Source organism: Cyprinus carpio, chromosome B4 (assembly GCF_018340385.1).
Source record: "Cyprinus carpio isolate SPL01 chromosome B4, ASM1834038v1, whole genome shotgun sequence".
NCBI classification, from domain to species: Eukaryota; Metazoa; Chordata; class Actinopteri; order Cypriniformes; family Cyprinidae; genus Cyprinus; species Cyprinus carpio.
The window spans coordinates 4043503-4115591 of record NC_056600.1 but is presented as its reverse complement, the minus strand read 5'-3'; the positions used below and the strand labels follow the sequence as shown (position 1 = coordinate 4115591).

The 72089-nt window shown below is 35.8% G+C and overlaps 5 protein-coding genes across 9 annotated transcripts; 2 read left to right on the top strand and 3 right to left on the bottom strand.

The window, feature by feature from the left end:
* Positions 1-266: 266 nt before the first annotated feature.
* LOC109077242 (NADH dehydrogenase [ubiquinone] 1 alpha subcomplex subunit 5-like) lies at positions 267-1623 on the bottom strand. 3 transcript variants are annotated; one of them, XM_019092846.2, is made up of 5 exons: positions 1531-1623; positions 972-1016; positions 711-827; positions 521-586; positions 267-434 (listed from the first exon to the last, which is right to left on the bottom strand). In XM_019092846.2, exons 1-5 carry the CDS (start codon positions 1549-1551, stop codon positions 333-335), a joined length of 351 nt encoding a protein of 116 aa, XP_018948391.1. In that variant the 5' UTR covers positions 1552-1623; the 3' UTR covers positions 267-332. The 3 variants fall into 3 exon arrangements, with proteins under 3 accessions (XP_018948391.1, XP_042577588.1, XP_042577589.1); XM_042721654.1 differs by lacking the exon at positions 1531-1623 and adding an exon at positions 1400-1441; XM_042721655.1 differs by lacking the exon at positions 1531-1623 and adding an exon at positions 1344-1440.
* A 10979-nt stretch (positions 1624-12602) lies between these two features.
* asb15b (ankyrin repeat and SOCS box containing 15b) lies at positions 12603-17385 on the top strand. 2 transcript variants are annotated; one of them, XM_019092632.2, is made up of 9 exons: positions 12603-12999; positions 13071-13126; positions 13216-13347; positions 13431-13589; positions 14486-14731; positions 15202-15373; positions 15456-16017; positions 16387-16540; positions 16626-17385. In XM_019092632.2, the coding sequence occupies exons 1-9, from the start codon at positions 12896-12898 to the stop codon at positions 16793-16795; spliced, it is 1755 nt and encodes a 584-aa protein (XP_018948177.1). In that variant the 5' UTR covers positions 12603-12895; the 3' UTR covers positions 16796-17385. The 2 variants fall into 2 exon arrangements, 1 of the variants encoding a protein (XP_018948177.1); XR_002015521.2 differs by lacking the exon at positions 16626-17385 and having other exon boundaries at positions 12604-12999; positions 15456-16154; positions 16387-16523.
* Positions 17386-19625: 2240 nt separating this feature from the next.
* Positions 19626-24021, top strand: LOC122136969 (leiomodin-2-like). The gene is made up of 3 exons (XM_042721651.1): positions 19626-20079; positions 20756-22180; positions 23069-24021. Exons 1-3 carry the CDS (start codon positions 19801-19803, stop codon positions 23093-23095), a joined length of 1731 nt encoding a protein of 576 aa, XP_042577585.1. The 5' UTR covers positions 19626-19800; the 3' UTR covers positions 23096-24021.
* Positions 24022-24965: 944 nt separating this feature from the next.
* Positions 24966-43067, bottom strand: LOC109077058 (neural Wiskott-Aldrich syndrome protein-like). 2 transcript variants are annotated; one of them, XM_042721652.1, is made up of 11 exons: positions 42647-43064; positions 37008-37142; positions 36217-36303; positions 35758-35854; positions 35215-35238; positions 30630-30837; positions 30185-30227; positions 28811-28964; positions 27227-27756; positions 26103-26211; positions 24966-25994 (listed from the first exon to the last, which is right to left on the bottom strand). In XM_042721652.1, the coding sequence occupies exons 1-11, from the start codon at positions 42752-42754 to the stop codon at positions 25933-25935; spliced, it is 1557 nt and encodes a 518-aa protein (XP_042577586.1). In that variant the 5' UTR covers positions 42755-43064; the 3' UTR covers positions 24966-25932. The 2 variants fall into 2 exon arrangements, with proteins under 2 accessions (XP_042577586.1, XP_042577587.1); XM_042721653.1 differs by lacking the exon at positions 35215-35238 and having other exon boundaries at positions 42647-43067.
* Positions 43068-53336: 10269 nt separating this feature from the next.
* LOC109077046 (transmembrane protein 229A-like) lies at positions 53337-56567 on the bottom strand. Its single transcript, XM_019092668.2, has one exon. The coding sequence runs from the start codon at positions 56373-56375 to the stop codon at positions 55377-55379; it is 999 nt and encodes a 332-aa protein (XP_018948213.1). The 5' UTR covers positions 56376-56567; the 3' UTR covers positions 53337-55376.
* Between the last annotated feature and the right edge of the window lie 15522 nt (positions 56568-72089).

The following is a 72089-nucleotide window of genomic DNA, read 5'->3' as shown; positions in this document are numbered from 1 at the left end:
ATTTCACTCTAAATTAGTTTACATGGCCCTCATCGAGGCACATTTCTTTCTTGCTGCCTGTTTAAGTCACTGGAAAAAAAAAACTAAAATAGTGATTGATTGTGTAATAGAGTTTGCATATATATCTCATACCTCACATGAGCTCAAAATATTTTATTACATGTATTAGAAATAATGAGATCATATTAGATACATCTAATATTATATCTAATATGATCTCATCATTTTTATGACAAAGAGCTGTAAAAAAAAAAAAAAAAAGAACCTTAAATGGACAATGTTTATTGATTTATTATTTAATATAAACATATATACATGAACATCATGAGACTTCAGATGGGCCATTTCCACTGGTTCGCTGGTGCGTCCTCTACCAGAGGCTCCCACGGTTTCCATTCCGTCATCTTCCTGGACAAAGCCAGCTCAGCCTCGGCCTGCAGGCACACCAGATGGACAGAGGTACAGAGTTGGATTCACTTTCTATAAACTTACTGTAAATGAGGATTTGAGATCATCTCACCTGGGAAATAACCTCCTCGATCTGTCCACAGTTGATTTTCTTTTCGAGCTTTTCTACGTCTGGCTCCTTTATAGCAAAAAAAGTGACATGCATGCAAATCAATACAAAAATCTCCTTTATCAGTTAAAGATAATGCTTCAATCTAAATCTCATTCTTTTACCATAGTAAAGTAGATTTTCAATGTCTTACAGATTTGACGTGGGTGAACCTCTCGGTGATCAGTTGCTCGGTGTATTTCCTGTAGGCAGCGTCCTGAGGCATAGTTTGTAGAGAGCCCAGGATCTTTGTGTACAAAATCCGAAGACGCTTCAGGAGAGAAAGCAACAAATCAATAGCTGGCACTGGCAATCACATATGCACATATCCTCTTAATTTTGCAAGAGAATAACAAAACAGACAGTACATGCATATAAAAATAAGAATGAATCTAAATCAAATAGAAACACTCACCTCATGTGGATTGTGGGAGACGGCAAGGCCAACCAAGCCTGTGGTCTAAAAATAAGAGATGCATTTTTCCATGCATGAACATTATTCTTTAATGAAATGGTCAAAACAACGCTCATTCGACATTTAACTATCAATACACAGCACGTGCATATTCATTTAAGCAATTCTGAAGTGACAATGTCACAATTACGCTATAAAGACATTAACGCATCACGCATAGTCGTATAAATCTCACTTTTAAGTGTCAAACGCACAACTTGATTTCCCATGCATGACATTTACAGCTCCAGAAAGACCACCAAACTAATCACTTGCATCATTATAAACCCTATTTTCTGTAGGATGGCGATGATTCAGGTTTCACTAACTTACACTTGTCATCAAGATCGACCAAAACAAAGCGCGACTCACGCATTAATATATCTTACATACAAACGCTGAGGACAACCGTACATAAAAGGCGGAGGTATTCAAACACCCCATTATTTAGATACAAGCTTCATTTACGGATGAATGGCAATAGTTTTTATGAATATATTTTTATGACCTCCGAACGTACCTTCTTGATCACACCAGCCATTTCTGCTAAGTACGCAACTTCCGTCGCCCGAGTGTGACGTCAGTGGCTCGCTCTCATCTTCATGTAGTTTATTAAATATTATTTGTCTAATTTGTTCTTTCTTTTAGCCAAAGTCTCTATATCGTCTTAGATTTATACATTAAATTATTGTTTTGATTATTTTTTCGTATATTCTTAAGAAAGCATTATTTTATTAACTACTACAAATAGGTTCTCCATTTAAACTTTAAATAACTTTTTTAGCCCTCTTAAAATTAAATTCGTCTGGCTAAACAATAATAATAATTATAATAACAACAATAATAATAGTGTAAGTTTCAGAATACTGAATAATCAGAATACTGTACAAATTGAATATCAAAACAACACTATTGTACTTTGTTTCTTAAAAGTACGTTTAACTGTGTTTGTGTTTAGTCTCTCTAACTTTATCACATTACTTTATTCACTGCCATCATATAGACGTCTCTTAAAATTTACTTTATCACATTACTTTATTCACTGCCATTATATAGAGCAGGTGATGCTCCGTCTTGTGGTTAACAAGTGTATCAGCAGCATCAAAACAACATATAATGCAATATTTTAAATTATATGAACATCTATCTATTTATCTATTAAAAAAAAAAATTTTTGTTTACAGATCTCATAAAATATATTAGATTTTTTTTCGGTGCTGTAATTTATCTGTAATTTTCAGTAATTTATGAAAATAATTATAAATCTCAGGTTTTTTTCACAAACTAGATTTAGAGGAAAGTTACTGTTCTACAGGTAGCTATAATTTCTACATAGAGGAAAATATTTAAAATTATTTTATAAATGACTGATTACAGCAGCACCAAAAAAACAAAACAAAAACAAAAAAACTACAACAATCACATATTCTGAGAAAAAATATATAATAAAATAGATAAATTTACTATTTTTTAAAGCTTAACCGTCCTGATTTTTTTTTCGTTTGAATCCTTTAAATATGCAGTTGTGTATTACACACACTGATCTATAATAGAGAATATAGATCAGTGATTACACATTGTAATTTGGTGAATCCAAACTTTGAATCAAATGAACCAACTGCTTCGCAAAATGAATCAGCTTCGAAGCACTCGAAACGCCACAGCTGGTGACAAATGTAGCCTAAATGAAAACTCAAAAGCCTAAAAAAGCAACACACACACATTAAATATGAAGCTACCTCTATCCTGAGACTTACGTGTGACAGAAATGATGCATCAATCAGCAAACACAACACAGAGTTATTGTATAGTAGAGAACAAACATGATAAATATGGTTACACAAACATCACCCATAGATAAACTAAAACAATTGCGTAAGATCTTTTGTCCCGTACTGTGTTTAAAGAGATACTCCATCCAAAAATGAAAATTTTGTCATTAATCACTTCCCCTCATGTCGTTCCAAACCCGTAAAAGCTCCATCTGTCTTCGGAACACAAATTAAGATATTTTGGATGAAAGAAACCTGGAGGCTTGAGACTGTCCCATCCCACAAGGATGCTCTGTTTTCTTTCAAATCAAAGCTAAATACACGCAGAAACAGCACATGCTTGTGGCGCGGATGATACAGAAGAGCATATGCAGCATACGGTGATATGGAGAGACACAGAGGAGACCGCTGACAAAGGAATTGTTGAATAAAATCGTTATTTTTGTTTTCTTCGCTTACAAAAAGTGTTCCCGTCGCTTCATATAACCCAGATTGCACGTCTGATGACAGATGGAGTATTCTGATGATGACCTTCATTCCTTTTATGGACCTTGACAACTGTTATTTACTTGGCAGTCTATGGGACAGTCACAGGCCTCCAGGTTTTTTAATCCAAAATATTTTAAATTGTGTTCTGAAGACGAACAAAGCTTTTACGGGTTTGGAACGACATGGGGGTAAGTGATTAATGACAACATTTTCATTTTGGGATGGAGTATCCCTTTAAGTTGTGAGTTTGAGTTCACTGTGAGACTTTATCTATTTTGAGAGTTAATCTTGATCATTTACCGAAACTAGTTGATTTATGTTGCTCTGTTGACCAAGATGGAGCTGATAATCAGCTGTTTGTCACAGTGTGGTGGAAAAGTTTTGAAAAAGAAACGTTTTCTTTAAAAGAGTGATGAAGCCTAATTGTTTTAAAGGTTATGGAAACTGTTGTTTAGTTTATTAGTTTTGCTTAAGTCCTGTTTTGCTCTCAAAATAATATGCTTCTACGTTTATCTACTGGATGACTATTTTAGATGCTGATAAAATAGAAGTTTGTGTAAAAAAATAATAATTATGTCTGATCAACGATTGTGTCTTATATTGATGCTGCTGATACATTTGTTGACCACGAGAGAGCAGTTATCACCTGATTTTCATCTCTTACATTTAGGGATAGTTCACCCAAAAATTAAATTTAATCATTATTTTCTCACCTTTGTGTCACTCTAATGCCATATGCCCTTCTTTTTTCAGATCACAAAAGGAGAAATTTTAAGAGACGTCTACATAATGGCAGAGTCGGTAACCCCAAAATAAGTGATTTCCAGTGAGTTGGTGGCGCTATAACACGACTCGTCTGTTATAAACTGTGAGGTTCTGCATAAATCACACCTCATACGGTTCATCATCCGCTCATCTAGGGGCGTCAGAAAGCTTCACGTTTAGCGTGACACCTTTTAATTTTGTCAGCAACATGACACCTGATGTCAACATGACAGTCGCTACACCACGTTCTAATGGTTTTCAGTCATAGAAGTCCATGGCAGCTCAGTGACAGAGTCATAATGTCACTTTACAGCACATATCCCAGCCTATCAGCTGAAACCAGAGGCGTAACTTTGCTTTAAAAAGTGGTGAGGACACCGCGCAACTCGTTTTGCTAGTTTTTTTATTTAATAACCTAATTTACTAAGGGATTGGGTTTAGAGTTGGAAAACGTAATTTTCGCTTTTCAAAAATACATCAATGTACCAGGGGCGGTGCCAGAAAATTTTGAACGGAGGTGCTGAGGGGGTGCTAGATCACTGATGGGGAGCTGGGCAATTCAGCGCTCATTCTTCCCTCTGGTCGAACTTTCTGAGTTGGTCAGGAGCACGTTTTTTTTTTTTTTTTTTTTTTTTTTGCTACATCATGCTATTAATCAATGCATGCTGATTAATTTTTATCATAGCTTATAGTATATGGAAACGAAAGTGGTTAACCCATTCTTTTGCATCAGTAGTAGCCTATTATTTGTGATTTGAATTTTGTGAATGGAGTTCCTTTTTTTTGCTGCGTTATAAACCTGGCTTCGGATGCTTTCACTTTCGACTTTGCGATCTAGTCAGGTTTTACAATAAAAGATAATGGGTCTGTTTTGCTTACATCTATACATACACCTTTCACCTTTTAAGACTAAAAATAAAGATGGATTCATTGGTATTTTTAAGTAAAATGCACAAACAACAACAATAAAACAGTAAGATTCAATGACAAACTAGCTAACAAACCGTTTATTAACAAAAACGAATAAGATGAGGCATGGCATAGACCTACGTATTAGGCTATATAGCCTAATGACTAATACATTACAGAACGTTTAGCAAACACTGAGGAATCAAATAAAAAATAAAATAAAATAAAAGAGAGCCTCCATAGCATAATGTGAGGTAAACAGCAAAGGTAAGTTTTTCAAAATGAAGATAAAACAAAAAGTAAAGTAAAACTAAACTTGCTGCCGGTGACAGTGCTTGGGAGGTATTTTATTATTATTATTTATTTTATTTTTTTTTGCGTTTTTTCCCACACAAGAATACCAACATGTTCACCTTCTCTGGTGGGGTCTTTTACTTTACTTCAGCGTGTGAACCATCAATATTCGCCTCAATTTTAATGAGAAACAACGAGAAACAGGTAAATAAAGACTGACAGTCAATATTTAATGTTTAGAAATTATTATTTCAAGACATGTAAAGCATTTTTACTCGTTTATGTGGACCGTCCCAAGCATTGGTTGCAATGCGTTCATTGTCAAACTCTAAAATAAGATTTTTTTTATTTTTTTATTTTATTAACAAAATATTTTAGTTTGTTATGTATATTTTTTCATTCCATCAGATAACATTTTAAGCTGTCATATGGTCATGTTACAACGTGCCCCTCAGATGTTACAATGTATCCCATCTACGGGGCATGTTGCCACATTTCACTTCCATTTTCTGACGCTAAATAAAGAAAAACGTATACACTGTAATTATGAAAACAAAAGCGACATAGTTTGTGTTTGATGTTTCTCAGATGCTCACAAAATTTGCTCGGTCGCAGTCCGAGGAAACCTGCAATTAATAAATTTTTTTTTATATAATTATTATTTTCATATAATTAATAAAATATATATAAGGAAAACTTAAACCACTCGATTTTGTAATATTCTTAAATTTTGCAGTCAGTATGAAAAGGTGCATTTCTATTAAGGCACGTCCATGTGGAGAAGGAGAGCCAGCGTTGGCATTCGGCAACCTCATCTTTGCACCCGACACACGGACTCAGAAAGCACCACTTTATTAATAAATGATTAAAATGTCTTCTTTTCCCCCGAAACGTTCATAATCACTTTGCCGGTGCTTTGAGGCAACTGCTTTATGCGCGAGCTTGAGCGCGGAATATTTTAGGGGTACAGCGTGGTTAATATCTTATTAAATTAATCAATTTAATATAACGTGCGACTAGTTGACTAAAATAATCTTTAGTAGGGGGCAGGCCTACTTAGCACAAGGAAGCACTCCATTTAAAAAAAAAATGCTATAATGAAATTACGAAAAGTGCGACAGCTGCAAATCGTTATTACTGTTATGCATGCGTAAGGAGTCAAATGTATTTTTTATTTTGTTTATCACCTTAATTAGATTATGAAAAACGATTTGTTGATCTTGTTTTCCCTTTAATACATACCTTCCGCAATATATTTTTCAATTACTTTCAAAAAGTGGTAGGGACAATATCGACCCTAGCAAAAAGTGGTGGGGACATGTCCCACCTGTCCCAGCCGCAAATTACGCCTATGGCTGAAACACATTATTGTGATAATGTGACGCGACTCGCTGTAAGTAACTTTACACATCACGTGCGTTTCTCTTTATCACTATATAGCAGTCCTCCTTAAGTCGTTAGTTAATTGCTCTTAATTGGCAGACACCATCATTCTCTGTTTAAATATGTAACTTTAATCGCATAAGTAGGCTACTAGTTATTCAATCTCATCTTGTATGTAGGTGTATTAAAGACTTGTTTACACGTTGCTGTCTTTCTGAACGCCCTTGTCAGGCCTCTAGAAGAGCAAATGCTTCAGCAGTTGATCCTTTACCTTTATAAAGTCAATCTAAGAAAACTGTTCCTATAAAACTCCTGTGCTTTTTCTGCTGATAGTTTAGTATCACTGTGGGTAATAGTCTAATGGATTTGGGTTTGTTAATAGAGTTATGATGCTGTTATGGGATGCTGATGTTCATGCTGCTTCACTATGAGTCCAGTGTTCCTGACCAGTATGACCAGTGGGGTCTTAGTGCAGTTAAACACATGTTTTCTAATAGTGTTACAAACCATCAAGATATAAGACATACATTTACTAAAAACAGGTCATGATCCTCCTCCAATAACAGTGTTTTTAATTCTGTTTATGCAATTTTTACATAAGTTATTTCTATTAACAAACAATAAATAAGAAAGTGTTTAGTCTTTAAATATGTAAATCAGATTCTTTTAGTTTTTTTATATATATATATATATATATATATATATATATATATATATAATGTATATATATATATGTATATATATATATGTGTATATATATATGTTATATATATATATATATATATAATATAATATATATGTATATATATATGTATATATATATATATATATATGTATATATATATATATATATGTATATATATATATATATATATATATATATATATATATATATATATATGTATATAATTGTATTCATTAGTAAGAATGTCTAAATTAATTTAATTCATAAAAACCAATTCAACTGATTTAGACATGCTTATTGATTAATAAGACTGAATTAAAGAAACTTTAAGATTGAAATAAAAAACAAAATTAAAGAACAATAGAAATGTAATTCTTATTAAACTTCTTGTTCAATTACTAAGACGTTTGATTTCTAAAAATTTAAATTAACCATTAAAACAGTCCAAAAAATTACCCCCCCCCCCCCCCAAAAAAAACATAGTATCATCACAAAAAAAAAAAAATCATGAAGATTAGATCAAGCCAGAATGATTGTTATTGAGCATTACTGAATTATATTGTACTCCTCTGTGCTTTTTTCACATTGTAGTTGAAATATACACACATATACACCCATTAGGATGTTTCTATAAACTGAAATGACTTTGTGATCTTTGTGACACTTCCTATGTGATCAAACTTACTTAAAATCTATATGTTTATATATATTCAAAAATAAATAAAAATTTTTTTTAATGTTTGATTTATCCAGTACAGTGCTACTGGTGAGTGTATATGTCATTTGACATTTATTAAGTTTTAGACACTTTTAAATTCTGATTTAATGATTTTTAAAAATGTTGATTTCTTTTTTTTTTTTAATGTCTGCACTTGCGTTTTCCTTAAATCATACAAACGAAGAGTTGTTTGTGTGAGGTGCTGATGGTCTGGTGGTCAGAGCTCATGGTATGAGAGCACAACCAGACACAGGAGACCGGGGTTCGAATCTCCATCCTGCTGTTACACTAGATGGTTTTGGGGATTTTTTTTGAAAAAAAAAAAAAAAAATTAGCTATTTTTTTTCAGCTCCTCCCCCTTTTTCTTTTTCTGACTCTCTTCCTTCATCTTCACCTTTCTCGGCCTCCACCTCTCAATCCACCCTTCACTTCTCTTGTTAGTGTTTCTTGTTGTCTTGGAGTCTTGTCATTTATGTGCTTTGACTGGTGTGTCTGTTTTATCGCCGCGGGAATTTTTGTTAGTTAGTCCGTGTTTCACAGAGCGCTCTCTTTGAGCCTCAGGTATCCACCCTTGTTGCCACGCCCTTTGTTTGGTGTACCGCCCCAGATACTGTGCTGTTTCCACAGCTTTCTTGCTTTGATGTGATCCCCACACACCGAGATGGGACTTGAACCCATGCCTCTACTGTCACCTTGTCTGCAACCAACGTGTGTTCAGCCACTAGTGCCATCATGGCTTTCACACTGAGAATGGTCGTTTGGGGCTGTTTGTTGGATTGAATGACAGCAATTTAACATAAGCAATAGTGGGATTTGAACCCAGGTCTCCAAGATGAAAGTGCAGTGCTTTACCCATTAAGCCACTGAGTCTATGGCTTTTTTGGGCACTTTGAATGGGTTTAATGGATACCTTAGAGAAGGTTTATTAAGTAAAAAGCACAGCATTGAGGGATTTGAACATAGGCTTGTAGTGCTGTTTGGCTTGTACTTAACAAGTGTTAACCACTGCACCATTGTAGCTTTCACATTTCAGTTTGGAGTTTAGAGCACTTTGTTTTATGTACAACTGAATGGACATTAAAGTGGGATTTGAACTCAGGTCTCCAAGATATAACTGTAACGCTGTATCAACTGAGCCATTGAGTTTGCGGAGCTTTTGGGGTTTTTGGATGGGCTTTTATGGATACCTTTGAGTTGTATTAAGTAAAAAGAGGGATTTGAACAAGGGTCATTGTTGTAGCTTTAGTTACAATTCACCTGTGTTAACCACTGCACCATTGTGGCTTTCGAAGTTAGGTTTGACGTTTGAAACACCTTGTTTGATATATAACTGAATAGACGTTAAAGTGGGATTTGAACTCACAACGCCAAGATTAAAACGCAATGCTGTATCTCCTAAGCCACTGACTCCAAGGTCGGGTGGTTGTGTTAGATTGAGATTTATTGAATCCAACTCAGGATTCTTGGCTTAAAGTATAATACTTGTCACTTGAGCCACTGAATCTGACAAGATGTTTTGGATGGGTTTTTCTTGAGAGCTTTGTGTTATATATAGGAAAACTTTCTGAAATTGTTTGGTTGGAACCAACAAACATTTCTAACTTGGTTCAGACAGATTTTCATTTTAGCTACAGAATTACTTTAAATAAAGTTAATTTAACATAAGCTATAACAGGATTCGAACTCAGGCCCCCAGAATTAAAGTGCATTGGTTTAGCATTTGAGCCAGAATAAGTGAAGGGTGTGTTTTGGTTGAGTTTTTCTTGAGAGCTTTGTGTTATATGATGGAAAACTTGTAACAATTATGGTATTTGAACCAAGAACTCAACATTTCATAGACAAACGATTAGCCACAGAGCCACAGATTTTGTGATGTTTGGGTTGGTTCAGACTGATTTTCATTTTAGATGCAGAATTACTTTTTTAAAAAAACAACAACTTAACATAAACCACAGTGGGATTCGAACTCAGGACTTCAGGATTAAAACATGCTGCTTTACTACTTGAGCCACTGAGTCCAACAGGAAAAAGTGAGGTGTTTTGGTGGAGTTTTTCTTAAAAGCTTTGTGTTATAAGACAGAATTGTGGGATTTGAATCAAGAACTGCACATATAGTAGGCAAATAATTAACCCCTGAACCACAGATCACGTGACACTTTTGTTGGTACAGATACTGATTTTCAGTTTAACCACATATTTACTTCATGAAAAAAATCAACATATAGTTCAACATACAGCAATAGTGGGAATTGAACTCAGGACTCCAGAATTAACATGTAATGCTCTTATCACCTGAGCCACTGAATCTGATAAGATGACAAGTCTTTTGGATGGGTTTTTCTTGAGAGCTTTGTATTACATGAACGAAAACTCTTAGCAACTGTGGGATTTGAAATAGGAACAACACAAGTGACAGACAAACAGCTAGCCTCTAAGCCACAAAGTTTGGACTGACTGAGTGGGTTCAGATGGTTGGTTTCCAGGTTTGCTACAGCATTACTTAAAACAATTTAACATAAGCAATAGTGAGAATCAAACTCAGAACTCCATGATTAAAACACAACTTTAAAAAAGTGTTTGTGGATATGGATTTATTTAGTTTTTGTTTACATGCAACAATAGGATTTGAAGAAAAGACTCGCGTAAAATGCAATATTATGCAATAAGAGCTATGCATGGTCAATTCAAGCTTAAAGATTTAGTTTTCTGTTTTTAATATTCAAATGTAAAAATAACAGGATTTGAACCAAGACTTTTCAATATGAAAGGCATATAATTATCCTCTGAGGAACAACATTTTCATACCACATTTTAGCTTTTGTGATTTTATTCTTTTCTAAATTGTTCAATCATTTACTTCACTTTATCATTGTTAATTTATAAGATGAACTTCATTGTTTCATCTTTGTGTACACAATTTGAAGACAACTTTTTTTTTTTTCTTTTTTTTTATGCTCCTTAGAATAAAACCTGCATTATTTAAGTGACATGCAGAAAATGTTCTGGTCCATATAAGCTGTTGTGCAAATGTGCAAACAGCCACACAAATGGTGAGAACTTTATTAAACTTTATCAAAATGATAATATATACATAAGCTGTAAATAACATAATTTGTTAATTCAAATTAAGTTTATAATGAATATATACGAATAGTGTAACAAAACAGTCCTGACTTTGATGAGCTGCTTCAGCTGTTTTCAATCAGGGTTGGAGCTAAACTCAGGTAAATGACTCACCAGGAGGAAAGAAATTACATACTTTCTAATAACATACACTTATTGTGCACAAGGGGGAGCAAAAGAACACACTGATTTTATATATATATATATATATATATATATAATTATATATATATATATATATATATAAACTTCAGCTGAAAGCCCTTTTGTGGTGGATTGACAATATAAACATTTTAATGATCCACTGCCACAGGAGGCCTTTGGTTGTATCACACTGACTGAAAACTTTAAAAACAACTGAGCGCCCTCTTGTGGTGAATTGACAATATGAGAATTTTTAATGATCCACAACTGCACATTTAAAGAATTTATGCCAAACAAATCAATCAAGGCTGCTTCAAAGGAATATTGATCTCTACAATGGAAACATTAAATCAGAATCTATATTATAAAACCACATGATTTACACTAACACAAATTACATAGAAATATATTATTTATTAACTACAAATGATAGCATTTAACCCTGAAATCATGTTTTATGATCCTGAAGACAAAGTCAAACAACTTTTTAAAACAACATCATGAAACACTAATGTGTACTCCAACATACATGACACTTAACATGTCAGACACAATACACAATGATGGTGACAGTCAAAATTACACAATAAAAGTAAGAAATGCTCTCTAACATCATGACATGAGGCACAACTGAAAGAAACAACAAACACAACATTTCTAATGTGAATAATGAGTAAAATCATTAAACTATTTCCAGTTAAATAAATATTTTTGGCTCTTTTAGGTGCTCTGTGTGCCTGCTTTTATTCACAGTCCTGGAAAATAACACTACAACAGCGATTTTGTTATGGCTAGATGCTAACCTTCATCACCTGGTGGCAACAAATGAGGTTTTCAATTGTGGTATTGAAATACAATTAGTGCAGAGGGAATCTATTTCTGCATTCATCTTTTATGTTGATGTTAATCATATTAGCATGTACATAATAGACACCTAATTAAGGATACACATGGTCAAAGTTAGACAACTTTTTAACATTACAATTAATTATATTGTATTTTAAAAGGTCTAGTGCCTGGAAACTTCACCAAACATCATTAGTAAAACCTAATCAATATTCATGATCATATCCATTCAGTGCAATACAGTATATGTCAAATATATTAAGTGTAAAATAATGCATTGTAAAAAGGCATATGTTCAAGGATTATTAACAGACATTAACATTCAAATCAGTCAAATGGATTAGGTTCCAAAATTAATTCAAAAACTGAATATGAGCAACAGTTACTTGCACATTAAGCACATAAACACACACATATAAAAACTGAATATGAAATGGTCCTCATTTAGAGAATGTGTGTTTATATCAGTCTTGCACAGTTTATTATGTCTCATTATGTCTAGGTTTTAAGAAAGCAAACTGTGTGTTTGCACCATGTGTGTTTGTGAGCCGCTATACTTGAGGGAACTCAAATTCTTTTGCCATGTTAAAGTGACCCGCATTCTCAGGGCGTCAGGAGAAAGTGGGTCATCACTAAATATATCCTCCAGACCTGTGAAAAAAACAAAGTCAGTCAGTGTTTTGCAATGCTGTGAGGTGCATGTCATTTCTTCCTGGAGTTTTGTTCATGTGTGCATCTTTTTGAGCTTTGAAACACAATGGACTACATGGACGAAATGGATGAAGATCAGCTCATTGATTTTGTTATTCAAATGAGCCTCCAAGATGCTCACAGTCTCTCCGTTTTGAACGAACCGCTAAGGTATGTGCAGTATTATACGTATTTCAACAAACTTATATCCTTGTGTTAGTCTCACACATTCTCTCATGCAGCACTTTAGAAACAGCCACTGATGAAAACCTCAAGATTTTATCTGCTATAGATCAAGGTAATTCGTACGCGTGGCTAAATATCAGTGCTCTGTTTTGGTTTCCCAGTGGCTTGATATTTTGCATATGTGTGTGTAATATTATCCAGGTGATGTGTTTGCACTGAAGCAACTGCACAAATACAGTGATGCGTATAAGGAAGAAGACAGCAAAGGTTGGCTTCCGATGCACAGAGCGTCAGTCCAGCCGGATGTCCATGTGTTGGACAGCGTCCTCCTGGGTGAGCAGAGTGCAAACAAATGAGTGACAGTTAATTAGATATGCTAATAAGGCATTTGCTGTGCATCTTTTTTTCTTGAATAGCATCCTATGAGCTGAGCATAGAGGAGATGACGGCTGACGGAGACACTGCTTTGACTCTGGCTTGTCAAGCAGGACATGTGGAGAACGTGAAGGTTCTTCTGCAGCACGGAGCATCTCCACACAACATGAACAGCAGGAATGAGACTCCACTTCTCCTGGGTATTACAACAAAACAACACCAAATAGTCATCAAACGAGTCTTGCCTTTTGTTGCAGCTCTCAATCAGAAGTTAGTTACAATTTCATTACTTCCCCAGGTCATGAATTAATGAACTTTATATTTTGCCCAAAAATAATAATAATTAGTATTATTATTGTTATCAGTAAATCAATAATAATAATAATAAATGACATTTGGCATTAATAAAAAGCTTTATATATACACCATAAACACACACACACACACACACACATACAATTTTTAGGACCTTAAAGACCATTATTTATTTATTTATTTTTTTAATTATTTATGTATTGCATTGTGGCATTATTTTCATGAAAATTAAACATATTTTCCTCCCAATTAAATGTAATTCTCATCATAAATGCATGATGAAAATTATCTTGTATAATCACATTTTATTTCATATTAATTTTTTCAGAATTTGAAATCAGCATTACTTCAGCACAACAAAATACTGTACTTTACAGTTTAAATTGTTTCTTTTTTTCTGCAAATAACAGCTGGCAACTGAGAATTGGGATAAATGTGTTTAATCAGCACAACAATATTGTTAAAGCCAAAAATATAAATGGTCCTAAAATATTATTAAAATATTAACTAATTTTATTTTGCCAGATATAATTTATTTTTACTTTTAAATTAAATTCACCCACTCATCTAATATTACACCTCATACTGTACTACCGATTTAAGCACAACTTTATAAAAATAGCATTCAATTCATCACACTAGTCACACTGGCTTGTGCAAGAAAGTGCATCATGGTTTTGTACAAGTATATGAAAATGTGGCATAACTTAACACTGTTTCAGGTTTTGTATTAGTTCCTACACTAGCTTTCAGGATCATATTCCTACGTTTCCTTTTGCAGCTGTGAGGGCAAACTCGTATGATATGGTTAATGCCCTGATAATGGGAGGCGCCTCCGTGCAGCAGGTGTGTTTGAAGAAATGGACGGTCACCCATGAGGCTGCTAAAGTGGGTTGCGTGGACATCCTGGTGCTGCTGCTGAGACACGGGGGGAAGGTCATGGGACGCGATGGTCATGGGGTCACACCGCTGGGCATCGCCGCAGAGTACGGCCATTCGGAAATACTGGCAATCCTTATCGAACATGGTAAGTCAGGTGTATGCAAGTCTAAATAACTCTAGATCTGTCCCTAATGTAAATGATAAATTACACTCGGAGCCCTCCCCTCTGACAGCATGCCAAATACGTATAACCTTTACTCTGTTTATTATATGTAAGTGTGAACTTGTCTTTTACATGCTTTTCTATATTTTCTATAAAAAACTATATTTTTAAAATTATACAAAAAATGTTAAAATACAAAACAAAATATATGTTGGGCACTCGTTCGCTAAACTGAACATCCAATCAGAGTTCTCACTCACGCCAGTGGTCCCGATGGCCCCAATGCCGATTCGGCAAACTACCACCGCCATGAGCCGATGAGTGGAACACACCGAACAAACTAGCCTGACAGATGCTTACTGACGGCACGACATTGGCTTGGTGTGTCCCGGTCTTAAAGCATTTACAGGTTCATTCCCCAAAATGAATGCCTTTCTTGCTCTCACCTCTAGGGGGCGATGTCACAGCACAAGCTTCAAATGGAGACAGTGTGTTATATGACGCCGCAGGCTGTGGGAACCTGGACTGCATTGATCTACTCTTACAACATGGTGCCAGTCCTAATGTAGCCAGTCTTTGCTCTCAACTGCCGATTCACCGCGCAGCCTACGAGGGGCACTACCTGTGAGAGCACAGCATATCAATCTCGCCACACTTTACCAGACATCTCTGCACTAATAAATATATTCTCTCTTTAACCTGACAGGGCTCTGAAGAGATTCATTCTCATCACCACTAAGAGGGCCATCCGTCTGTCTGGGATGAGCCCGGTTCATTCTGCGGTGGACGGAGGCCAGGCTGAATGTCTCGAGCTGCTCATCGAGAAAGGCTTTGATGTCAATTCAATCCTGGGCTGCCATATTTCCGAAAACTACGGTGACATGAGGAAGACCCCGCTGTACTTCGCAGTCTGCAATGGAGACGTCACATGCGCTGAGATGCTTCTGAAAGCAGGTGCGATGCCCGACCTGGACCCGCTGCGCTGCCTCCTGGTGGCGGTCAGAGCTGGGAAGTACGAGCTGGCGCGGCTGCTTCTCGCCCACGGGGCAGACGTCAACTGCGTCTTCTCCGTCGTCAGCGACACCTTATTTCCTACAGCACTGCAGTACTGCATCAAAGATGAAATGATGCTGCGCCTGCTCCTTAACAACGGTTACCATGCAGAAAGCTGCTTTGAGTGTTACCACGACAACTGTGTAACAACATACACATGGGCAGAGGCTCCTAGCCAGTCATACCAAGCCAACACTGCAACGAATAAAGTAACCGTAAGAATCATGTTTGGGGTCTAGAAAACAATGTGGGTAACTCACTAACAGTTGCAGCACTTTTGCATGTTCAAAAACATGCATCATATTACTAACCACCTGAAAACCACCAGCTTTACGAGATGCTACCTGTGCAGGTATAGCACTGCAACGTGAACATTTAAAACCCAACTCATATCTGTGTAAATCAGGTTTAATATAGAATGCATTGTCACAATAAATGTTGTGCTGTTACTATTTTTTTAAGAGATGTGTGAGTGCATTTTATTGTGATTACTATAACAATGCCACAAAAAAGTGATCACAATTCATTCTTTTTGAATATCTATGTATATGTGGCCTAATTATGCAATCTATTCTGTTTTTAAGTTTTGTGAGTTTATTAGCGTGACATGGATGGCACACTTGGCAGGGAGGGTGGTGCTGACACTCCTAGATTACGTGAATCATGTGCACATCTGTTCTAAACTGCAACTTATTCTGGAGAGACAGGAGGAGTGGCCTGATATCTGTGACATTCTTAGTAAGACACTGTTTGCCAATCATGTCTTTCCAAACCTGTATGAGAGACAAAAAATAACGATTTCTTTTTGTCTGTTTGGTATTAGGGAAGCCACGCTCTCTGAAACACCAGGCCAGGTTGGTTATCAGGAGACATATGACACTGAGAAAACTGAATGACCCGGAGTTCATGAGCACCGTTTCTTTCCCCCCGGCACTGAAGAACTTCCTGCTCTACAAAGAATATGATGTTTATGGTCGAATGGATGAACAGTAGATATATGTATCTACAGTGGCATGCGAAAGTTTGGGAACCCCTTACAGAATCTGTGAAAATGCATCAGTGAATTTTTGAACAGGATGAAGATGTCCAAATTTTTCTTATTTTGTTGAAATATCATTTTTTCCCATTATGTACTGCCCTTCGGAAGCAACAGAAGATACTTGCATGTTTCCCGGAAGACAAATTAAGTCATATATTTCATATTACTAAGGCATAAATCAGTAAAAGGCATAAAACAGTCGTGGATCATCCAGGTAACCACATACAGGAACCAAGGGTTCCCAAACTTTTGAAGGGGGTTATTTGAATAATTTCAGCTATTTTTCTTTTCTTGTCTTGTGGATTAAATGTAAACATCTTTTATGTAAACTATCTTATTCAGGACAGTACTAAATAAAAAATAACATGCATTTTGTATGATCTTTTCATATTTTGTTATCTTATCTTGTTATCTTACCACTTGTTATCTTATCTTTTTTTATTTTATCACTTACAAAATATTATTACTTACCCACAAGGCCCTTAATGGTTTAGCTCCTGCGTAGCTAACTAGTCTTCTACCATGCTACAATCCATCACGCTCCCTAAGGTCACAAAACACTGGACTTTTGATAGTACCTAGGATAGCAAAGTCCACTAAAGGAGGTAGAGCTTTTTTGCATTTGGCTCCCAAACTCTGGAATAGCCTTCCTGATAATGTTCGCGGTTCAGAAACACTCTCTCTGTTTAAATCTAGATTAAAAACACATCTCTTTGGCCAAGCATTCAAATAATGCATCTCATAATTTTGGACTGCATTTATATCTGATCAAATGCACATTATTATTCTTTAGCTTTGGTTAAACTAATTAATTTTACTTGGTTGGAACAGCAGCTACGCTAATTATGTCTCTATTTGTTTTTACACAAGCTCCAGTCTGGATCCAGAATACCTGAGTAGAGATAATGCCAACCCCTCAGAGGACCTCAGATGATGCCAACCCTGAAACAACATACAGAACTACCAAATCTTGCTATAAGTTTGATTGCATCATATAATAATTGCTGTTAAAAGTGTTCATCGTCTGTTTGTTTACGTCTTTAATTGATTTTTCCATACATTTCTGCCATATGCACATAAACTGACAGTCATCACTGATAAGCTACTACTAAATATTGTAGGAACCTAATTTTCTGTAAAGTTGCTTTGCAGTGATCTGTATCGTAAAAAGCGCTATACAAATAAACTTGAATTTAATTTAATTTAATTATTTTGTTAAAATCATTCACATTCTCACAGATTCTACAAGGGGTTCCCAAACTTTCGCAAGCCACTGTATATTTTATTCCAATTTATTTATATGAAGTGAAAATTCATATTTATAGGAGTGAAACTATGTGTAACAGTGGAATTTTGTGATAATGTAAAAATGTTTTATAAACAAAATGTGTTTTATAAAGATGTGTTTATAAACAATATTATTATGACTATATAATTATCATATGTTAATGCTTACAAAACACATCATCATCAAGTTCAGGTCACATTTCACCCTTAAACAATAAGGAATTTTTTTTTTTTTTTTTTTTTTTTAAAGTAGTTTAATGCATATGCACATTTTTTATTTTAGAGTGAAACTTGACCTGGACATGATCCTGACAGGTTTCCTCTGGTTTACTCTAAATAGTCTGCAGTGTGTAAATTTATACCTAAATGCATGATTTACTCTGGAAACAGTTTGACTGACATCTTTTTATCACATGCTAAAGGACTGCATTACTTTTTAAACCATAACAATTGACATAAATTTCAAACTTCACCAACACGGAGCCTGGCTCCAATCCAAAAACAATGAGGATTTGTGGAAGCGGTTGTTGCTAGAGACACTTGTTATCCGAGCAACAACATTCCTGCACTGTCAACACCAGTCGGTGGCTCCAGAGACGCAGCAGATATTGTGTTCCTGTCATAAACACAGATCCTAGCCTCACACGGATGTTTGGATCCAATGAGACAACCAACAGTTTATCTGAGAGTCCAAATCTGATCACTACCCACACAGGACTGACCTGACAGCTAATGGACTTCAAAGTCCATTCATATCTACACCACATTAACTTTTAGCCTCTGTAGATTCACTAGATTTTAGGCAAGCTGAGGATTTAACGGTATGACGTATGCTTTGATAAATACAATAATAAAGCAAAATTTAATCCTGATGATGACGACATCAAAAGTGAGACAAAACCAGTAAAAGGCTATGAGAGAAGAGGATTTTTAAAATCCTCACAATGGTTCATGCCAGGCTGATAACAGTTCTTGGGTTAATCTGCCCCTCACTATTAGCTTGTGACGTGTTACTTTAGCTCTATGTGGTATTTTTGGCACATATGAAAAACTAAAAGCACCTAAGAGTATTCTGGGTTGTCCGATTCTTAACATACAAAATGAATTGAGGATACCATTTATGTGAGCAACACTAAATTGTACAATTTGACACAATTAAGCAAAATTGAGCTGTTATGTGCAGTGATAAAAACAGCAGCTTGTGATTTCATTTATGACACCAGTAAACTTACATTTAGAATAGGTTTTTCCTCATTTAAGTGCTTCAAAATATATGCATTTACAACCTTGCTGGCAAAAAATGACTTGCTATTATAAGGACATTACCATTTCTCTCTAAGCCATCTCCTCAGAGTGTGTCTGCTTATTTTGGGCATGAACAATGCAGTCAGCATTCACTGACTGGCCTCACTGTGGCCATGTTGTGAGCTCACATGCTTTTTGTAGCTCTGTCTGATTGACTCCTACCTCCCAAAAAAGCAACGGCATCATGGGCTGGGGCTTTGTCCCACGTCTCTCTGATCCTGCTCTTAAAACCCCTCCAGCTGCCCACCGCAGTAGATGAGCACTCACTCTAGCTAACACCACTCAAAAGATCCCAGACGCCTATCTGATGCACCAATACTGAGACAAAACCAAAACTTTAAGACTCTGAAAAGACTACAGAGAGGCCATGAGTACATTCGGCTACCGGCGGGAACTGAGTAAGTACGAGGATTTGGATGAAGATGAGCTGTTGGCCTCGCTGACTGCCGAGGAGCTCCAGGAGCTGGAGAAGGAGTTGGCTGATATCGACCCAGATGACAATCTTCCCATTGGACTGCGACAGAGAGATCAGACAGCTAAGACTCCCACTGGAACGTTCAGCAGGGAAGCTTTGATGAAATACTGGGAAAACGAAACTCGAAAACTGTTGGAGGAGGAGAGGATCGGATCCACAAGTCCTAGACAGGTCAGTGATCAACAACCTCAAACATTACCTACACTGTCAGAATTTTTTTTTACTTTTAGTGTGACGGGACATACAGCCAAGTATGGTGACCCATACTCAGAATTCGTGCTCTGCATTTAACCCATCCAAAGTGCACACACACAGCAGTGGGCCGCCATTTTATGCTGCGGCACCCCGGGAGCAGTTGGGGGTTTGGTGCCTTGCTCAAGGGCACCTCAGTCGTGGTATTGCTGGCCCGAGACTCAAACCCACAACCTTAGGGTTAGGAGTCAAACTCTCTAACCATTAGGCCATGCAATCTAAAGGGTGCATATTAGTATCTTGGAAAATAAATATGTACCCTTAGTAATATATGCTCTTATGGTGATTTTATGAACACTTTAGGGATAAGTAACTATAAGGACAAATTGTTGAAGGTGCTGCCCCAGTGTATGATTTAAACTCAAGAATTGCAATATTTTAAGATTTTGATTTGAATTGTAGAGTAGTTACCATTTGGTAAACTTTGGGAATAAAGGCATGGTTTACACAGCTTCATAATCTGGGTAAAGGAATGATTCGAAGGTGGAGACACCATGGGTCTTTCAAAGAGCAATGAGAAGTTAAAACCAGATCTTAAAATGAAAGATGACCAATTGCACCTAAGTTGTTTTAACAGTGACTTTATCAATTCCAGAAAGATGAAGACAGCAGGGAAGAGGAGGAATGCATGACTAAGAGTGACACTGAAGAATCTGGGGATGAAAAAGACGAGGCTGAAGAACGTGAGAAAGACACACAAATATATAGTGAAGTTGAAGATCAAGAAGAGGAAAGTGAAGCAGAGGAGCCAGTAACAGAAGAGGAGGATGTGGAAGAAGAAGAGGAGGAGGAAGAAGAGGAGGAGGAGGAGGAGGAGGAGGAGGAAGAAAACGAAGAAGAGAACAGTCCTAAAATGGTACAGACGCTGGATTGCACTAATCACCCTCAACAGTGTTGGTCTTCCGATGCTCAGTCCAATCAGGGACAGGCAGAGCCTGTAAGGCGATACTCTCCACCTATAAGTGGACCAAAAGCCCAAGCTCAGGAGCCCAGTCGCATGTCAGGAAACCCTACCGTGGTGGACGATGTTCTGGAAAAGATCATCAACAATGACTCAGATACCACCGAGGTCAACCTCAACAACATTGAAAACATCTCCCAAGACACTCTTATCCGATTTGCCGAAGCCTTACGCTTAAACACACACGTACGTTTCTTTAGCCTTGCAAACACACATGCAGATGACCAGGTGGCTTTTGCCATTGCCAAGATGCTGAGAGAAAACAGCAACATCACAAATCTTAACATTGAGTCCAACTTTATTACAGGGAAGGGTATCCTGGCACTTGTGCAAGCCCTCACACGAAACAGTACCCTTACGGAAATGCGATTTCATAATCAGAGGCACATTTGTGGAGGTCAGGTGGAAATGGAGATTGTAAAGTTACTGAGGGAGAATACAACGCTGATAAAGTTGGGTTACCAGTTTGACCTTGCAGGCCCTCGTATAAGCATGACGACCATTCTTACCCGCAATCAAGACCTTCAGAGACAGAAGAGAATGCAGGAGCTGCGCCAACAGCAAGGAGGTGCAGCGACGCCAACAAACCCAAGAACAGTCGCCCTTCAGAAGAGCATGACCGCCTCTTCTCCTTACGGCTCCCCTCGGAGTTCACCATGGTCATCTCCAAAGTTACCACACATTGACATGGCAAAGAAGAACGCTCCCCCTGCTCCTCCACCTCCCCCACCACCACCTCCTCCTCCTCCACCACCACCTCTACCACCCAAGGTCTGTGTCCAAGAGAAGAAGGCTCCCACCAGAATGATCGCAGAAGTCATCAAACTGCAAGAGGGGACTTCCAAGAAAAAGCAGCATAGTTCAACCAAATCTAAACCCAAAAAGGGCAAAAAAGGGGCTGCAAAGGAAACAGAGACTGACAGCATATTAAAGGAACTGAAGAACGCTTTGAGACCCATCAATGACAGAGAGAACTCCAGACCATCCACACCTCTACGCTGCGCTCATGATGAACTCATGGCTGCCATCAGAGGCAGTAGCATCAAAAAACTCAAAAGGGTGAGTATCGTAAGGACCAGGGATCTCCAAACCTGCTTGTGGAGAGCTACCGTCTTGCAGACTTCAGTTCCAGTCCTGCTCCAACACTCCTGCGTGTAATTATCAAGTAACCCTGCACACCTTGATTAACTAGTTCAGGTGTGCTTGATTGGGGTTGGAGCTGAAATCTGCAAGATGGTAGCTCTCCAGGAGCATGGTTGAAGACCTTTGGTAAAGACCAACAAGCTCAGTTCCAAAACCTAGAGAGCTTTCTTGCCATCTACCACCTTCTTAGTCAGCTTCCCACCTGAAACGAACCTCAAATGACAGATTTGTGAGACTCCACAAAGGCAGCAATCCTATCCTGCTCTCAAAGGGGCAAACATGCTTAAGAGTTTAGTTCCAACCAGCTTAAATAACTTCCATTGTTGCCATACCTGCTTGTAACATGCGATATGTCACAATCCAACCTATAGTAGATGCATTCTTTAAAGACTGTGGTCACAGTAATAGAAGACTAGATGTGGGGAAATGCACAACATTATACAGAAAACAAAACTCATCCAGAGTTTTTGTTTACTGCGACAGTGGAAAATTCAGCATTACCCTCAGACGAGGCATCCTGACCCAACAAATTCCTCACACTTAATGTTGCTATAAATAGAGACCATTTTGCATGTCTCAATAAGGCAGATGCCTTCTAGTGCTGTGGAAAATGGAAAACAGTTTGAGTAAACAGGACTTTAATATAGGTAAACAACAACAACAACAAAAAACCCAGAATGCTTGTCTTGCTTGTATTTTTGATCACAAATAATGTTTTATTAATATGTAATAAATAAGGTCATGATAATCTAATTCACAATAGGAAAAAAAAATGGGGGAATATGACCTTTTAATTCTTTGCAGGTGGAGGTTCCCAAGTATCTTCGGTAACCAGGCTGTAAGTCTGAACAGGAAACCCATCTCCAGAGCATCATCTGCAAAAACATCTGTAAATACAGATACTGTGTGCTTTTCTCAGAATCACACCAAGCTTCAGAAAAAATCTGGTTAATGCAGGTGTTTGGTGAGTTTGCATTAAATGTTCCAAGACAAGTGGCACAAGAGTCAAATTCTGTAAATGTCCACTTGATCACAACAGGGCCTTGTTTAATGTAAAACAACAGGGTTTTCCGTTTTGGGAATGACCTGGATTTTTGTTATTACTATTAGAAATAGTGGTAGTTTCTGCTGTTGTTGTGATTGTGCTTTCGTGTTTTTAAATGAAAAACCTACTTTGCCTTGTTAATGATTTTTAACACTACTTCATGTCTGTATAAATGTAAATATTTGACTTGATTTAAAATTATTAAATGTCACTATAATTCAATAATCGGTTGAAATAATGAGTGCACCATTATTTCTGCCATACAGTATGTGTAACAGTTGAAAAGGGCAGAAGACTATCTCAGGCTAAAATGACTTTGCTGGAACGTGAGAGTATTAGTTGTATGAATATCAGTCTCTTAATCCAGACCCTGTATGTTTGTATATTTTGGAAAAGTTCCCTGGGACTAAATCCACTCCGCAGCTGTTCACCATGACAGAGAAATGTTTTTAGTAGCAGCGGCAGGAACAGCAGCGAAGTTTGTGTCCAGGCAAAGAGTGAATCTGAAAGGCAAATACTTTTTCCAAAGAAGAGGGTTATATGAACAACATTTATCAACTTCTAAAAAATTTTCCATGTATATCAAAGCATGAAATATATGTTTAAAGCATGGATGCAATTTCTGACGACATGAGAACACAAGGACAAAATGCAAGTTGTTAAACAGGTTATGAAGGAAGCACAGAAATGGAACTAAAACACTTCCTTAAAACATTTTGTTCCAGTTCTGAATTATGCATTGCACTTACCTGAACTGACATTTGCACATGCTAAATATTGCTAAAAAAAAAAAAAAAAAAAAAAAAAAAACCATGGCAATGATCCAGTACGTTCTGAAACAATATCATTTCATATGACAGAGAAATCATCCAGTTGATTTGCATGCTTAATGTCTTCCAAATAATTTTAGAGCTGTAAAAAAAAAAAAAAAAAACGTCAAAATGCAGTCAACTGCCCAGCTAAACCAAAGTAATACCATATCAGGCTGCGGGTTTTAAAAATAAGTAGTATTAACTAGCATTAACTTTGTATCTAGCAAAATTATATGACGAGTGGTTAAGTTCACCTGGCAAGGTTTCTGCAGGTTTTTTTTTTTTTTTTACATTTTTACACCAGTAAAGTAAACTTAAGGAATAAATGAAATACAACTAAAGAAAATCCAAGGAAAAATTAAATTAGTCAAAATTAAGTATCTGCCAATAGGGCCAGCAATGACCTTTTCAAATGGAAAGTTTTGTTTTTCATTTTCACCCAGTTGACAGATATTTGTTCTTGTTTGAAGCATAAACACACTTAATTTTTTTTACATTTCTAAGAAAACAAGACTTTATTTGCACCTCAAATAGTTTGATCTCGATTTAAATATGTTTAGATATTTGTACTTGAAAACAAGACAAAATACTGAGGAAGGTTTTTATTTATTTTTATTTTTTTGCAGTGCATGCAACATTTTATGCCCAAACTTCATGAAATTAAGAATTTTCTCTGATTTAAGGCCTTAATTTGTGGAAGGGGTAATTAAGACTTTTTAAGATCCACAGAAACCCTGACTTCGGTTTATTCACTCAAGGAAATGTTATGGATTCCAAGGTTTTAGTCAGATTTTCCACATGGTGTATCCAAGTAAAACAAATAAAACAACCAAATGCACAAAGGTTCTGTAAATATTAACATTTATTTGAGTGTACAATTTTAATATTTTTTTTCAACCTCATTTCGAAGGTTTCAAGTCTCAATGCAAAGCAACCCTGGTTGAACAAAGGATAAAAACTGGAAAACATATTTGAATTTCTCTATAACACTGTTAAAAACAGTGAAAAGTATATGATCCGACCCACTGCGGACCATCAGTTTGTATTAGTATAGCATCACAGTGTGTTATTAGTAAAACATTGAGAATGTACGAAACGTCCATTTCAGGATTTTTTTTTCCAATGGCACACATGAACATTCATTTTTGACCATCAGGGAAAAACAACCAAAAAAAAAAAAAAAAACTCTTATTTCTAATAACTGTAGTGTTTCTCACATGTTAAGGAGAGTCCTGACATAGTAGCTATAGCACACGATGTGTAAACATAACCGCCGTATTGTGCCGTTTTCCCACTTTTTCCTTTTTGATTCGTGCAAAAATAGAAACCGACTCAAACTTGGAGCAAATTTACAAATTAGCAATGGGGCTAAATATGGTTTTTAAGAAAATAACAGCACTAAACTATGTTCTGAATAAGAAAAGGTAAGAGAAAAGTATGAAAATAGTGTTCTTGCTTCGAGTCACCATGTCAACATTTTAAGACTCGCTCATCTTGTTCTTCAGAGATGACGTTCATTTAAAGAATGACAGAAAAAAAAAAAACAAAAGACCCAAAAACATTCAACTCTACAAATCAAGACAACTTGATGTAAAATTGCACGCGAATCCAGGAGAGGGAAATAAAACCTTCTCAGGAGATGCATGACAAACCTTTACAGATTAAATGAGGTATTGCACAGATTAATACAAAAAAGCATAAAGGCAACAAAAATGTACAGCAAATCGGTCGTCCATTTACATTACAATTTTGTAAGGTTTAGCATGTCAAGAGCAATGTAGTGCCTTAATTCTTTTGGGCAGCCCTGGTCATCATTCATCCCACTCATCTTCATCCTCAAAATCTTCTACGTCATCATCATCATCATCTTCATCTACAAAACCACAGATTGAATGTTATGTTTTCTGCTTTTCAATCAAGTAAGACGTCTATTACTTTCCTAAATGACTGTAATTGTCATAAAGCTCGTGTCGGCACATACCTGAAGAGTGGATCGCTTTGCTCCTCTTCTGCATGACCTCCATCAGCGCCCCCACGATCCCAGATGAGGGGGCAGGAGTGGGCGGAGCCGAGTCTGTAGTGTCTGGTACCTGAAAATGTCACATGATCAGAACGGCTTTATTCACCTGCATGCCATGAAGTTCTCATGATGGACTGGGGTAAAAAAAAACTGTTATTTTCAGTACAGAACTGAAGATGTGAGCGATTGCTGTACTAAGAGTTGGGAATACTGCTACACAAAAATTTATTAAATTGAATAAGTAATGGAAATGCATGTCACTGGTTCATTGACAAGACAAGTACCAGGGATTTTAAGCTAAAATTGAAGCTTAAAATTGCTAGTATTTGTCTTGTCAATCAACAGAACAGCCAAAATAAAATAAAAAAAAAAATCGGACTTTTTAAACTTACACTATATTATATCATTTTATTTACATAATTTATGTAATTCAGTTATTTCTAGTTACTAGACTAGTGTTCAAAAGTTTGGGGTCAGTAGATGAATTAAAAAACGTCTCTTCTGTTCACCAAGGTTGCATTTGTTTGAAAAAAAAAAAAAAACAAAAAAACTGTAATATTGTGAAATATTATTAGAATTTAAAATAAATTACTTTAAAAAATACTTTAAAAATTAAAGTAAAAATTATAAAGCTAAATTATCAGCATCATTACTGCAGTCGTCAGTGTCACATGATCCTTCAGAAATCTAATATGAGGATTTGATGCTCAAGAAACATTTCTTAAGAAATAATATTCTTGTCAATGTTTGAAGAGGCGAACAAGTTGTGCTGCTTAATGTTTTTGTGAAAACTGTGATGAAACAGCATTTATTCAAAATTAGAATCTTTTGTAGCAATTTTACTGTCACATTTGATCAATTGAATCCATTAAAGTATTCATTAAAAAAATAAAAAAACCTTACTGACCCCAAACTTTTAAACAGTAGTGTTCATACATACATAAATAAACTGTATGGACATCTGTGTCAGGAACTGTTTGATTTAGGTATTTGATTTCATGATATGATGATTATGCATCACCAAAATATTTCCCCTCCCAATTATTTTGCAAACATTGGTTAAAAAATAAAAGCACTGTACTTACGTTTTTAAGCTGAATGCCCTGTCGTATTTGGTCTAATAGTGCGTTACGGCCGCCGCCGCCGCCGCCGCCACCGGACACAGGCGGCTTGTTGTTTTGGTCCACTTTCTTCAGCTGCGCCCCTTCTCGAATTTGGTTCAGGAGTGCAGATTTACCCCCTGGCCCCTCCACTACATCCCCGTCTGGTTGCGAAGGAGGTGCAGGAGGAGGGGGTCCTGGAGGAGGCGGTGGTGGTGGTGGTGGTGCTCCACCCACTGAAGGAGGAGGAGGAGGTGGAGGGGCCGGAGGGGCCAGAGAGGCAGGCTGGGGTGGAGGAGGTGGCGGGGGAGCCGACCCGGGCCCTCTGCTGGGGGGAGGAGGCGGAGGTGCGCCCATACCTGGTCGGGAGGGAGGAGGTGGAGGAGGGGCGGAGGTGGGCACTCTTGATGGCGGCGGTGGAGGCGGCGCTCCTCGGCCTCTGGAGGGAGGAGGGGGAGGAGGAGCGGAGTTTTGAGGAGGTGGCGGTCCTCCTCTGGATGGTGGAGGTGGAGGTGCTGTAGAAAGATGGAGTAGTAAGTCAAAAACAACAGCATTTATTTGATTATTTGAAACAGAAACACTGTGAATTGAAACAGAATACTGTCATATTGTTTAACATTATAAAATGTCTTTACTGTCACTTTTGATCAATTTAATGCGTCCTTGATCAAATTTCCTAAGAAAGAAAAGCTAAAAAAATAATTCCAGACTCTTATTTTGTTTACTTGTATTACAGTTACTTGTATTACAGTGATATATTTTTGCCATATTGCCCACCCAAACAATGAATTTAATTATCCGATTAAACATCCGATATCCTTGTCCAGCAACTCACTAATGCAGGCAATCACTTCAAAGTCAAATCCAACTTAGAAATAAAAGTTTGACTCCAGGGTTCTTGAATTCGTCACAGGATGGAGAAAGAAAGCAGCTGTAGCAGCTTCACGGAGGACGCATTGTGTTCATTCAAACCAGTGCTAATACAAATACTGACTCTCAATAAGTTTTGGACTGGGAAAATCTCAGATGTGAGCCGTGAGTAAAACATAAGAGATGTTCTTCCAACATCTGACCAGAGCTGGAGTGTTGATCTTGTAAACTGACTTCTGCAATAAAGAGGCTTATTTTTATTTATTTATTTTTAATTCAGCCTTTAACAAATTTGTCTTTAACAAATAGGGATCAGTGTGGATTTTGAGGTCTAGTTTTGAAGTGTTTTAAGGTCTTAACTCCAACTCTGGTTTGGATTTGAGGTGCTACAAATATGATGTATAAAGATGCACACAACATCAGCACACAGCAGACTTTTAGTAATGGTAGCAAGGCTTCTGATTGGGCCACTGCTGTGCCCATTTTAGAGGCACAAAACTGATTGTTTGTTCTTTTTATCACTGCAGACTCATGCAAAAGGGGGAAAGAAACCTACCACAATACCTCGGGGGTCCTGAAGGACAAATTATTTAAACATTACTTTATTATAGTACAACATAAGATAAGGTTTGCTTAGATCAGTTCTAATAATTTGAGCTTTCAAACACCCAATAACTGCATGCAAACTCTTGGACTCACCTTGTCGTCGTAGTTCATTTTTGACAGCCTCTACTCCTCCTCTCATCTCAATGAATTCGTAGATGTCTTTAGACGTCTCTTTGTCTTTGAGCTGGGCCTCAGAAATGCCACACATGTCAAACAGGTTCTTTAGCTCTGGGTCCAAATTATTCAGCTGAGAAAAGACAAACAAAAGTCAACAAATGAGAGGACAGGATCTGAATACAAATCAAACAAAAATGTTAAATAACTTCTGCTGCTTGTGTCGCAGGATTCCTCATTTGTAATGTGCCATGCTTTTGTAGATCACTATATTAACTATGGACATACAAAAGTTTTGGGGTCATTTATCTGATTTTTTCAGATTCAAAAGGGATGCATTAAATTGATCAAAAGTGACAGTGAAGACATTTATAATGTTACACAATATTTCTATTTAAAATAAATGCTGTTCTTTTAAAAGGTTTACACAAAAATATTAAGCAGCACAACTGTTTTCAACATTAATAATAATAATAAAAATATTATCTTTAGCAGCAAATGAGCTTATTAGAATGATTTCTGAATGATCATGTGACACTGAAGACTGGAGTAATGATGCTGAAAATTCAGCTTTGATCAAAGGAATAAATTACATTTTATAATATATTCAAATGGAAAGATGATATTTTAAATTGTAATAATATTACTGTTTTTACTGTATTTTTATAAAATAAAATGCATCCTTGGTGAGCAAAGGAGACTTTTAAAAACATTTAAACTCTAAATGACCCAAAACTTTTGAGCAATAATGTATTCCAGTGTATACCCAGAAATAATCAAATATATCCATTTTTGAAATCACCGAAATTATAATGCATTTCTTTTTGCACGAAAAATGTTCTTGTGCTAAATAAATGTCACTCAGTTTGCTTATTTATTATATAATGCAATAAGATTCAGACATCTTTTAAACATAACATGAAAGACTTTTGGTGGCCACAATATTTCAGAATATTCTTAAAACAGATAAATGTGCCACATAGCATTGGGCTTAATAATTCTTTCCTCTGATAATGAAAAATTGCTCCTGCAGACAGTCTACCAGCGCAATCACACCGTAACCCCTAATAAATCTCCTTTATGTAATCTCTCATTCAGGGGAGTTCAAATTAAAAACTGGAGCCACAGATCCAATACACACTCCCAGCGCAACGCCTGAAATATGATCCTTGATTTTTGGGAGAATGATTGTTTTGGATTATAAAGATACAGCCCCTCCAATTACATTGTGTAAGAGATGACTTGCAATTGTGAATCATATCCTGATGTGACCTCTGTACCATAAAATTATGAATACATGTTAATAAAGAGTACATGCATTAAATGTACACATGCAGTGGCAAAAATACTCACATCAAAGCCTGTGTTGGGATCCCAGCCGACATGCCCTACATGCCTGGAAAAACAAAAAGACATTTTAATAAAGAAGTATGAAGCAAACGGTTCAGAAACTGTAAATGCATTAAGCAAATAAAGATAAAACTGAGATTAAAGTACATCAATAAACATGTTCAAGTTTAAGGAAGTCTCATCCGTCTTTAATATGATTCCTGGAATACAACGGCCAGATTATCTACGTCTGGGATACATTACATGAGATTAAAAACAAGTGTCCATCCGATTATACTTTGCATCACAACACACTAAGCGAACGTCCAGGAATCTAACAGGAACTATGACTTGATAAAGCAGCTTTAGTGTTTAGTGCACAAGGAAGTGTATGCAGTACCTGGTCAAAGCCAACGATGCGGAAAGGGAAACGTGAAACCAAGTTGGTCTGAACATAAAGTGAACTCACCGGAAATTGCTTGGGGTGCCGATTTCAGATTTGGATATTTTCTTCTTCTTGTTCTTGCCTTTGCCTTTGTCTTTGTCTTTTCTGTTGAAGTTGCTGTGGAGGTTAAAGTTGTTCATTTGAGTGTTATTTTGATAACGCTGGTTGATTTCAGGGTTCTTTATGTCCACCGTTGCCATTGGAAGTGTTGGTCCTGAAGGTCCTGATGGTCCTGAAACAGTCACAGTCAAACTCATTTCATAAATTAAGCTTGTTTCTGACATGGTATAAAAAAATAAAAAATAAAAGGCTCACAGTTCTAAATTTTTTCAAATTTTGACTTTTATTCTCACACTTCTGAGCAATTATGATTTTTTCCTCCTCAGAATAGTCAGAATAGCGAGATTTAAACTCTGAATTCGTAGAAAAAAATAAATAAATAAATACAAGAATTACAAGATGTAAACTAATAATTTGTCGAATAAAAGTCAGAATTGTGAGATTTAAACTGAATTCGTAAAAAAAACAAAAAACAAAAAAAAAAACCTCAGAATTACAAGATGTAAACTCAAAATTTGGAGGAAAAAAAGTCAATTGCAAATTTAAACTCAGAATTTGTTGAAAAAAACACCTGAGATTTAAATTCAATTCGTAGAAGAAAAAAAAAGTCAGAATTGCGAGATTTAAACTCTGAATTCGTAAAAAAAAAAAAAAAAAACACTCAGAATTACAAGATGTAAACTCAAAATTTGGAGAAAAAAAAAAGTCAATTGCAAGATTTAAACACTGAATTCGTAAAAAAACAAAACAAAACCTCAGAATTGAGATGTAAACTCAAAATTCTTAGAATAAAAGTCACTTGCAAGATTTAAACTCAGAATTTGTATAAAAAAAAAACAGATTTAACCTCATACTTCATAGAAAAAAAGTCAGAATTACGGGATGTAAACTCAAACTTTGGAGAAAAAAGTAAACTGCAAGATTTTAATTTAGAATTTGGAGGAAAAAAAATCTGAACTGTGAGATTACGAGATTTAAAGAAGAAAAACAGCAGAATTGGGAAATGTACATTTGGAATTCAGAGAAAAAAGTAAGAATTGTGAGAATGAGAGTCTGAATTCTGCTTCCATAATCAAGCACTTTTGAAATGAACACTAACTTTCTTAAATGCACTGAACATAATAAACTGCATTAAGACAAAACCGGCCAATAAAGCACCTCTTCCAACCATTTAAAAGTCTTCAGAGAATCTTTACGAAGCATCTCAGGTCACAACCTACCTGTGTCCTCGCACTCGACACTGTAAGCTGGCGAGAGTAAAAACGACGGGCTACAGCGTCCGCTTACGTCTCCACCCCCTAAACCCACGTTCAGGAGGATTTTACCCATCACCACACAGGTGCGCTCGCTGTGCCGCAGGTTAGCCGCGGCCTGAGAACGGACCGTACAGCTCGTCCTGCGGGAGTACGAGGCACTGCAGGGGAGCCAGGCAACCTCCCAAATCCGAAGCCCCATCAAGTATCTCATCAGTCGGTGTGGACAAAAAGGTGGTGCAGAACATCATCTCTGAACACATGTGAATGTCCACGGTGCAGGTCTGGTCAGGCTGCTCTTGTTTTTCTCTGCCAGCATTTGAAGGCTGCAGCCAGTCATAAAGACCCGCCTCTTTTTAATCCCAGCAAATTATACACCACCTCTGGATTTTACATAACCGTTAAAGCCAGCAATAAGCTGCCGCAAATCTCCTGGGTTCTTCTAAGCACAGTGTGATAAGGACACGCTATAATTCAACACCAATGAGAAACCCTCCACACAGACAGGGGGCGCTAATCACCTGAGCCGGATGTCAATAGCAGATGACTGTAAGTGGCACAAAATCATGAGAAGGAAAAACGCTGACCAACTAGTACATTCATATAACCAGCCGAGAAAATCTCAGATTAACTAAAGGTCTAATATTTGCATTGTTGCTTATCCACAGACATCAAACGGATGTCAGGTGGTCACGTATACCAGAATTAGGGGTCGACCGATTATCGGCGTGCCCGATTATCGTCGCCGATATTAAGCATTTTTATTGTTATCGGCATAGGCCATTTTCAAAACCGATTTGCCGATAAAACCATTTTATTTTGAAATGCGCGATCTGGCACTGATCCAGCCACCTCAGTCAGAGCGCACCGCTCTGTGGCCTAGACTAAGCCCCGCCCATCGTCCGTCTGATTTGTTGGGAGTCACGAGCCTGGCCAATCAATACGGGCTGGCGCGGCTGGGAAAATGTTCCGCTCTCACATAAAGCACAGGAGAGCTGCTTCAGTGATCATCATCACACATCAATAAGTATATCTCTCGAAGGTAAGAATGCAGTAAACGTTCCTGAAGTTGCAATAAATCACTACACTGAAGTTGCAAAACACCTAAATATAATCGATTTATGATGACAAGCCCCGTTCAGTTATTATACTGTGAATTCCCGGTCAATGTCCGTCATTGCAGTGATATGCTTTTAACGGATCATCACATCAGTGCTGAGATAGTGAAAACTAAAACCTACTTCTCTCACCATTCGGCCAAACTTAACGTTATATTGTGAATAGATTATCAACACGAATGAATTCACTCACGTCTGCTGCGGTTTTTTTTTTTGTATTGTTCACATAGCTTCACTGAACAGCGTCCGTTCCGTTAGGGCTCTTAGTCAAAAAAACTGCGCATATTTGGAGAAATATTGCTTTATTCTAACATGATTGCAAAATAATTTATCATACAGATTCAGAATTACCATTATGCAATTTTGAAGAGCTGAAAGGGCATCAAGCGCGAGCTCTGACGCCCTGACGCGACGCGAGCTCCCTATTCCTGATTTAGTTATCACCGCGGCCGCGCTCTCTCATTTGACTAATAACCAGGGTGCGATTTGCCGGGGGGGGATTTCCCCCCTTCTGGTCTATGCATCCCCTGCCTCTGCTGAATAACTTTTACATCCCCGGTGGGGATAAAAACATCATGCAAACCCGCTCTGACGTCCAGATCTGAATCAAATGATTCGCGATACGCGATCCGATTGAAGCGCATCGAAACAGTGAATCATTTTGCGACGCAATGGTTTAACTGATTCGGAGTTTCAAAAAGCTCCGTTGTGTTCTTTGCTCGCTTTCTCGGATGTTGTTTGAATAACCGTGGACATTAAATCATTACAATTAATAGGCCTAAAGTAGGCTTACATTGTTTTTATTAAACTGAGATCACACTAAATACAATTTACGTCATATTAAATACATTTCATAAAATTTTTCAAAAGCATCCCCCCCTCTGTCTATTTCACAAATCGCACCCCTGCTAATAACCCTATGCTAATAACGTAAATTGTCAATAATCTCACATTGCACGTTTCTGGATGACGCTGTCCTGTATACTTCCTAATTTGTATCGCCGTGATAAACAGTCTAAAAATAAAAAAAAACACACTATTACAATATGGGTTGTGTGTGAAATTAATGCAATTCTGGGTTGCAAATAAAATGCTAAATATAACACACACACACACATACATATTATATATATATATATATATATATATATATTATATATATATATATATATATATATATATATATATATAGATAGATAGATAGATAGATAGATAGATAGATAGATAGATTACATTTATTTTCCATTATTTGTTCATTTGTTGCTGTTTAAATTTGCTTTAAGTTTTACTTAGTTTACAGAATGCTGCTGATGGATGCTCCCAGCACTTTTTATGTTTGTTGTTATTATTAATATTAATGTTGTTATTATGAACAGTTCTCAGAATTAAAGATGTGTTAAAATAATTTAAAGAGAGTCTTTGTCAGAGGCCTTTTTTGTTCTTAATTTTGACATTAATTTTCATTTTTACACTAGACACATATCGGTTCAAAATATCGGTTATCGGTCTCCTTGATCTGTAATAATCGGTATCGGCATCGGCCCTGAAAAATGCATATCGGTCTATCCCTAACCTGAATCACCTACACAGTCACTCAGTGATCCACTTTTGGGTGTTAACAGCACCAGCACCACCCAAAATAGTCTTGTTTTGTTATAAAAGCAGACATTTGAAGTCAAAATCCAGTTTATCTGCTTTTAATGGCTGATTTGGTGAAACCTCATGTTACTTCAAAGCTTCAGCATTGCTCGTCTATAGGATGGAAGTGACTCAGGTGCCAGATTTTCTGGTAGAGCTGGATTTTTGTCTTTGGGGTGGTTGTTAACCCGGTGAAATGGACTGTTAACATATGTTAGTTGGGTGGGTAGCTGACAGCCCCTAGGGGCCTTACAGTTAAAGACCAGCACCACTGTGAAGATCAAGTTTTGACTAACAGCACATGAGGGGGATGGTGTGTATGTTTGGAAATTACATTTGCTACCGTGTTTGCTTATATGCATTTAAAACTATGTGGTGAATTGCAGGAAAACTGTCAAGATATGCCCTGGTCATATTTCAGCCAATAGTTAAAAAAAAAAAAAAGTAAGTGGAATAATAATAATGAATCTTTGTCAGTCATGTTTAAAGTTTAGTCTAGAAAGAATTAACATTCATGTAATTCATTAGTAAACAACCTACCATTAGGTGGGTCACGTCTTTTTTCTGCAAGACAAAATAAAGATAACCATTACTACTAAATTCACCACTGCGCAATATAAAATGTGAGGTTTATTAGTGAAAGAGCAAGAAAGTGAGATTTGAGATCAATCTAGTGCTGTAGGAAAATCAGAGAAGTTTTTTGTTTATTATTATGCGGAAATGTACGGGAAAAGACTCAAATGTGCAATCCTCTCCTTGTCCTGGGAAAAGTTGCCGAGTCAGCCGACACAAAGAATGGTTAAAGAGCAGAGTTAATCAGAAGCAGACCTAGCCTACACAATCAGACCCAGAGACATCAAAGAGCAAGACGTGGCACGACAGAAACTGTCTGAGGAGCCTTAGTTAGGAAGGAAATCCTGGAAGAGTGGGATGTTACAGAAAGAGTGACAGAAGTAGATAAAGAGGGAACGACTGAATCATGTCAGAAGGAAACCAGATGATGTTTTTCCAGCAGAATACATAGAGACCCAGCTCTGTTATGAAGTGAAGGACAGAAACAAGCTGATGTGCTGTTGCACTTACCGGTTTTCCTCCCTCTTCTAAACAGAAGCTCATTGACTGCGCTCTTGAATCGCCTGGCTTCCTCCTCACTGGCAAAATTGAGACCGATCTGGCACGTCTGAGGACAAACACACATTAAAGATGCTTTATATACACTCCAGACAGACAAGAAGTCATAAATAAAAACATAGATGATCCAGAAGAGTTATTCAAACAGGAAAAACCCTTGCACTGATGAACTTGAATCTTGTTTACATTTACATTTTAACAAAAGATTATGAAGACAAACTGTTTCGAGGATAAAGTGCATGGATGAATCCTGCATTATAAGACCAAAGCAAATTAATTCAATTTCATGTTTATGTTGATTTTAACTCCAACTTTATCAGTCTGTGTCCATGATGGCACATAAGCCCAAGCACACAGCATGATAGCTTGGAAAACACAAAGGGCATGTTGGCACAAGATCTGCATACTTACATCTCCAGCAAATGTGATAAAGTATGGCCGGGAGCAGTTTACTGAGAAGTTGTTGTAGAGCTCTTGATCAAACAATTGTCTTCCGTCCTGTCAAAGCAGAAAAAGAAACTCTTTACTTAACACTAAGAGAAAAAGGACTTCTATATGTGAAGTTTTCTTTTCTTTTATTTATATATTAATATAGATTGTATTTATATAGTATTTAATTTATTCATAGACTGAAAAAGCATAAAAATAAAATAAATGAAAATAAGTCCTAAGTCAACCATCATTTATTCATAAAATAAAATTCTAAATAAAATTTAAATGTGCATGTGTCTATGATATATTATTTAAACTATTCATAAAATAAACTAAATTATTTTACCTATGACCAAATATAGTTTATTTATATTATTTATTAATTTTATGAACAAATTAAACAATATATGAATAACATATAAATTAATTCAAGTGATAAATATGTTTTAATGTTAAAGAATATTTTATTTATTTAATAAGATAATATATACAAAAAAAAAAAAACTGGAATATAAATAATATAAATAAAACAATATATAAATAATAAACATATTTAAATACTAAAGGATATATTCTATTTATATTTTTAACAAAATAAATAACATAAAATACATTTGAATATAAATAAAATAATATATAAATAAAATATACATGAATATAACTGATATATTTTTAATAAAAGTCCATGTTATTGTGCTAAACAATGTTTGGCTCCAAATGAAAAATGCACAGATGTATCAAAAAAAGCATCTGAGTGTCTGCTGACTTACTTTCATATCAAACACCCTGATAAAGTAAGATCTCTGAGAGCTGTCTTTCACCAGACAGGCCACCCCACAGCACTTCTTCACCCAGGACGAGTTTCTGTCTGCTCCATAGACCTGCACCACTGCTGAACACAAACTCTACAGAAACAGAAAAGAAACGGCAGAATTAAAACAAATCTGTCAATCAAATTCCATTCTGCAGCTGCTTATGTAGGTCACATTAACCTACTGTGAAAATAGATGCTGCTTAGGTATGATTTCAGAATGATTTTCAAAAAAAAAAAAAACATTTAAAGAGTCATGATTCATGCCCAAAAAACAAACATCGGTAATCTTTGCTTTATTAGTGCATGTGCTGTAAAGTGGTCAATTTTAAAACAAGCTTTAATGCCTTAAGAACGTTCAACCGCTCTGGACATACGGCGGTCACTCAGTAGAGGACATTATCATAGCGCAGTGTCATTCACAGAGCAAACACCTCAGGACGGGTGTGAGTGAGGACGACAGCGCTCGGCCAGCGCCTTTCACAGTCTCCTCACGAAGCTGCCGGTCACAATGCCAGTGAATGAGACGCTCTCTCAGACTAATCAAGAGGAACACGCTGCATTGTGCACATTACATTATCTTGGCGAAAAGCCCCGCTATATAATCATAGATCATTTTTTATATTTCACAGAATGAGAGAATTAAATCCAGCATGCATATGTAATACAAAAAGGAACGAATGCTACAAAGCAGAGGCATTGCTACCGTTTTCCCATTTAAAAATGTGTCCCAGGCCCCCTCTCCCTCGCTGGGCCCTTGGGATAGTCCTAACCTAAATTATGGCGCCCTTGTTTACAAGAGTTTTTGTACTCATATATATGTTAATGAGTTCTTGATTGCAACATCAACAGCTTTACATTTTCTGAATGACATGACAAAAAATAAAATAATTCAATTCAAAAATTGTGCAGAATTGTGAGATATAGGCTCAGAATAGCAAGAAATAAAAGTCATTTGTTAAAAAAATAAGTTGCAATTTTTTATATAATAAAAGGAATAAAATAGGATAGAAAATAAAAAGTTAATTACGACTTATTAATCTCAAAACTGTCTTTTTTTCTCAGCATTGCGAGAAAAGTCTGAATTGTCTGATATTAAGTAACTGCAACTTTCACTGTTTGGACTTCTCAGAATTCTGAGTTTATGTCTCACAATTATGAGAAAAAAAGAGACACAATTGGGAGATGTAAACTCAGAAGTCGCAATGATCTTTTTTCATTATGTCAGAAATGAGCTTCCACAGAATGCCTCTGTTTTTGCGGTTTAGTTTTAATAAAAAGGTCTGGACAGACACTAAAAAGCGAAAGTCAAAGTCCTATTTTCCACAATATGTCGCCTTTGAGGAAAAACAAGGATACACCCGAGTTGAAACGATGCATGCATCTAATTAAACGGCTGAGTTTACAAATCAACCGTCTGACCTGAGATGAACCAGCTGCGAGGAATCAGAACAAAAGAGCCAGTCAATAGTGAGAGAAAAGCCACAAAGGACCATTAAAGCTGCTACTCCTAAAAACTACGTTCGTGACATGTGATGTAATCGCAAACTTCCGAGCAGCACTTTTAAGTGAATAGCTGCAATATGCATGAAGACGTCCTCGCCAAACAGCCACTTTCGGGAATTAACGATCAGCATCCATTCTCAGGATGGGCCAGATGATTTATATAAGTGGAGAGCGGACCAGCAAAGCCAGACGGCCCTGCCAGGATCCCGGTCAGGAATGCAGCCACGCCACACATCTGAACAACCCACTGAAGTGCAGGCCTGCGAGTTACAGACACACTCAAAGCTTCCATTTACTACAAGATAAAAGCCAGAGGAGCAGGATCACACACACAGCGAGAGGGGCTTCTGAGCTCTCATTGGCTGAATGAAGCTACCGTCTATTATCAGTTCATTTTAGTCATTACTCAAAGTCAGGCGCATTCATCTGAACCCGAGTGTGTGCGACGTTATCTTGCAGCTTATCTCTCATTATGAGCTGCAGCCCTCTGGACGAAATCTGGTGACGTAATGTACATGTACTCAATACTCATGCATGCACTCGGATGACATCAAAGAAAAGAGCCACTGTTTGCTGCGAATGCTGCTATTTTTTTTTTTGGAAGGAAATTACTGCTGAGGTGTTAAATTGATCAAAAGTGACATTAAAGACATTTAAAATGTTAAAAAAGATTTCTACTTCCCATAAATGCTGTTCTTTTGAACTTTTTTTTTTTTTTTAAATGAAAGAATCTTGATTAAAAAAATATGGATCAGTTCCCACAAAAATATTAAGGAACATTAATAACATTAATAATAAGAAGAAATGTATCTTGAGCAGCAAATCAGCATATTAGAATGATTTCTGAAGGAACATGTGACAAGTAATGATGCTGAAAATTCAGTTTTGCATCACAGGAATAAATTACATTTTATAATACATTAAAACAGAAAAAAGTTCATATAGTTTGGAAAACCTTTTCACAATATTTCGGTTTTCATTTCATTTTTGATCAAATAAATGCAGCCTCGGTGAGCAGAAGAGTTTCAAACACATACATATCAAACTGAAAAATAATATAAAACAAATGAAAAAAAAAGAAATTTTGATTATTAAATATATTTTTAAATAGCATTTTACAATATAATTATATAACTACATAATTATACATAAATACTACATCAACTCCATAAATCACTACATAATTCCCACACATACATTTTACTATAACTGAAATGCAAAAGAAAAAAGCTGTCAAAAAGAAAAAAAAAAGTTTGATTAGTAGTACTACAATAATTAATAAATAATAAATTGTAACTGACTAAACAGATAAATTCAGTCTAAATAAATAAATACATTTTTATATAGCTGTCATTATACTTTAGGAAGGGGTTCATTATTTTTGCAATAAAAAAAACCCTCTTTTTTTTTTTAAAGACTTATTTTTGTTTTGACAGGACAGATCAGAGCTGACAGAAGGTGGAGTGGAAGAGAGATACCCTGATCTAAAATTACTCAAACTCAGCAGCACAAGGCCAAATAAATAATTAAATAAGTGCTAAAAAAAATATAAGTAAACAGCAAAAAAAAAAAAAAAAAAAAAAAAAAAAATATTGTTACTTTGTAAATAGCACTATAAGTCAACTTCATGGGGAGAATTTTACAATTCTACAAACATGTAAAATCATTATTTCGTCCATCAGCCACGCACTGGACATCTGAAAACTGACACAGTTGACCACGGCGAGGATAATATTAAGGGTCAAAGCTGAAGTATCCATGACTTTGCTATTATCAAACTCTATGCATTACACACTCAAGAAGTAGCTTTCCTCACAGTTCAAACAAGCAAAAATGACAGAAACTCGGCCAGCAGGAACTACCTGAGAGGATGGACTGGTTCTCCAACCCTTACATTCACATGCAGGAAAACCACATCCTGCCAGCAACAGCAGAAAATCACCGAGGCCCACCGGACCACATCCTCACAAATGTGCAATCCTGTTTAAAACTAACACTGTGTTTCCAGCCGGTGTGTATGTTTTTGAGTTGGATGCTGTGTGTTAACTAAATGGAGATCCGTATGTAGGGAAACTGACTGGGAGGAGGATAAGTTTGAAGTGACAAGTTTGTGGTTAAGTGATTATGGTTAGTTGATTTGAATCATTTGAACTGTGTGGACAACACACCCACTTCAATCATGCCACAACACGCCATTTGAATAAAATAAAAAAAATAAAAAAAAGACTTACAAAATAAATATGTCACCAGGTGACTAAGCCTTTGGGATGCATTGATATTGCAAACATATGATAAGCAGCGTCATCAACCGCCGCCGCCAGGAATGCGAGGCATTCAAGGACTCGTGTCATGCAAGAGAAACTATTAATTTCAGGCGACAAGTCCGGCAACTCAAACCCGGTTCCTGTTTCGCACGGAGGAATGAAGCTCTTTGGAAACCAGTGTGCCCTCATGTGAAAAGGGAAGCTACCTGAAGAACACAACATTCACGAAGGAACAGGACAGGTAACCAACAGGTGAGCGAGAGCAGCACGAGACGCTGGAATACACCTGGACTGAACATCACCCAGATAAAAGCCCAGTCTAATTCGGGCGTGTTACGCAACAACAGCCCGAGGGAAATCTGATTACACTGATGATTAAACAAAACAATAAGGGAACGTGTCTGTAGTGCACTAAAAATTAAAGTGAATGACCTATCGCTGCATAATAATAAAGTGAAACTTGTGATGAATAAAGGTCAAACATAAAAAGCGGTTTTTAAGCATAAAAAAAAAATTGTTTAATATAGCATACTTATATATTATGTGCCCTGTTTATTTTTATTTTCATTATTATTTTTTTTTTTTTCATTTTTTTTTTTTTTTTGTTTTTTATAATATAATAGGTGTTGTTTTGTTATTTTTTTTATTTTTTTTGTTATTATTTTTTTAATGTGTGCTTTTGTGAATGTTTCATTTTTATATTTTTTTCATGTTTTATTATGTTCAGCTGAACATTATTTCACACATTTTCACATTTTAGTTTCACAAAAGTTATTTGAAACATGACAGTAGACACTTTACTTGCATTTAATATGCATTTATGTATATAAAATCACTCTCGTAAATTGTATTTGAGGAAGACACCAAAATGGGATGTCTCATCTTTGACCCATAACCATATAAATCATCAGGGCTGATTATTTTGCCTAGTGTATAGTTATTTTGAGATTGCTGGGCAATTAATGTTACCAAGATGGATATTTTGCCTAGAGTTAGTTCTAAAACGTACTTATATTATACAGTAAATATTGTGTGAAATTAGGGTTATGTGTATTGTGTTGCAATTTGTGAGATGTTGATAAATGTTTTTTTTTTTCATTTGCTCCTCCCAATCTTGAATATTAAGTTACATTCCTGACAGTTTAACCAGACACACCAATGTCAACAGTTTCCTCATATGAATCTTAGTTATGAAAACCTGGTTTATTATCAATGCACACATAACATAGACTTGGAAATGTAAAGGTCAGAGTCTCGTATTGGAAACCAGGGCTATTTTATGTGAATGCGAACCGGTCAGAGCAGGAGGAAGAGTTTTATGAGGTGCTGTCAGGTGACAGGATTCATCTCTCATAAACGCAGCTCAATAAATCAAGCTGTGAGAGGAACATAAAGGCATGTGCCAATACGATTAAAACGCCTAATCAAGTTCACCTTTCGTGATTATCTTAGATTAAATACGATGAACTATTGATGCAAAGGCACAAGACTCATTTATATGGTCTGGTGCGTAACAATGTATAGCTGTCATTATATTTTAGGAAGGAGGTCATCATATTTGCTTCGAAAAGTGTCTCACACACAAGCTCACCTGAAACTTTGAAAGCATTCTTGATTAAAAAAAACACCAAACACATCGTCAGACAGATGCGTGCGTTAAACTTTGATTTGTCAACTGGATACAGTGCATGTTTATATTCTGTTAATGGATTATCCAAGTGTCACATTCCAGTGGACTCGTTAGTAACACTGTATCGAGTCGATAACATCCCACAGCATGAGTGAACACTACCTGGCAAAGAAATCAAGCAAATGCTGGAGAACTTACGGTGCATTTCTTGCCCAGATGCTTGAAGAACCCTTCGTTTTCTTGAGGAGTGAGAAGAATTGAGCCTACATTGCTCGCAGGCCTTCTGTTTGAAGGTGGACCGCTCATTTTTGACAATCCGATGATGTGAACTTGTGATCAGGAAGTGTTAAACAGAAAATATGCGTTCATTGATCTCCGATCAACGCAGCTCGGATCCGGAGGCTCTCATAATCAGACCTGTGTGTCTCGGCCGGGGGTGGGTTGAGAGAGGTCCTGTGTCCTAGAAATAAAACGCGATCCTCGTTTGGTTATCCAATGTCGTCTCGAGACTCTAAACTTTCATCTGAACTCCTGTGCACCGAGCTTTCGATCCAACATGGCAGTGCCACCGTTGCGCATGACAGACAGAGAGACGCGGCGAATTTACAAATCCTACTACGGCGAAAGCGTAGCTTATGAATATTAATGACGCGCCGTGGCGTGCGAGAAATAGCCGTGGCTGATTGGCTCAGAGCGGGTTTTGGTAGCGAGCGTTAGTTGTTTGGCGAATCAGAGATTCGCGGGGCGTGGCTTATGAATATTAAATGAGTTACGTGACTAGACGCTCCGGGAAGGTTACCAGGCAACGTTAGCATGAGCTAAGAAATAACTACGAGCTAAGCCTTCGCTATAGTAGGATACAGGTCGCGTTTAGTTTACTTATAACGTAAAAAGAGTCTTTTAAATGCTTTTAAAATTGGTTATTAGACAGCTGTGGCTTTATAAATCGCAATCGAGGTATATTTGAGAATGATAAAGCAGTTTCACGAAGGAACGCAGAGTGGGCGGAGTCATGACGTGGAGTCAAGTGGGTGATTTTTTAATTGTAAGTAATTTTATACATATTTTTAGCTCTACAATAATAAGCTTTGAAGCAAGCCTCCCTATACAAACAACAACAGTGCAGGAGGGAAAAAAATTAAAGAAGAGGAAATAACCCATAACAATAAAGCCAAGCTTAATCAGAGGAGGAATGTGACTTATAAGGCCGGTTAGGACATGAAGTCCAAGCCAACAAAATTAACCATCAAAATAACAATAGTTCCTAATTAAAAATAGCACTTGACCTTCTTTTTGCCCCTTGGACTCTTTAAGGCTGTCGGTCTGTTTATTGGCATGTTTACTGGTGTATTCAGCAACAAAAGGTGGAAATGTCTTCTGATTTGGACCATATTAAACATTTAAAACTAATAATAACTAATAATGAAGCTGCGTGCAAATAGACATTTTAATAAGCCATATGCACTGAGTCTGTGCTTTCAGCTTAAGTAATATGTTGACATCAGCAGGCTGTATGATGAGTGAACTCAATAATATACAGAAACTCCCCAGCTATGTGGATCGTGGACGTGTGTGTGTAAGGACTGATGTGGTGAAATATTTGCTACTGACAACACTTATGAGTATTTCCAGTCCCAGCTTGAAGTTAGTCACTCCCAAAAATGGTTGAGCTGTGAGGTAAATAGACAGAAACCTGAAAAACCAGTTAGATGAGAGAGCGAGAGAGTCAGTGGGTCACTATAAATAGTCATTTAGCTATTATTATTGACATTATTACTAGTTTTTCTGAGTCTGTAGCAGCCCCTAGAACCATATGGTAAAATTATGACATTTGGCTTACAAAAAAAAACAAACAAACAAAAAAAAACACCAGCAGGTCTAATTGGATGTCAGCACCACCTACTGGTCAAAATAATACTCTACTCTAATAAAAATCTACTCATGACCTCATATTCTGTGACCAAACAAATCTACTCAGCCTTGAATCACTTGAATGTACTATTGTTTACTAAATGTGGTATAAATAAATACAGTTTAAATAAAAAAGAACCAAAGAAACTCCAGAGTAATCTAATACACAGCAAGTGCACGAGTCGTGTTTTCATGATTCGAGGGAATCAAACTGCTTGCAATTACCATTTACTGTAAACACACCTAAGACATTGACCATAAGAACTCCTTATCAGAAATCATAGAAGTGTTGCATGTATCCATAGCTCTCTTAACCTTTCAGACGTATCTGCTTACTTTTTAATTCAGGATTCCCGTACAACTTTCCGCTTTACTATTTTTGTCTCTTTGAGTTCTCACCTTTGCATGTTTCCTCGTGCTATTTGAGGCCTGATTGTGGGCGGGCATGATATTTGCTCTATAGTGTTATGCTGACGACTGACAGACTTGGCCGCAGAAAGCTGAATGTGCTCATCTGAATTACTGCAGCATTAGATTATGCTTATGAAGAGCAGCTGTTAGCTATCGTCCAGCGCATGCACACATCAAGCACACAGATGGCTTTAAAGAGGCCATTTTAATTTGTGAGCAGCAATAATTGCTACTAAACCTGAAATTAAACCTGCAAAGAAACAGACATGCAAGTCATAATTATGAGATAAAAATATAACTTTGGACAATTTAAATTTTTTAGATCATAATTCTAGCTTTTTATATGAGATAAAGATATGAATTTGATAATTATGAGATTTAAATTTTTTTTTTTGTGTATTTGACTTTTATATTTTGGTTTTTGTTTTTTTTCATAGTTTTTATCTTATAATTGTTTTGTTTGACTTCAGTCACTGTTTTTACTCCGGAAGTGGGTGTCTTTTTTTATTTTGTTATTATTTTTAATTTTTATTGTCTTTACTATTAGGACATGGTTGCAAAATATGCTTGAAAGAGCACTGGGATTTACACTGATGTCAAAATATGCATTGCACATGCAGTGTTGTATTATTTATTATGAATCACAGGAGAAGAAATGTAGTGCAATACTGTTTAGCCAAACCAACCAGACTCATTAACATAACTATAAAACGGAAGTATATTGTGTTGACATTGAGCTCAAAATCACACATCAGTCCTGAAATGAGCACAAAGACAGCATCAGTACTGTCTTCTCAGATTCAGCTGGTCCTGTGGGGTTAAAAAGGTGAATAGCGGAGTAGCTTGTTTTTTTCCTGCACAGCTCCTGGAAGCAGCGCACAGTGCAGCGGCTGATCTCTGAAGTTATGTAATGTGGTGTTGCTCTGGTTGGAGCTTCTACTGTAATTCATAAAGAGAGAGAGAGAGAGAGAGAGAGAGAGAGAGAGAGAGAGAGAGAGACAAAGTAATAAAAACAAGAGACTTTGTGTTTTTTCGAAAGATGAAGACCCATATGATGTAAGGCTGTGTTACTAGACTGTTTGACAAGAGGAGAACATGCATATGAATCAGAGAGCAGCTGTGTGTTTGCCTGAAAACACTGACCTCAGGACACACACACACACACACACACACACACACACACACACACACACACACACACACACACACACACACACACACACACACACACACACACACACACACAGACAGCTGGTTTATAAGCATGAACACAGGCCAGGAGGAAGTAACGCATCAAGAGAAATCCCAGCATGCCCACACAACAAAGCTATTTGATTCTAACAAAGAAAAATTATCAAAGTGAGAAAGATAGAGACCAGTGACATGGTACACGGACAAGTACATAACCCATTTACATAAGTACAGAAAACACAGGGGAAAAAAAGCTTTGGTAAATCATAATTATGACTTAATCATAACTATGACATAGAAATTATGATTTAATTATGAGATAAAAAGTCATTATGACATAAAATTCTAAATTATGAAGTTAATATGTTTAACATTATAATTACGATATCTTTTTCACATAATTGACATATATGACATAAGCCAAAATTATGACATACAATAAGTCAACATTTTTTATGACTTTTTACTTGTTAATTGGCTTTTAAAAAATTATCATATAAAAATTCAAATATTTTACCGTCATAATTATAACTTTCTTATGTCAAAATAATTGACAAATTTAAATTATGATATAAAACATCATGTTTATGAGATAAAGAGCCATAATTATGACATAAAAAGCTGAAATTGAAAATAAAAAGTCAAAATTATGACATTAAGCCATAATTATGAGATAAAAGTCCAGTTTTTGACTAGTTGAAAATTTTAGGTCATAATAATGATTTTATCTCATAATTTGACAGTATGTCATAATCAATATTTTGTGTCAGTTTCTGCTTATGTTATAATTATGACTTTATCTCATAATTGACACATTTTTTCATTATGTGGCAGAAATGGGCTTCCATATGAAAACATGAGATGTGATGGAGGGAAACCTTTTGGGAGAAACATCTTAAATGAGGCTTAAGAACTTCATTAAGCTTCGTCAGGAGCGATATAGAGCAGCATCTGAACAATGAAATGTGATTCTGCCATTCAGACCTGGCCAAACATCAGCACTAAAGCAGACTGAGCTCTCTGCAAGGATGTCTAGAAGCTGAAGCAAGGCAGGGTGCACATGACTTTAACACCGCCAGCGTAAACACTGATGTCACATCCTAAAAATCAACATAGTGTGGCGGGAATATTTGGCAGCTAAACTGTATCCTGCACAGCTGACAGCATCAGCACTGGCTAAATATTGACCTAAAGTTATCAGCACTGCATGGCAAGCAAATGTATTTCCCCAGTATTTGTTTGACCTCGTTTCTCGCTTTAGCAGCAAAAACAAACCAGGCTGTAATGTTCTTTATGTCCTCTGGGTGGCAGTGGACACCTTATTATGTGGGAAATGTGAACACCAAAGCACTAACAACATAATATTCAACAACAACAAGTTCGTAAAAATGTTTACAAAAAATGTGTGATGTTGAGGTGTATTATGGAACAACCTCTGTGCTGAGTTTTAATGTTTAGGGTTGGTGTTTTGAAATGAGCAATAGAAAATGTGTCTAGAAAGTGACGTTTTTCCTCTGTTTTGCATAATACACAAATACACCCAAATATATAAGGTGTTGCGCCCTCTTATGGTAAATATGCACATTGACACATTGCGTGATGCATGTCAGCGCACCTCATCATGACATTTGCAAGAGTAGGCTTGTTTATGAGACTTTTTGTCAAGCTTTTCAAACAGAAGTGTTTCTGTCCAGACAAAAACAGAAGAAACCCAAGTAAGCAGAACAGATGCCTTCTCACTCAGTCAGGTTTCGTTACCTATTTTCTGCAGAATTGCAACTAGAGTACAACAAGATAGACTAGGTATATGATGATGTTTTATAGTAGACGTGTTATTCAAGAGTTCTATACTGTTTTTAGACTTTCATTTATTACTTTTAATGTTTTATAATTAAAAATATTTGAATTATTTTAATATAAAAATACCTGATTTTATGTTCCCTTTTTAAAGTTTTAGTAATTTTGTATTTATTATTATTATTATTTCAAATATGTTTCACAATAAGTTTTAGTTTTTATTTTGAGTTTATTTCATTTTTTTATTTTTTTATTTTTATTTATCAACAAACTAAATTAAAAATGTAGCCTTGGCAACTAGCTGAAATAAATAAATATTATTTTAAAATAATGTTTTGACATACATACAATATATAAATATGACTTAGTGATAAAATGGTAATTTTCTGGTTTATGTAAATATTGTTTTAAATTAATGTAGACCATAATTTATATTAAGTATCTTTTAATTCACTGCATTATCATAGTTAGCCTTTATGACATGGTTATTTTCATACATCCTTTTGTTATGCTGTTTACTGCATCTATTTATTTTCTACATTTATTAGATCATTTGCAGACTAAACGCTGAAAACACAAGCCTTCGAGGGCGCAGCTGATGTGTGACGTCACTGTAGGTGTTTGAGAAGAGCATATGGGTCAAGAGCTGGGGTTACAGCCCCATTATTGTGAGCATGACAGGGGATTGGGTTTCAGGATGTAAAATCACACTATCGTTTGTCCTCACCTCTGTGCTGGACTTCAGAAGCTGCTGAGCACTATCTATCTATCTATCTATCTATCTATCTATCTATCTGTCTGTCTGTCTGTCTGTCTGTCTGTCTATCTATCTATCTATCTATCTATCTATCTATCTATCTATCTATCTATCTATCTATCTGTACTGTCAAACCAAAATAAAAGTTTTTGTTTACATAATATGTGTGTGTACTGTGTATATTTATTATGTATATATAAATACAGACACATGAATGTATATATTTAAGAAAAAGATGTTACGTTTATATATTAAATATATTTATATGATATAATTTATCTGAATATAAATATATATATATATGTAAATATTTTCAAAATATGCTGTATGTGTGTATCTTTATATATACATAATAAATATACACAGTATACGAAGAATATTAAACGTGCTATTTTGATATTTTGTTTGATAATTTGAGCAGATTTTAGAACACATTTTTAGCAACTAGAAACTGCATAATAATGTGCTAGTAACCACTTAGCAATTGCCCAGGCATCCACTTGCTTTATCATATGCATGCTTTATCTGATCTGATACTTTCTCTTCCTCTTTCTCAACCAGACTTCCTGTGAGTCTGTCTCAGTGCATCTCGAGAGCACTATTAACTTCTACACAGTCGCGACTTCCTGTGCACTGTGTGTGAAACGGCGAGAGCTCAGACAACTAAACCTCCATCTCAGCGCTGCCAGCTTCTGCATTCAGAGGTCAGACAGCTGCTGACCTGGAAGTAATGACCTGAGCTTTTCTATGCCTGTGAACCACAATCTGTCACCATCACATCAGCATGCAGGGCATCTCTTCCCAAATTTACAATATGACAATTACGAAGGCCTGATTTACAATACGAGAATTACTACAACCATTACAATTACCTGATATGTTTTATCAGTGTTATGGCACAATATTAGGGTTAGAAAATGAAGACTATTCAAGGATCATCAAGGTTCTTACTTATTTCTCACTAAAATCTGATTGTATAGTAATAATTCATATATTGAATTATTTTTTATTTCTATATTTTCAGATTTAATTTGAATTTACATTTTAGTAATTTTGTTACATGCTTTTTGACTTTTTAAGTTTTTAATGTAGTATATTATTTCAGCCCCTTTTCAGTTTACTTTTTTATGGTGTTGTCTTTAGTTCACAATAAAAACACTGATGACAAATGCAGTATGTTGTACTGCCTTTATGTTGATTTAAATAAAAATTAAAAACATTTAATTACAGTAATTATTAATGTTATTATGATATAATTGAAAAATTGTGGGACTATTTTTGGACTGGATTTTTTTTTCATTGTATTTGTTTATAGAAATGATAATTAGGAGAAAATTGTTTAATTGCACAATGCAAAACAAACAAACAATGTTTCCAAAAATATAATATATATATATACTACCATGAGAAAATATAACCTATCCATGAGTCAAGTTATGTAAGATTCACACTTTAAAACTATTTCTGAATTTCTATTTCTGTTTTTGATCAAACCATTGATAAATCAGTAACACAAATACATCACAGTTCCTCTTATCAGATTTGTGGTGAAACACATTCTGATCCAGAGTGAGACGAGAGCAAATGGCTGCAGATGTCTGCAGCTCTGCGTGTAGCTCTTTGAATATCATTTGACTATTTAAATCTAAAGTGTAAATATTATGTTTGGGCGTTGAGTCTGAGAACTGCTCATTTGCAGCATTTGGCACTTTTGAAAAACACTTCCTGAATAATTGCATTCTGTACACACTGATCACAAACTTGAAATAGTTTCTTAACAGATTACTAATGATTCACAAGGGAAGAGACGGATCCATGCACACTACTCATTAATGAACGGCAGATGTTTTCTTCTGAGTACTTAAAGCTCGGGCTGAAAGAGGGTGGCGAGGGCATTCAGTAAAGCCCTGTTAAACACTAAAGCAGATTAGAGCTGATGCTTTATCCTTTACTTATGGCAAGAAAATGTCCTTACACCAACCTTGCAATAGCAACCATGCAATCTTTGTTTTAGGTACGAAGTGACGTTATGTGTTGCAACGCACCTTTAAAGGGATACTCCACCCCAAAATGAAAATTTTGTCATTAATCACTTAACCCTATCTCGTTCCATACCCATAAAAGCTCTGTTCATCTTCAGAACAGCAGGAGGCGCTTTGGATGAAAGCGGGAGAGGCCAGGACTGTCCGGTAATGGTGTCAAGCAGTGCATAAAAGCTCACAAACGTCGTCAGAATACTCATCTGCATCAGACATGCAAAATGGGTTAATGAAAATGAAATCGGGAACACTTTTTTGTAAGCAGTCGGTTTCCTTCTGAAATTTAGCAGTGATATGAAAAAACACAGCGCATCCTTGTGGCGATTTTGAAACGTGAGCAGTGCTCAGTTTTATTGATATGGAGAGAGTCAGGGGAGACTGCTGACAAAGGAATTGTTGAATAAAGCGTTATTTTTGTTTTTGCTTACAAAATGGCGGCCCTCAAAATGTATTCCCGCGATTGCACGTCTGATGGCAGATGGAGTATTCTGACGACGACCTTCATACCTTTTATGGACCTTGACACTGTTATTTATTTGGCAGTCTATGGGACAGTCACAGGCCTCCAGGTTTTCATCCAAAATATCTTAAATTGTGTTCTGGAGACGAACGGAGCTTTGACGGGTTTGAAACGACATGGGGGTAAGTGATTAATGACAAAATTTTTATTTCGGGGTGGAGTATCCCTTTAAAAGTACCACATGAGCAATCTTCTCTACAAATTGCACAACTAAAAGGGAATGTTCTGGGAAGGTTCTCTTTAAGTTATGAACAAACATTCGTCCAGGAATGTTAATAGAATGTTCATTCAAACCTGTCGTCTTTAATAACATTCTCAAAACGTTCGCACAATTTGTTATTTATACATCATTCGTGGAACTTTTTTTCTAAACATTTAATTGGATGTTCGTCTAATGTTTTTTAAATGTTACCACTTGTTTCAGAACATTCAGAGAACATTGAAAGATACAGTAATTCTCATCTTGTTTATTAAATGAAAAATATTAAATGGAATGTTCCCGTAACATTTGTATAAATTTGTTTTTTTTTTTTTTTTTTTTTTGTTTGTTAAATGTAATAATATTTCTTCTTGTTTCAGAATGATCAAAGAACACAGTTAACATTCTCATAATGTTTAATTATGACATATGAATGGTTATATGATAATGTTCGCTTTTAAAACATTTTTAAAATTGAGATTTTGAATGTTCAGAAATAATGTTTTCATAACTTTTAAAAACCTCAAATATCTATATAAAAAACATCTAACACTTTAAATGTTTCTAATATCAGAATGTTTAGAGAACATAAGCCAACATTCTCATAATGTTTGCAAAATGATATACGATATGGTGTACAAATTATATATGAATGGTATTAAAAAAATAAAAAATGGATTTTGTGATGGTTTCGAAATAGCATTTTCATAACTTAAAAAATTTCTAACTTATATTTTAAAATGCCTAAAATGTCTATTTAAAAAGTCTTACAACTTCACATTCAACATTCAAATGTAACGTTTTTATAATGTTTGCAAAATGATAAAATGGAATAGAACATTTGTATAACCAAGAAAAAAATGTTTCAAAACATTTAAAAAACTGGACATTTAGAAAGTTCAGAAATAAAGTTTTTTCATAACCTACTGGGAACATTAGCAAAATGTTCTCAGAACACATTTTTCTTAGCTGTGTGAACGTTTGAAGACATTCTGTCAGTACAAAGCCATTAGGCTGATCACCTCTTCTAGTCTGTTGAGTCTCAAGGGACAAGAATCACAGGAGACATATATGTAAACCAGACCGTGGCTGTTTTGTTTCTTGACGTCAGATATGGAAAATATGCAGGTCCCTTCAGTAACAGCCAAATCTCTCCTGCCCTGACCAGAGTATCGAGAGCACAGTCGCCACGACAACACTGAAATACACCCCAAATACACAATACATCACGTTTGATCTCTTTAATTTGATCAGTGTAATTAGTGCATAGTCTGAACAGAGACAAAAAAGATGTGCTACAAGTTTAAAATGCAATAAATTAAAGAAGTGCATCAAATGATTTCTATTATTCTAGACTCAGACTAACATCCATAAAATGATCTAGCTGTAGGACTAATTACATAAACAGACAGGAAAATGATAAAAATCATCACCAACCCATTCCTCCAATTATACATAATGTTCTTCCTCAAAGTCAGAGGGACAAAACAGAACATTTGAGCAGCTGCCGAGAGTCTTTACATCAATAAGTGAAGGAAAACGATTCCAGTCACTTTTATGTATTGTAGAAAGCTGTCTATTCTTCTCACAAGACAAAATCTGGATTTTTTTCCCCCTAAAAATTTGCTAAAATAACAGAGTTTTGAGGCTGATGTATAGAATATCACATAGAAATGACAATTTGCTTAAAATGTGCTCACCGTCAGGCTGTTTAAGATGTAGATGAGTTTGTTTCTTCATCAGATTTGGAGAAATGCAGCAGTATGTCCCTTGTTCACCAGTAGATCCTCTGCAGTAAATGGGTGCCGTCAGAATGAGAGTCCAAACAGCTGATAAAAACATCACAATAATCCACAAGTAATCCACACCACTACAGTCCATCAGTTAACATCTTCTGAAGTTAAAAGATATGCGTCTCAGGCTAAAATATGAGTCCTCTGTCCATAATATTGCTTTCTCTTTGTTAATTGCTGGACTGGAGTGTTGTGGATTATTGTGATGTTTTAATCAGCTGTTTGGACTCTCATTCTGACGGCACCCATTCACTGCAGAGCAAGCAAGCAAGTGATATAATGCTAACTTTCTCCAAATCAGATGAACAAACAAATGCATCTACATCTTGGATGTCCTGAGGGTGAGTAAATTTCAGCAAATATTCATTTTTGGGTGAACTATTCCTTTAAAAATTCATTGTTCTAAGCTTTGGCAGTTTCTCTCAAACAAATCTTTTGGAAAAGGATTTTTTTTTCGTACAAAGACAAGGAATATAGATCAATTCAGTCATATGTTCAAGAACAACCACTCTTTTGAGGGACCACAGTAGTTATTCACAGTGCACGGTGCTCAAATATTTAATAAAGTTGGACCGTTGTGAAAGTCTCTATACTTTGAGACAGCGTTGTTCATAAATGCTCAGCTTTAGCTGCCGTAAGTAGATCGATTACGAATCGGTTTTCTCTATTCCTAAAAACCCTGCATCTTGAGGCCTCGTTTTTATAAGAGATGAACTGAGATACGCCTGAACGAATGCAATACTTCGAAAGAGTTTTGATTACAGAAGTGCAGCTGCCTAGAAGTGTTAAAGAAGGCACTCTCGTCCTGTTTAAAGCTAAAGGTATCGCTCCACAAAGAGTCACAATTTCTCTCACAATCAGTTTGCTACGGTATAAGCAGAGCGGCTCATTATCAGGACGAATGCTGCTATCTCCACATGCAAAATCCTGACGCATGCAGTTATGAGGGGAGATCGTCCTCATAAATCCCATCATGCAGTAAAACTATCATCCAGATGCCCAATATTCAATAACCATCAAAGCCCAGCAGGGTTATCTGTGTTAGTAATTTGTGAAATCCTGCTCTGTGTGTGCAATGGCAGTTCATAAGGTTTATCTTGTACACATTAGGTTTAAAAGCACATTAAGGCTGTTAATGCAGCTACCTTTGTTTCTCTGAGGAAACGTTTCTCTGAGGGTGTAACGCTGGTACGAAAATCCCCCTGAGAACCAGCAATTTATGGGTTTTGTTTATACCTCTGAGAGCAGGTGCATCTGTCCTTGTGTGCACATCCTGGGCTTTTCTGTCATACCAAATGTTGGAGGGTTTTGGCCAGTAAGGTGAATTTTTACTAAGCCACTTAAAAATTACATCATGTGACCTCATACAATAAATACATTCAAATAAAGTCGGAGAGAACGGGGCTAGTTGTCGCACATGAAACTCGTCACATCCGAGTAACTACTATTTCTATCTTATTATATTATCTATCTTGTCTTTGAAACAGTTTTCACTCAGAAATTGTTAGTAAATTTCACAAATAAGTGCAAAGAAACAGCAAGTGACACACTGAATTAAAAGGGACATTTTAAAGTTGAAAGAGTTTACTTGGAAAATTTGTTTTTAACAAAATATTATTGTTTTTAAAAATTCTGTTCTCCAAGCAAAAATAAGTTAATATTATACATCTATATTTTTTTAGAAAGTTGTCACAGTTTTATCAGGGCAAGCTGTCACATGTATTAAACGTTGTAATTTTACAGAATTAGTGTTATTATTAATGTTATTATTAATTTAAAAAATACATTCATATACATTATTATTAATTATTAATAATTGTAATTATAAATGTATAGAAATTAAATTAATATTTTTTAAAATGAAATATTCTTATATAAAGTATACAACACTAATATTGTAGCTACTATAAAATGACTAATATACTTTTTTATAAATACTATATATTCTATATTATCACTACGATATGCTAAAACTGATATTTGTCTGTGTTAACATTTTTCATGCTTCACAATTAATTTGTTATTTAAATATAGCAAAAAAGCTATTACACAGCCTGGTATTCTAACAGAAGTCAGGTTGTCATTGTGACAACTTACCCCATACAGTGTGACAACTTGCCCCACTTAAAGTATTTAAAGTACAGTATATTTTTTTTCTGAATTCTACAGTGCGTCTCGATACAGAAATTGACTTTCAAAAATAAACCTGAAGTGACAACTAGCCCTGACCTCCTCTTTTGAAAAAGCTTCTTAATTCTTTCTCAAGCATCAAACGTTCAAATGCCCCTCTGCTGGTCCCGGGAGCATATCTTAGGAAAAGCCCACATGCAGTTTGTCCTCCTCCAGCTTCCCTTTTGGCAGCAGGCGTCCATTGGCGCCAGCGTTTGGCATCTCCTCGTCATTCCTATCATTGCACACAACCCTCAGCAGAACATTCGACAAGATGTCTTGATACAGACTCAGACAGACCCATCCTGGAAGATACAGCAATGTTACCAGTCCCATGAAATTGAGAGGATAGTGGGAATAGTCCCAGGAACAGGCGTCATACTGTCTCAGAGCAAAGCCCCAGCTGAACTCCCACATGTAAATGAAGCAGATGTAGATGGGAAGCCGCTGCAAGGTTCCCCATCCTCTCCTGAAGTGCAGATGGAGGTAGAGCTTCTCCACCACGAAGCTGCAGCTCCCATACATGAGGAAGGACCACAGGGACGTGTGGCCACTCAAGGCCCGGTCCGCTTTCTCAAACAAGTTGAACACAGAGGTGAAGAGCACCTCGTCCAGAAAGCCATGCATCCCGAAGAACACGAAGCGCAGGACGCCGTGTAACCCATTCGGGTGGGATGACCTCAATAACACCCGCTTGTCCTGATACTGCAGACTCAGGAAGCCTTTATGAAAGACATTTGTGAAGTACAAAGCCAGGATGTAATGCACAACGAGCTGCGTGACGGAAACCACTCTGATGTTCTCCGTGCAGGTCACCACATTCCCAATTAGGATCTGCAGGCAGATGTACAAGGAAGGGTAGAAGACGAGGTGGAAAACGACAGGTCGCTCTTGAAAGCATCTTTTTTGCAGGTAGATCTTCTCCAATACCAGATGCGTAATAGAGTGCACGACGCACAGATACGGAGAGGAGAACCCCAGCAGTCTGAAGTCGTTGTGATCCAGGAACCTGCACGCGGAGGACAGCAGGATGTCCAGCGTGACTCCGTGCATCCCGTAGAAATACATGCGCATCCACTGCGGTAAAGCAGGCTGAGCTCGCAGGCTGTCCGCTCGTCTCGTCGTCTTCTTCATCATCATCGTATCTGGCCTCAAACGCACTCAGATCTCGACGCGTCTTTGTCAGACGGTGATTTTACGCCGCGATTCGCCGGTGACACGCTCGCGCCCCCTCGAAGCCCAAAATCTCGCTACCCGCATCTCTTCTTGCGCGATCATTGGAAGAAGCGAAATGAGCAGAGAAGAAATGAGAGACATAATAGAACCCACCACTAGATGGCGCTGTCCTATTCATCTATACAGATATACAAAGTAAACCGTCTTAAATAGGCAATAAAAATACTGCATTATACACAGCTCTGGCCATCGACATTCTATTCTATTCTATTCTATTCTATTCTATTCTATTCTATTCTATTCTATTCTATTACATTACATTAATATATTAGCCTATATTATAATATATTAATATTTTATGTATTAAAATAATTCATTTGATTGTTGTATAGTATTTGATTTATTTTATCTTTGTGTTATTTTATAAAATAGTGTACTATTATATCATTTATAAAGTATATATATATATATATATATATATATATATATATATATATATATATATATCTATATATTATTATATTTTATGATATTTATATTATTATTTAGATATTTTTATATTTAATTATATTCATTTTCATTTTTTTTATTTATCATTTATTTGATAAAATACTATATTACATAAATATATCTATACTGTAAAAACGTTATCTTTATCATACATAATATATATTTATACATTATCTTTAATATGTATATAATATATGTGTGTGTTCCGTGTAAATATGCATTATGTATATATAAATACAAACATACAGTATGTATTTTGAAAATTTTTACATGTATTTACGTGTCTATATTTATATTTGTATAATTTATATTATAAATATATTAAATATAGAAACAACATATTTTTCTGAAATGTATACATGCATGTGTGTGTATTTATATATACATAATAAATATATACAGCACGCATACATATATTATGTAAACATTTGGATGTGATTAATCATGATTAATCGTTTGACAGCACTAATATATATTTTATCACTAATCCTCATATTCATCCATGTTTAAAAGCCCACTATGTTCTCAAATTCATTGATCACCTTGGTATTGTAAAGTTGTAGTGTAATTCAACACACAATTCAGAAACTGTGAACGTACTTAAGGGTTGTCTTAGCTTCCATATTTACAGTAATTTTGTAAATATGAGGCACTGTGAGGTTTGAGCTCAGAGACACTTCTGCATCTGCTAAAATATCACACGCTGTTATCTCAGAGCTCCAGTGATCCTCTGGTGTTTTTGGAGGTGACAGATTAGCTCTAAGCATCCAGCCAGGAAAACTGTTATCTGTGAGAGCCGCTAGATAACAGAGAACAGGAAGTGGTCAGATGTCCTCAGCGGCTCTATGACAATATTATAGTGAATCACTTGTTATATTCTTCATTTGTAAGTTGCTTTTGAATAAAAGTGACTGCTAATTAAAAGGCCATCATTCTGCTAGCACTGATAATGAACCAACTATATTAAGTTTATATAAACATTATGTAAGAAATGAACAAATTACTAATAAAATGTCAACAATTTTGAGTGCGTTTCATTTGTGTTTCACTGTGCAACATAATAATGGCAAAATATGCAATGTTTTTTGTGTTTTGTCATTTTCGTAGGTTTTTACAATAGCTGCAGTAACACTGCAATTCTTCACAGCGGCCACTAGATAGAAGCAAAGTGAGATTTTAACTCGAGCCATCGCTCATTCTCTGTGCTGCACCGCTGCCCTTAGGAAAGAAAACATAATTGTATGTGAAGGGCAAATTATTAGCAAGCTGGTACATGACAGGGTCTTTCAGGGCATTACAGCAATGCTGAAAGCAATAAATCGCTTTAATTTATCCCAGCATGGGCACAGGATTTCAGAGTAGCATCAAATGATCTTCATTATAAAATCTCTATTCAGCCCCTGGAATGCCTGGCTTGAACTTGTTGAGATGTTATCAGACATTCTTTTGTATATGGACATCCCGTGTGTTTAGATAGTTTCGTCTCGATAGATAGTTCAGATTCGCAGTTTTAAATCACGTTGGTCAGGGAACTGCCATATTTATTTTTTGACAAGACTGAAAACGAGGCTGTGAGGAATAGAAGTATAGGCCTATGCATTCAGTGGATTGTACTGTTAACAACACACCGCTTGTTCAGCTCATGAAAATGTTTTTATGAAAGAAAAAAAAACATTCAACAAAAACTCCATAAAACAGTTTTAAAACTTGGGAAAATTACATGAACTAGGACCTTTTTACCGTGCGTTTTATAAGCCTTGTTTTCATCCGCGTTAGATTCAGTATGGCGTCTAACCTGATAAGGGACCCAAAAATTAATTACATTGCTTACCCTCATGTCGTTCCGAACCCATAAGACTTTGATCATCTTTGGAACACAAATTAAGATGTTTTTGATGAAATCCGAGAGCTTTCTGATCCCCCATAGAGAGCAATGCAACCAAAACATTCAAGGCCCAGAAAGGTAGTAAAGACATTGTTTAAATAGTTCATGAGACATACATTGTTAAAATAGTTCATGAGACATCAGTTGTTCAACCATATTTTCAGTAATTTCTTTGTACCCTTGCTGTCTAACCTTATGAAAATTAACCATGGTTTTATTGTAGAAAAAGTGCAGTAACCATGTTTTTTGGCGTATTGATTACCATTTGTATAACCACAGTTTAACTACAAATAGCATGGTTAAACTATGTTTAGTGTAGCAAAATCATGATTAATTTATGGTTACCATAATTTAACTATAGTTACCATGGTTTTTGGCTTAATTTGTAATAAAACCATGGCTTATTTTTGTAAGGGTATTGAGGGTCAAAAAGCTCTCGGATTGCATCAAATATATCTTAATTTGTGCTCTGAAGATAAGCAAAGTCTTATGGGTTTGGAACGACATGAGGATGAGTATGACAGAATTTTAATTTTTGGGTGAACTATCTCTTTAAATACTTTGCAACTACATTCCAGCCCATGTAAAAATAATGTCCCATCAGTTTTAAGACAGTATGAGTCCATTTTAATAAACTGTTCACAGAAACTTCTAGTTCATTCATACAGGATATATAAGCTTGTCTGAGTTATTAACAGTAACCAAGCGGTGCAGAGCTTAGCAAAAGGCCAAATAAATTTGACATTCATTATATATCACCTTATTGTGCAATGCAGAATAAGCTATTCATCAGCAGTAAATGGCAAGCTATTTATGCTTAACAAATGATAAACCATTGTGTTTATAATTCTGACAATGCATTAAAATAGTATGACAAGAAATACCAGTTAGCAATATGAAGCAGTGTAGCATAGTTACAAATAACTAGAAATAGATGACACAGCAAGTCTCGCATATTCAATGCCTGTTTTACGTTAAAAATAAAGTGGATAGGATGTACTGTAAAGCTGGTCTGAATTAGAAGCAGTAACCAAGGGGGCAGAGCTTAACAAAAGGCCATTTTCATTTAGCCAGAGCTGGTCGTGACCATTCTGTTCAAACATATTCACTTCATTTTGCAATACGGAATTAAGCTATTTTCTGTGAATGTGCATGCAAAACTTTAGATTCGTTAGCTGCTATTGGTAAACAACTAGCTATAAGAATAAAGTGCAGCAGACTGTAAAAAACATTTGCACTACAAACCAGTTTGTTTATAATTACGGCAATACATTAATACACATTTATCCACAAAAATAAGTTTTTATTATTTATAGATTTGATTAACGGTTTTACGTGATTAATGGTGTCATCTATATTGTGCTGTCAGGCCTGTGAAAAAGTGTGGATATCTAAAAATCTAATTTCAGATCCCATTTCCTCCAATTTGTGTCTCTTATTGGTTTGACGGCTCTGTTTAGTGTCAGAGGGGCGTGGCCGGGTCATGAGGAGGAGGAAAAAACAAAGTCCCAAGAGGGGTTTCACTCTTTTTTTTCTGTTTCTAGGCTTTATTAGGTATTCCTCTCACTTCCTGCTCTCCCTGGGCACTCCGTACCAAGCCTCGCATCCGTAATGAGGTTTTAAACGATCTTGGTTGAGATTTCCACAGCTTCCATGCTAGACTAGACAGCTAGTTCAGAGCAGATTGAAGCTCGGACTGAATCTGCATGGAAACTGCCAATATATCTCTATTACACATACACCAGAGCAATTGCCTGACGCTATCTTTACCTCCCATCTGTAATTCATATCCCTGAGGTTACATTCAAAGGCCGTTAAAGCAGCGCAAGGTCATCGCCATGGAGACAACGACTTCAGCTGCAGTCTCTCCCCTCACATTTTCACATTCGGTCAGTTAGCATGTTTACAGCTGAGGTCGGATAAGCATCCGAGGGAGGAGGTGAAAGGTAGGAAAGTGGTGTTTTCTCAGTGTTCAACAGAAGGACAGCCAGATGCTGGCGGTCTGTGCGTCCTCAGCACGTCCTTGCGTCTCTGCATCCAGCTGCGTCATCACCCGGCAAAACACACCTTTGCATTTTACATCTGCTTGTGTTAAACAGTGAGATAGCCCTGTTTGAGAAATGAATAAAGACACAGCCGTAGTTCTTTTTAATGAGCTCCCATGGCAGCCCGAGTATGAGCTGGAAACTAGGCTGAATGTTCTCGTGTTTGAACTGGAGGTAACAATGCATGTCAGGTTGAAAGGCTACAGGACATGTTTCATGTGACTGCTGCCGAGGGAGAACAACATGCTGCCAAACTTGCAAAAAGGTGACGCTTGCTAATAGTGAAAGAACAGAGAACAAACTGACAAAATATGTAGAATAGAACTAGAAATAGAGCAAGATAAGTGAGTGGCGAAAGGTGCTTGCATATGCAAAATGCATCACCGTAATGATAGGGTTGCCATTCAAAAGTTTGGGGGGCAGAAAAACATACTTTTACTCAAGAAAGATGCATTAAATTGACTAAAAGTGACAATTCTCTTTCAAATAAATGTTGTTCTTTTTAAATTTCTATTCATTAAACTTAAGAATTCTGAAAAAAGATGTTTTCAACATTGATAATAATTATTAGGATCATGTGACACTGAGGACTGGAGTGATGGTGCTGAAAGTTAGGATTTTATTGTATTGAATTGTTTACATTTTAAAATATATTCACATAGATATAATATTTTTTGCATATTTTTATTTTTTATTTTTTTTTTTTTTTTTACTGTATTTTTGATCAAATAAATGCAGTCTTGGTGTGCAGAAGAGGCTTCTTTCAAAACAATTAAAAACTGACCCCAAAGCTAAGGTGTTCTGTGTGATTACTTGCTTTAAATTACACAGCACCTACATATTATTGCTCTTTGGTTGGTTTGATTACTTCTATTTGTCCTGATTTGTAAGTGGCTTTGGATAAAAGCATTTGCTATATGACTAAATGTAAATGTAACTTAACTTAAAAAAGACCCCAGTTTATTGATAGTCTATTGATTTCAATATGAATTCTATTGATATACTGGCCTCTACAGCTCAAATCCTTCAAGTCTATGGGATTATTTTGCTTGTTTTATTGTCCATCAAGAGAAAATCATATGTCTGCTTGCTTAAAAATGAATAGCCCGATTTGAGCAATAGCCACAGTGATGCTTGCCTTAGCAAACACCTTACAAGCAGACTGGCACTTGTGGTGTTTCCGCTTGAGTGATTGGTAACCCAGGGGAAAATGTAATACAGTAAGGGCATAGAGACATTTTAACTAGCTGAAGATGGGCATTACTATTAATGGTTAGTGTTGGTTTACATTGAGAGGTCATGGGGGCAGGATATGATGTCGTCAGCAACTAGATTATCTGCAGGATATGGCCACTTAGTGATAACTGAGAGGGTATTAGTTGTGTTCCAAAACCTAGTGAGCTCATTGTTATCTGTCTACACAGACAACAACCTTAAGCATGGTTATTATAGTTACTAAAACTAAAAACTAGGGCTGTCAAGTGAGTTTTAAAATCTCATTAATAACACAGTGTGGGGATTATTAATCGAATGAATTGCAAATAAAGTAACTATTGTGTTAAACAACGAAAACATCAAACAGGCATTACAAAAAGCAGCTTTAGAAAGAAATATTTAGATTCAGCATAGAATTTATTTTTAGGGTACAACTGGCACTATTTATTTATTTATTTTTAGTAGCTACAGCTGAATGGGTATTTATATATGTTTACAGATTGTTTTTTTGAGTAAAAGAAAATTTGATAAATGTTTTTTTTTTTCATATGGAAATCAACAGTTCATCAAAATATCTTTTTCCCCTGCTAGTTGGAAATATTTCTTATTGTCATTTATTTTAACTTGACAATAAGTAAAGCCAAAATAAATATGACTAAAAATGCCTATATAAATATTAAAAAGGTAAAAGAAAAACTCAACTAAAATAACAATAAAACTTTTTAAAAAATTCGAAAATTGGAATGTTGAATCTTTAAGAATATAAATAACTATGTGGTGCAAGGTCTGCAGTCTTACAAATTGGCTTGCCTAAAATATGGAAAAATTATTTGATATATTCCTGCCATAATTGGTGTAAAACGGCTGAAATCCTGTTCATTAAATTGGAAAATATTGCTGAGGGAAGGAACAAAGAGCTGCTACATCAGAGATGGACATTGTATCAAACTGCTGACATTTCAGTATCCGTGCAATTGTTGAATAAAGAGAATAGAAGCATGAATATGCAAATAAAAAGGGAGTGGCCATGCTGAGTTCAAATATACTGACCAGAATGTGCAGAGGACAGAGTTTTGGCTAAATGAAGGTCATGCATTGTTGCCGGATGGAGTGTTCGTTTGCTCACCCTGGAGAATTATTATTCACAGCGTTACTCGTAATAAATGCAAAAATCTGAAGGGCTGGTTTTTCATATCCCCTTTTCAGAAACGTTTGGTTGAAATGCCAGAAGAATGTCAAACTAATGTCAGCAATTAGAGCGAAGTCACAATTTGCATCAGCTGCCACATCCATCTAATGAGAGAAAACTGTTTTTGAGAAGCCATTAGCTTGTTAAAGTCAGGAAAGGCAGCGCATTTGTTTTCAGAGGCTTTTTGGACCAGCATTTCTCTTTATTAATTATTATTAATCGTTCTAGCGAGATAATGACATAACTTAGCATTTGAAGATAAGGCAGCAGTGACAGAGGGACTGAGTGCTCATCATCTCTTCAAATCTAATTACAGATATCTGCTCCACTAGGGACACAGACCTGCACAGAGCAAATCAAATCAGTTCCCTTTTTTAATCACTGGCCTTCCAGCATTGATTTAAAACTGGAGATTCATGTATTTATAACTACACTTTTTTTTTTTTTTTCTTAACAAAATATGAGTTGTGCCTTTACAGAAATCATTGCTAAGATGATAAGTTCAGGTAGGTGCCAGAACATTGCTATGTGCCTGTTAAAATATTCATAGAGGTTTTTAGAATGTTTTGACTGTATATGGTTGCTAGAATGTTCAAAGATGTTTTTAGAACATTGCTATGTGGTTGCTGGGGACCTGGGGTGTTCATAAATGGTTTTAGAACACTGCTATGTTATATATATATATACATGGCTTGAGTCCCTCTTAAAAACACATTTCTAAATTAAGCTAAAGAACTTAATATTAGAAGAAAAAGACAAAAGAAGGACAAAGCAAGATATCTGTGAGATGTTTCTAAACTGTTTCTGTTCCTGATCTCCTGGGACAGGGCTGGAGATTTATGTGTTGAATCATTGAGGCGTGAGGCGTCTTCTTCCATTTCCAATTCCCAGACCTCCCGTCCCGATTGATTGACTGCAGAAGGACAAACATCACTCATCACCCATCCAGAATGAAAATTGGCATCATGTTAATCCATTAAAATGCCAGAATCATTCTGTCAGCCCCACAAAAGTTAAATTATTAAAGCCCTGCGCTGATACAAACGCAAAACATTCATGCAGCGAATCAAAAGTGCTCTTCTGATATTGTGACCGTATCTGAAATTGTATTCAGCGATAGATGGTTTAGCTGGATATCAGATGAGTGCCAACGAAAAGTTCTGCTCTAACAGCTGCATTAGCATGACGCTCAGGTTGTGCATGGCTCCCGCAGCGTGTGTGCATGCGGTAAGCAGGGAATGCTGGGAAATGTCACAGCTTTGGGACGGCTCCCCTGCTCCGAGGTCACTGGGCCGAAATGAATCTGAACATTCCAATTAGGATTTGCATAATAAAAGATTAACAGCCTCAAACGGAGGCTCATCTCCACAGGTGACGGCCTTTAGCAGCATAATACACAACATACATGCATGCAGTCAAAAGTGTTCATGTTCAGTCTTCACATCAGTCCATGTGCATTATCATCATCCTTATGCCCAAACTACTGCCTTTGTGTCTGAAAGTGAAATAATAGATGAATCTCACAAGATAATGATCATGCCAGAATCTTCAGATTGTATTGATTCCGACTGATCAATCACTTATGAATGAATAAATGAATGAAGTGTCATAATACAATACAATACAATACAATACAATACAATACAATATAATATAATATAATATAATATAATATAATATAATATAATATAATATAATATAATATAATATAATATATATATAATAATCATTATATTTAAATCACAAAATCTAAAATACTTATTTTTTTAAATAAATGAATTAAATAAAAGACTTTTATATATTACAATATTATATATTTCTTTATATTTTGGGGTGTAATGTGATTCTCCATATGTTACATGATAAAAATGTTATTTGGTTTATTATATATATATATATATATATATATATATATATATATATATATATATATATGTTTATAATAATATATTTAAAAACTACAATATAAACATTATATCATTATATTTATTTTATTATTATTTAATAATTATTTTTAAATGCAATATTATTATTTCTTTATTATTTTAATATTATATTATATTATATTATATTGTATTGTATTGTATTGTATTGTATTGTATTATATTATATTATACAAAAAAAAAATATATATATATTTTCATTTTTATTTTGGGGTGTAATGTGGCTTGGGCATGTTTTTGTGAGATTCAAAAGAAGTTACATATTATAGGTTTTATTTTAGTCATATAATATCTATTTATTTAAAAAAATATATATTATATAACAAATACATTACATTATTTTATTATTTAATAATTTAAATTCAGTATACTTTCTGTATCATTCAATTCATGAAATAAATGCATTAAGTAATAACAATACAATAAAGAAAGTGTACACATTTATTTTTTACTTTTAATTTTGGTTAATGTAAAGTGAGTTTTTAATTTTTTTTTTATTTTTTATTTAAGTTTTTGTTAAGCATTAGTTTGCATGAATTTGCAAAGTGACCTTTCACTTGTTCTCTAATGAAATGATCCGTGCAAAGAGGAAGACTCATAGCAGAGGTCCTCGCCACTGAGGCCCCAGAGGATGCTGGGTAGTCTTTGACCCACTGACACACATCTTACACCCTCTGAACATCCATCTGCTTTTGAGACTCCACTGAAGACACTAATGCCACAGTGCCAGCTCCTCTAAATCACAGGAGGGAGAAAGTGTGTGTGTGTGTGTGCATGAGGATGCATCGCTCAACTAGCTTAGTATTTACTCTCTCTGTCCCAGCCAGTCTATATAAATTATTCAGCCTTACACACACACTGTCTGCTTCCATGTTGTCACTGTTCCCCGATGTCACATAGCAGGAGCTGCTAACATTCAGATGGAAATGAAAACATCTTGCTCTCTCATACTAGTTCTGACTAGTTCTCTCCACTGCAATGTGCACGTGTACATCTCTAAATGGGTTATGCAATGAAAAACAGGATTTCTTGCCCCCCCTTTTTTAGTTTGATACCCCATGCAGAGATACTCATTATTTACATAAAGAAGTCTTAAAGGTACAGTAGCAAAAAAGCCGAAGGGTCAGACAGAAGGTGGACAGTGGTCAAGTTTTAGAGTGTTAGTTTACCCAAAAATGAAAGTTTGAAATGTTTGCGCTTTATGTGTGCATATTTATCTCTTGATTCAGACAAGATGACTTTTAAACTGGAAAAAGCAATATTATGGATAGAAGACAAAGTAAAAGCAAAGGTTTAAAGTTAGAAACGTCTTAATGGTGGATTTGTTTCTTACAAACACACAGTTTTCTCTTCACAAGATGTTAATTGCTGGACTGGAGTGGTGTGGATTACTTGTGGATTATTGTGATGTTTTTATCAGCTGTTTGGACATTCTGACGGCATTTGCTGCAAGGTTCCCTTAAGCATATTTAACTTATCTCATGAACTTTGATCAATGTTCATTTATCAGATGCTCAGTTTACATTAGTTAAACTACATTGTTTCTTTTCATTTTCATACCAAAATTCCTATAGTTACGCCACTGCTTGCTGAAATACTCTAGCTAATTATGAACCAAATCTGCTCTCATTATCAACCGAATCTGCTCTCATTATCTTACATTATCACAGGCTATGAATATGCAGCCACCGGTGCATAAATTATGCAAATGGGTGGCTGTGGAGAGAATTGATTGGAACTAATTGATTAATGAGCGGCGCTAATCTGAGATAATGTGCTGTCAGTCAATGTGAGTATAACGTCACATTCACAGCCGGACATAAATCCAATCAGTCACTGAGCCGCTTCTCCAGACTGACTCGATCACTGACACAGATTCACATTATCACAAAATGACATCTCCAGGAGTTGAATAAACCCAGCGCTTTGACTGTAATGTGGCTGAGCGTCGCTGTCTGAGTAGCAGGTGTCAGAGATGTGCATGCAGATGATCATATTGGATCAGACTAATAAAAGTAACAGGCTTTATGCCAGATGATGTATGATTATTTATACGCATGCAGACACTCACTCGATTCATGTTCTCCTGCTCTCTATGACTTTCAAATTCAGACGGCCTCTCTCTCCACATAACGACAGCGATGGAAAAGGAAAATAGATTTTAAAGCTGAACTGAGGTGACATGAGTGATGTTTCCCACAGAATAAAAGGTTTTCAAAGCCGTATTTACTTGAGAGATCATCCCTCTAAACCTTCCTGGGTTATTTCATCTATTTGGCTAAATCTTGTGAAAATATGCACAGTTCATATTTCAACTCAAAATCAAAAGGAAAAAAAAAAATAGTATGCATACATCAATATTAAAGTTAAAACACATAAATAATATAATAGTTAACAAAGTTAAAACATACAATTATTAATATAATTTCAACTAATTCATGAAACTAATATGGAATTTTCATGACTTAATTTCTTTGCAATTCAATAGTGATTCTCATCATTTATTTATTTTTATTAAAAATACGGTAATACATAAACTTAAAGCTGTACAATAAATACTTCAATGATATGTAAATACTAAACCGTTTAAATTATTAAATTATTTTCTTTGCATTACAGTAATGTGCATTTCTAAACCCAAGCACTACAGTGAAATACAATAATAATAATAATAATAATAATAATAATAATAATAATAATACATAAAAAAATCCAATAGTTGAAATATATAAAAATATATACTCAAAGGTCAATATAATATTAATAATATTACATTTTAATTAAAGTACTATTAAAATGAAATTACCAAAATGCATCTGGACATTGTACAAATTTCTTTGTAATTCAGTGGTTAATCTCATTATTTTAATTCTGATTGAAAAATACTATAATATATAAACTAGGGGCATTATAACGAATACTGATATGATATGTAAATACTTTGCAGTTTAAATGATTTCATTACAGTAATGAGATTTTTTTTTTTTTTTGCATTATACAGTAATGAGATTTTTCAGGAAAAATGTGCTTAATAGTCACAAAAATGTCACAGTACAAAAACAAATCTTTACAGGGTTCATTTACCCCAATCAAAACATCATTTCAGTCTTTCTTTTGACTTTAGGGTGAAATATGACTCAGATATTTTACAGTCAATATAACTGGGGTCTGACAACAACAACTCTTTCTCATACACACACACTCTGTCTCCAGTAGCAACTCTCTGTAAGCCTTGATGAATCATCACAGTGGGTGACCAGAAGCCCATCCTCCCTCAGCAGCAGCCCTTGTTTTCTGTGTTTATCTTCATTCTAGCTGTACTTCCATTTTTTTGTTTTCTTTTCTCTTATTTTCTCTGTTTTTGTCTGAACTGGTCATATTGTCACGCAACGACAACTGCATATTCTCTCTGGTTTACCCAGCAACAAGCATCTCTGCTCCCCGACTCAGCTTATTAACCACTAAGACGACTTCAGCATCACGGCACCCCGGCTTTACCTAAGTAGCCTTTTATAGAGATGTGATGAGTGCACACAGGGATTTAATTTCAACCTGAAAGAACTCTGGGATGGCAAAGTCAAGGGGAGATGTTTCGGTTACTATGGCAATGGCAGGAAAGGAATGGATCGTCTCCTGAAGAACAGAGAGGCGAGCAGGAAATTTCCATCCGCGAGCAATTACGGCGATGGCTGGAACACGTGCAGGAGAGGCCTGTAACCTCACTCCAGGAGAAAGCACTTTAACACGTTAACGTAAACGCAGAAACCTCCTGTCCTCATTTCAAATTGAGCAGAAAATCACCGCTGGTGGGAGTTTTGGGGGGGTCGTACGATCACGCTTCAATACCATTCCAATGTCAGTCTGTTTTCTGCTGATGTGCAGACCTTCTGCTTCTATCTGTTAAAAGTGCACAAATTTGTGTTTACGATAAATCTTATTCACGACATAAGGATTTCTTCTTCTTTATTGTTGCATTTGATAAAAATGAACAACACATATCACAACCCCAACTACACAAAACAACATGCATGAAAAAAAAATAAGATCTCTAATACAGCTTTCCTTTATGTTAAAAGGAAATCAAATCAAATCAAATAAACACTGTAGATTACTTGCTAATTTTTAGTAAATTACTGATTACAAATTACATACAAACTGTAGTTAGTAACTTAATCTATTAGATTAGTAATTTTAGTTAATGTATTTTTTTTATTACTTTTAAGTTACTTTTGACCAAACTCGTTTATCCCATAAATTTGAATGGGATTACTGTTTATCATATTGATTTATAAAAAAGAGAGAAAGAAAATATATTCCATTCTTTGTTATCAACAACACGAAATGCGTTAAATATCATAGAACATTGTTTCCTAGATTGGGGTAGAGAAAAAAGAAGAATTAGGGAGAATCAATAAATTATGAATTATTTACTGCAATGTAATCATGTAATCCATAAAAAAGTAACTGTAATCTGATTATGCACAGTTTTAAATGTAATATAATCTAAATACAGGTACTTTTTGGAATCTGATTACGTAATTTGGATTGATAAATGAATAAATAAATAAATATAGTTATATAGTTATAGATGTTCATTGTATAATCTGGATCCTTAAGCAAAACCAACTGAGAACCAACTGGTTGTTTGAATGCTGGTCTTCCTCATTTTCCTGCTGTTGTGTATTTGTTCAAAAAGCAGCCAAACATGTCCGTCATTTCCTCCTTATCTGACCTCCGTGCAGCAGCTGGCCGTCCCGCAGTGGCACATGTCTTGGGAAAGAGGTGATGTGGTCTTGTACATCCCACTCGTGCGGAGAGCCACAGAGCGGGCATTGTTTCATGCCTGGCATGTGATTTCGACAATGGCACACTTTTGCCACCTCTGTTTGTCCATGCATTGAGCAGACTGCCTCTGAAAATGCCACCAAAACTTTAATAAAGGTTTTTTTGCCATAAAAAATAAAATAAAATGGTACCTCAAAGAACCTTTCAGTGAACAGTTCTAAAAAGAACCACTTTTTAAACATATACAAATCTAAAGAACCTTTTTTCCACTATAAAGAACTCTGAAAGATTCCATGGATTTTTAAGGTTCTTCATAGAGCCACTAACGGCATTAAAGAACAATGAATTTTTGCAGAGTATTAGATGTGCACAGAACACCAGCTGACATCCCTGCAGCCCAGATTCAAAGCTAGTGAAAGCTGAGATGAAGAAATCACAAAGCAACAGAGGAAGAGAGAAACGAACACACCGCCCCCACAAAGCAGTGGTGTGGCATGGCCAGAGCTTCACAAGGGTCTCTGTGGCACAAATGCTTATACAGTGGGAACAATGAGCGCTCTGTGGAGGGCTCTCGGCCGGTGCATTGTGTTCCATCTCTCTCTTGTGTTTCCCCGTCTCAGCAGGCTTCACTCTTCTGGGAGGAGGAGGAGGTCCAGCTCTCAGATGATCTCCAGGGGCTCCGATCTGAGGCTTGATAAGCATGTAACTTCTCAATTCAGTTTAACTGAACTGCTAGGATATCGCTCAAGCGAGCAGTCTCTGATACCCAGCAGGAGCGGTTATTTGAGAGAGAAGTGTAGGGCTGTCTGATCTGATGAGCTGGCTCAACATCGACCTTGCGGGGGATGAGTGCTGTTTCATCCAGAAACATAATTCAAAAATAGTGCAATGAAAAGGCTTCACATAATAACAATTTAGATCCGAACTGACAAAACAAAACTAACAAAATCCCACAGGAGGCTGCGTGTTTACATGTAATGTAACACATATACATTTTAAAGCACTCTGTAAGAAATTAAATGATCAATATGTCTACAGCAATATGTTTTTCCATTACTTTATCTCATCAAAATAGTTTAACCAGTCTGTACAGTGTATATTTATTTATATATATTCTTTCTCATCTTTAGTGTATCTGTTATTATGGCACAGTATTGAACTGCAATCATTGCTATTTCCTATTCTGTGATTTATGTTTGTTGCTCTACCACTTCAATTTCCTTCAGGAAATTGATGAAGAACAACCTCATTCTTTCCTACAATAAAATGCTGATTTTTTAAAACAGCCTTGCAATGCATAAACCGTGTTGACGTGATTTTAAACTTATAGTTTATACAGTTTACTTATAGTTTATGTAGATTATAGTCTTGATATGACTTTCTTGAAAGTAACTGTCTTTATGAGGGAATCATTGATGATTCACAACTGAAATATTTGAAACATTGATTCATTATGAAATGAAACATATGCTTGTCAGTATGATTTTTGAAATGAAATTAATTCATTTCTTTATTATTTGATTGATTGATTTATGTAATCGTTTAATTTAGTTGTTTAGAAATACTGATTCATTCATCAACAAAAGAAGTAATTGCCTAACAAAACAGTTTCATTAGGAAAAAACTAGCATGTGCCTTGTGCCATATTTATGAGTGAGTCATTGACTCCTTATTCATTCATTCAACCCATTCATTAAAGAACAAAAAAAACACATTAATTCATTTTGACAAAATAAATGCCTTTGTTTATGAGTGAGTCATTTGATTGTTATTTCTATGTGTTTATTCTGAAAACACTTTTTCGTTTTGTTCATTTGAAAATACTGATTAATTAAGGAATGAAACAAGTGTTTGTCTTTATGAATGAATCATTGACTCATTAACCCAACTGATTTGTTTGAATTCAGAAAAGCAACTTCTGTTACTCGTACTATTTGTATCATATAAAGATTTGGCAGAAACAGAAAAAAATAGTCTTTCTGAGTGAATCACTGTACCATTCATTTTAATGTTTCATTTAAAAATGCTCATCCATTTTAACACCAGAGCATGTTATAATAATCTCAAAGAAACTCAACATAATGTTGCAGGCTTTTAAATGGATTA

Bases quoted from the DNA above. Each gene is read 5' to 3' on its own strand.
- LOC109077242 (XM_042721654.1), bottom strand. From the start codon at position 1,426: ATGTACGGTTGTCCTCAGCGTTTGTAT. The intron at 1,017-1,399 runs GTAAGATATATT...TCTTATTTTTAG, and splicing joins GTTGTCCTCAGCGTTTGTAT to ACCACAGGCTTGGTTGGCCT. The intron at 828-971 runs GTGAGTGTTTCT...TCTCTCCTGAAG, and splicing joins TCTCCCACAATCCACATGAG to CGTCTTCGGATTTTGTACAC.
- asb15b (XM_019092632.2), top strand. From the start codon at position 12,896: ATGGACTACATGGACGAAATGGATGAAGATCAGCTCATTGATTTTGTT. The intron at 13,127-13,215 runs GTAATTCGTACG...AATATTATCCAG, and splicing joins TTTATCTGCTATAGATCAAG to GTGATGTGTTTGCACTGAAG. The intron at 16,018-16,386 runs GTAAGAATCATG...TCTGTTTTTAAG, and splicing joins CTGCAACGAATAAAGTAACC to TTTTGTGAGTTTATTAGCGT.
- LOC122136969 (XM_042721651.1), top strand. From the start codon at position 19,801: ATGAGTACATTCGGCTACCGGCGGGAACTGAGTAAGTACGAGGATTTG. The intron at 20,080-20,755 runs GTCAGTGATCAA...TATCAATTCCAG, and splicing joins GATCCACAAGTCCTAGACAG to AAAGATGAAGACAGCAGGGA. The intron at 22,181-23,068 runs GTGAGTATCGTA...AATTCTTTGCAG, and splicing joins GCATCAAAAAACTCAAAAGG to GTGGAGGTTCCCAAGTATCT.
- LOC109077058 (XM_042721652.1), bottom strand. From the start codon at position 42,754: ATGAGCGGTCCACCTTCAAACAGAAGGCCTGCGAGCAATGTAGGCTCA. The intron at 26,212-27,226 runs GTAAGTACAGTG...TGACATTTTCAG, and splicing joins AGGGCATTCAGCTTAAAAAC to GTACCAGACACTACAGACTC. The intron at 25,995-26,102 runs GTATGTGCCGAC...GTGGTTTTGTAG, and splicing joins CAAAGCGATCCACTCTTCAG to ATGAAGATGATGATGATGAT.
- LOC109077046 (XM_019092668.2), bottom strand. From the start codon at position 56,375: ATGATGATGAAGAAGACGACGAGACGAGCGGACAGCCTGCGAGCTCAG.